The following is a 72,089-nucleotide window of genomic DNA, read 5'->3' as shown; positions in this document are numbered from 1 at the left end:
CGCCCCTATAGAAAGGGTTATTGTGACATGTGGGTTTTCTCCAACTCTTCCAAGTTCAGGGCTATGTAAGCTCCTCTTGGAGATGGAACTCCAGGATGCTATCCAGCCAACTCATCTCTCCACCAGCTTTATCACAACTCAGGTTAAATCTTCCTTCTTCCCCAGGACAGAAGATGAAGCTGGGAAAATACAGAGATATTGATCCACTGGACACAGACTTCCCAATTCTTGCATACTTGGGCTCTCGTGACTTCAAGAAGACTACCCAGCAACCAATGAGGAGGAAAGATGACCTCACTCTAGACATAAAGAAACTGAGGTGCAAAGGGGCTGAGTGACTAACAAAGTCACAGAGTGTATCAGTAAAAGTGAAGTAGCAAACTCAATCCCCAATTGTCCCCTTCCCCCTCATCCTTACCCACAGAAAGCCCCTCTAGACACGGAGACTAGGCTAAGGAGAGGGTCTCAAAATGTTACCTCTAAGGCGATGGAGCCATTCCATCCCCAGGGCAGGCCCATGAAGACGAGGCCTCACTGTCTAGTCCCACCTTCCCCTGACACTGTCACCCAGAAAGAGCACAGCTGGAGAGCCCCGCCTGCAAGTTCCCTTCAACGAGCTGCAGGACTTCTCACCTCTGTGCCTCTGCCCACACTGCTCCTTCTGCCTGCCATGTTCTTCCTTCTCTTCCTTTCCTTGCTAGGCAAAGTCCTTGCAGCCTTCAAAGTTCAGCCAGACCTCAGCTCAAGGAAGCCTTCCCTGACAGCCCCAGGCAGAATGACTACTCTGCATGCAGTTTTTCCAATGAGCAATAACTTGTCCGTGCTTGTGTTCCAGTGCCTGTCCACACTCTGTACTCCCCGAAGGACAGATATGGAACCTGTAACCAAAACACCAACCAATGAGCACATCAGCCAGCACACAGGAAGGAATCAGAAAATGTATATTAAAGAAGCAGGTGGGAAACTTATGGCTCACTGAGAGCCTGTGTCACCAATGTGTAGGCAGGGGTCCCCCACTCAGTTGCATCCCCCTCCCATTTCTCCGGGACCCCAGGTCCCTGTCAAACCCCCAGTCCCAGTGCAGCATGGACACTGGAAAACCCCTGCACACATGTGAACACAGGGAGTCCCTCCTGGAGTGACGATGCAGGGGTTCCCAACTTCCACATTACCTCTCTGTCCCCTTTGGAACTGTACAATTCTCCCCTCCCTACTCATACACTCAAAGTGACATCTTCTTGGCTCTCAATGAGAGATGTCAAAAGTCACAGGTAATTAATTTGCTCAAGAGCATAATGGGAGATTATTTATCTGTGTTCTCTAGAAAATGAAGGCCATAGTAGATCTTGCTGATTATATTACCCCACCGAGAGGCAGAAATAATCTTGAAGGTAGCAAATTAAATCACTACTTTGTAATTCACTAAAACAAAACTAATACCCAAAGAAATGTTTTCTCCACCGTTTTATAGCAATTTCACCATTAAACTGTCTTTGATTGCAATTCATAACAATGAATAAAGAAAAGGAAAAAGGAGATCTTTAGTCCAGCCAAGAAATTTATTCTAAGCACTAATGATTTTCCCTATAAGCAAAAACATTGGACATCGTTTCCAGAGTAGACACAGCCCACCTCAAATGAAGAGTGGGAGTTACCATGGTCACAGTGCATGAGCAAACTGCTTCATCCTCCCTCCTCCCCAGAGAAAGCCACCAAGTCCTCTTGCTGGTGCTAAAGCCTAGATGGCCTTCATCAGAACAGCCCAGATGAGTCCCCATGGCACTGCTCCGGGTATAGACTGCCAGAGAGCCCCAGACTGGGCCAGTCATCTTCTTTGGCCTTCAGAGTCCAGGGGTGTTTATGCTAAAAGGCTCCTGGATGGGGCAGGGAGCCAGTTCCAAGGGAGAAATGGGATCTGACACTGTCTAGATATCAAGCCATACAGAGGCTGGCCAGTCACTGAGGGAGAGAGTTAAGACCACTGAGTGATCTTCTTCCACAGTCCCCACTTTGAAGGAACCTGTCTCCTGGGGCCCAGAAAACCCCCAGGGTCCAGTACCTATGTGTCTGGATTCCAGAACCCCAAGCTGAGCAACCCTGTACAGCCTGGGATGGACAGACAGGAAGGAAGCTGGACACGAGGCACCTGCTCAGCTGGTTGATTCCTCCTCACTTAGATACCCCCTGGGCCATCTCCCTCACCCCTGTAGATCATATTACCATGCGACTCCCAAGTATCTGTGTCCAGCCAGCTCTCTACTCCCAGTGCCAGACTAAAACAGCCAACTGGCACCTAGATAGTTCCTGTCAGACATTTCAACACCACTGCAAAGTTACAGACTTTTACAATTCAACCATCCAAATCTGGGCTAGTGATTTTCTGCACTAAACCTAATGCTCCCGCATAAGGGAGTGGCGCCTACATCCATCCAGCCATCCCACTGGGCAAGCCAGACACCTGTGTGCACCACACCTCCCCTTCCCTGGGAGCACATGCCTGCTCCCTCACCGAATCCAGGCGATTCCACTTCTTATGTGTCTCTCAAGTAAGAGCATTTTCTGTGCACCAGCCCCCACCACCCTGGCCCAGGCCACCATCTCCCAGCTGGGGTTGGCTTCCTTTCATTCTGGCTCTGGGGCATTCCATTCTCAACTAGGAGCCAGGTAAGTCACTCTGCTTAAACCCTTCAACACTACCCATTGCTCTTACGATGAACGCCATCTTTCCTCCCCAGGCCTTCATGGCTCCATGGCTCTGTGTGGTCTGGCTGCAGTCTGTGCCCCCCTTCCCACCATGGCCCCTTCTCTCTGCGCTCCAGCCACTAGCCTTCATCCAGTCCCTTGCACTCTCCTAGATACCCACCCCCCCATCACAGGGTCTTGGCCCTCCATGCCCACCTCACCTGTTTTGACAGTTATCCTTCAGGTCTCAGCTTAAACACACATCCCCATGATAGGACTTCCCTACCATGGACTTCTTCCTTACAGCACTCACTTTCACTCATGTGCTCATTAAATGTCTGGCTCCAGTAGAAACCAAGCTCCATGAGGGCACAGACCATAGAGTCTATTTGGCTCATCACCACACCCCCAGTGAGTAGTTATTGTATCAATGAATAATAAATAAGGACAAGATCAGGGTTTCAACGCCATGGGCCAAGCATCTTTTTTTTCCTAAAGGAAGGACACACTCTCCATATGACTCAGCCCAAATGTCAGCCCCCTGCGGCCCTACACCAACCTTTGAGCCCAACTGCAAACTGATTCTTAACATTGGCCCTTCATTTATTCCTCCCTTGAGTGAGAAAATATGGTTGGTTCAGGGCCACTTGTCTATATACTTGGACAAATACATCGCGGGGCTTTTCCAGGCACACTCTTGAGGTCCTTCTGAGGAACACCAGTGACACCAGAAGACAAGCAGCAAGACGCTTCTCTCTCAGAATGTGGGGTCACCACAACGAGAAGCACTCTACTCACCCGTGAACAGTATCGTGTGCCCCCCCACACACACATGCAGCACCCCATCTTCAATATCCTCAACATCTTTCAGAGAAAAACATCACCCTTAACAAACCCCAAGAAAAACCACGTGTACAGGGAGATGTTCCAGGCTGAGCTTCGCTGGGCTCACGATCTGCAAACTCAAGAACATGGTAGGTTGCTGCTCCCTCCCAGGTGTCATTCGCCCAGACACTGAGGCATCTCCCAGGAGAGGACTTGCCCTGAGAGAAAAAAGGAGAAGCACTGTGAACTTGACCCAGAGACCAAGCCTGGTGATGTGACCTGTTCTGTCCCCAAGCTTTCAACCTGAGTTCAAGCGAGAAGAGAGTCGTCAATCAAAACCAAAGGACCCCTCTCTTACAAACACTGCAGGGCTCTGAGATGTCAGAAGTCAGGCTGCAGTACCCCCAAATGAAGAAAACATGAAAAAGAAACAGGTGCCTTCTCTTTGCCTCTGCATGAGCTCAAGGCCACATACACAAACCGAAAGTACTCAAGAAAGTGGCTGCAGGGAAAGAGGGCAGTTGCCTTCGGAACCAAGAGGCCGGGCCAGAATCATCTGGGCCCAAGGGCCCTGAAGATGAACCTGGAGGAGAAGAGAATAGGCCCCCAGATGCCACTGTGCTCCCTTGTTCACGGACATGCAGAGCAATCACAAAGGATTTAGGGAAATCACGCTGGGGACTGGTTCCTGATGAGCCAAGCTTCTAAGGAACGTGTGTGAGTATGTGCCAGCGAGGGCAGTTTCACTGCCCCAGTTAGCGTATGGAATTTGTAAAATCGAAAAGGTCCCCCAGAGACTCAGACCTTCCAAAGCTAAGTCCAGAGAGACAGGTTTATGGCTCATTATTAAACTGCTGACAAAAGGTATAAACCAGGAGAATATTAGACATAAATCAAACGAATGAGGCTGCAGCCCCATTAGTAATGGGGAGATTCAGGCACAGGTGAGCGGTGTCTGAGTCTCATGACCACTTGGTACAGAGTGAGCAGGGACAGGCAAGGGGGAAAGCCTGAGCCTCATGTCACTCAACCCCAACCAGCCCCAGCTCCAACACTCTGCCGCTGGGCTTCCGGCTTAGGAAGGCAGAACCAGAGTCTGGCTCACAGCAGGTGCCGTGTGAATGCTGTGGGTACGGGATGTGCTACCACAGGCAGGTGTCTCATGCTTGCGTGCTCTGACAAAGGCACCAGGAAGGCCAGGGACAGAGGGGATCAAGCCCCAAAAGAGGAGGCCCGTCTCCCGGGGAAGAGGACCGAGTGATGGAAGATGGAAAGTGCCTGTGTGGGAGTTTGGGCCGACCCCAAACACAACACAGCCAAGGAAGCCATTCACCTGTCCATCCTGACAGCCCTCCTGCCTGGAGAAGGGAGGCCAGGGATGTTACAGAAAGGGGTTTCTCCGAAGGGGTCAAGGACTGTGGAGTATCCCCTCCTACATGAAGAGGAGAGAGGGTGCTCTGATGAGGAACGGAGGCACCTTCAAGAGGGAGACTCCAGCTCACCCCCCTAGACTTTTCCTGAACTGTGGAATCACAGGACCTGGTGCCACCACAGGCCTAGAAGTGCAGTTGGGGGAGAAGGGAGAAGACAAGAAAATCCCGATATCCATTTTACACTTGACACTAAGGCTCTCAGAGTGTTCATGAACTGTCCCAGATAAGGCAGCCAGGAAGGCTCAGCCACCTGTCTCACCTGCTTTGGGGGTGAAGCGGGGTGGAGGGTGGGGGAAGTGTGCGGGTGCCAACATCTGCTGATGTTCCCCCACCTGGACCGGATACTCCCTGAAGGCACTTCCCAGACAAACACCTCCCCAGAGTCCTCCCTCTTGGCCCAAGCGCCCCCTCCCCACTCACCTTGCACTGGAGCGGACACCAGGAAAAGGCCAGGCCTCTGTCGGGCCCCATGGGAATCCTAACACCAGAGGGGCGAGAGCAAGGTAGAGTGGCCCGATGGCCACCCATGCCTCCTCCCCAGCATCACTGCAGGGGGCTCGTGAGGACAGATCACAGGAAGGGAAGGACAAGCCTGTCTTCTGCCCCCACCCTCCCTCTTATCTCTGCCAGGGGTGCCGGAGACAGTCTTCTGCTGCAACAAAGCCAAGGCTAAGCCAGAGTGTTCCCTTTTATTTCACTTTATAAACTGCCTTTGGGTGCCTGGGTGGCTCAGTCGGTTAAGAGTCTGACTTTGGCTCAGGTCATGATCTCATGGTTTATGAGTTCAAGCCTCATAACAGGCTCTGCACTGACAGTGTGGAACCTGCTTGGGATTCTCTCTCCCTCTCTCTCTGCCCCTCCCTCACACGTGCACACCCACATTCTCTCTCTCTCTCCCTCTCCCTCTCTTTCTCTCTCTGTCCCCCAAAAAATAAACTTTAAAAAAAAATTAAAGACGGGCACCTGGGTGGCTCAGTCAGTTGACTGGCTACCTCTTGATATCAGCTCAGGTCATGATCTCGGGGTTAGTGGGTTCAAGCCCCAAGTCGGGCTCTGTGCTGACATTGCAGAGCCTGATTGGGATTCTCTCTCTCTCCCTCTCTCTCTGTCCCTCCCCTGTTCTTAAGCTCTCTCTCTTTCAAAATAAACAAACCTTTTTTTAAAAGATTTTTTTTTTAATTTTTTTTTTCAACGTTTATTTATTTTTGGGACAGAGAGAGACAGAGCATGAACGGGCGAGGGGCAGAGAGAGAGGGAGACACAGAATCGGAAACAGGCTCCAGGCTCTGAGCCATCAGCCCAGAGCCTGATGCGGGGCTCGAACTCACGGACCGCGAGATCGTGACCTGGCTGAAGTCGGACGCTTAACCGACTGCGCCACCCAGGCGCCCCTAAAAGATTTTTAAAATAATGAATAAATAAACAAACTACTTCCTGAGGGAAGGCATAAAATTGAAATGTAACAGATGAGTTAACATAATTCGTGTAATTTTTACCTAGGAAAGTCTTTTACCTAGGAGGGTCAGTGTGGCATGAACAAAGCTCAGGCCTTAGAATGGTTCTCTCTCAACTGAGGCCCAGCTCTACCATTCATGTAATGGCCTTGGGACCACTGGTTTATTCAACAAGCATTTACTGAGCACCCATGACACCCTGGGTTTGTCAGAGGCATTGGATTACATCAATGATGAGGTGACACATGGTCCTTGCCCTCCTGGAATTTATAGTCTAGGGGCTAAGGACACCAATCAACAAGATAAATACAATAAAGTAGCTCATCTCTATGACAGGAATAATTCTCAGTATTTTACATGTATTAACTCATCTAATCCTAAGAGGAAAGTTCGATTATCATCTCCATTTTACACATGAGGCATAGAAGGACTAACCGACACATCCAAGGTCACCCAGCTAGATGGGGAAATCAAGAACAAGCACAGGTGGTTGTAAGCTCTCTCTCTCAACCCCCTCACACTGCACCTCTTGTGATAAGACCTATGAAGGAAACAAAAACAGGGTGATGGCAAAGACCAGTTGGCAGAAGCCTTTTTACATAGGGAAACTGAGGGCACGATCTCTGAGGAGGGACAGAGACCACAAGTAAACAAGCAATGGAGCCATGGAAACCCCTGAGGAACAGCTTTTCAGACCGCAGAAATTGCAACACAAAGCTCCCGGTGCAAAGCCAAGCATGAGTGTCATCCAGAAATGCAACCCAGGCTGGTGAGACTGGAGTCCAGGACAGGAAGAAGTGGGAGGGGATGAGGCTGGAGAGGAGGCCAGACCAGATCTTTCTGGCAAAGAGGGAGTGTTTGATTATCTTGATAAGCATTCAGTAATACATGCAACTGTTGATTCACTATATTATACACATTAACATAATATTGTATGTTAACTATACTGGAATTAAACAAACAAACAAAGCAAATGTTTGATTCAAAGTACACGAAAAACCCTGAGGATGCCTGAGCAGAGAGAATGAGAAGCTCTGAATCACTCTGGTGGAAGGTGGGTGGGGCCAGGACCTTGGACACTGACCCTCCATTTCCTCATCTACAAACGAGGTCTTGGCACATTCTAAGGCCTTTGGGGACATCCAGTAAGATAAAGCCTTACTCCTGATGGAAAACAGAGTTCTTGTGCACTCTCTGGAGGTACCAAACACGTGGAGGGTCACAGGCAGTGGGCCCCACGGTGAGGGATGGGAAGTACAGACCCGGTTCCTGAGTGAGGTCACAGCCCTAGCAGCAACTCTGCATCCAGCTGGCACACAGTTCAGCCCAAGTTCCTTCCTTACCAGGTCAGCCTCTGCCACTCCAGGCAAAAAAAAAAAAAAAAAAAAAAAGTCTTTTCCCTCCCAGATCTGTCACAGTTCTGTTGCCCGAGAGCCAAGGTTTTCTATGGCATTTTAGTGTTAGGATGACCAATATGGATCTACACTGATCACTGGGAAACTAGCGGCAAATGTTTGGCCTCAACTCATCCCCATGGCCTGTGCCACACGCTGCCAAGATTTTTTTCCTCACTCGCCCCCTCCATGTGCACTGCCAGGAGGCTCTAAGGGTGGAGGAGCAGGGCTCAGAAGAAACTTGTGTTCCCTGGAGTGTAAATAATCCTATTAATAACCAAAGAACTTCCATTCACTGAGCCAGACATTTACCTGTAACCTGCACAATAATCCTAGGAGGTAGGCAATGTTCTTATGCCCATTTTGTGGACAAGAAAATGGAACCCCAGAGAGGGTAAGTGACATTCCCAAGGTGACAAAGGTGACAAAGACAGGATTTTAACCTGTACCTTTCTGACTGCACAGTCTGTATTGTTTATGCCTCACCAAGACGATCTTCTTACAGCAGAGACTCAGGATGGGTTTATCTGACACTGAGCCTCACAGGCCTCATTTAACCTGATGGCTAAGAACAGTTAACATTTACTGAGGGCTTGCTGGGGGCCAGGTGCAGTGCCAAACACTCCACATACACCATCTTGTCTCCTCTTCAAAGGGAGGTCCTACAGTTACCTCGATTTCACAAATCAGGAAGCAGAGCTCAGAGCAGCTAATTAAAGGCTCCAGTGCTGGGTCACACAGGAACGGGCCTTTGGGCTCAGGGCTGTCTGAGCGACATGATCAGCCATGTGTTTGTTGCTGAAAACCCTTAACCCTGGAGTGCTCTGGGGCAGACTGGAGTCAAGGATACCTCATCCAACCCCTCAGGGAGGCCAGCCTGGAGCTTTCCATGAAGATGAGGAAAGCTGAGCCTGTCTCCTGGCCAGACTGAAAGCAGGTGACTTGGTATATGAACTCCCCAAAGGAATGGCTTTACCTTCTGCTTTTCAGGCCAGTCAGCCAGAAGAGTCATGCCAAGGCCAGTGGACCCAGAAGAGAGGCTCCATGCCAGGGCACCCCTCTCCTCCAGAGTATGTCAAACCCTGGAGTGCAGGCTGTAGACCTGCTGGGTCCCCATTTACCCCTGTGTCCTGGGAACACCCCACCATATAAACAGAGAGATGAAATTCAGCCAGAACCTCACCCCTGAACAAAGGGCCTCCATGGGTCCTCATTGCCGAACCACAGCCCGCACTGGGTCTTGCTCAGCACCTCTGCTCCTATAGGAGTTGAGGGAGGGCAGATGGACCCAGAGGCCTGGGGGTACAACACGACAGCAATGTGAGGGGCCATGGAACATAGGGACACTGCCCACTCTCCCAGCCCCGATGGCAATGTGTCATCACCAACTTCCTCTCTCCCATGCAGGCCCACGTAAGGAAGGAAGCCATACAGAAACTTCGGTGAAGCAGCTCTTTCTACTCACTAATGCCAGGGCCCTCAAGTGCTCCTATGGACAGCCACCTGGCCCCCAGCCGTTTGGTTCTGTTCTCTCCCCTCCATCCCTAGCAGTAACGGACTACTTGTGGGACCTCTCTGGGTGTCCAGAATGGTGCTGGACCCTCCCACGCATTCCTGTTAATCCTCATACTCGACCCAGCAGATAGGACTATTATTATCACCTCCATTTGACAGGTGAGGAAACTGAGGCACAGAAAACCCCAGTGCCTTGCCCATAGTCACCCAGCTCATGTGTGCTGCAGCTGGGACTGAGCCAGGCCTGTCCGGTTCCACACCTTCCCCCTTTTCCCTCAGTCCTCCAGGCAGCACCAAACATCTCTGTACCCTCATCTCTGGGGCACCAAGAGCCCAAGGGCCATCAGGTGGCAGGAACCTCTCAATGCCTCCTTCCCAAGGAACTGTACCTTCTCTCCCCTACCTCCTTCCCCCCGGGGGACTCCTTGCAGGGCGGCCTGGGACTATCAACTCTGTGGCTGTCCAGGAAGCAGTGATGGGCCCAAGTTCAGACACTCCAAGCTCCCTGGCTACAGTGTGACAGCGTCAGTCTCCCCAGATGTTGTTTACTAATAAATCCCTGAGGATTTATAATCAAGTTGATGGGGTCTAACTGATGGGTCCAGGACAAAAGGGAGCCAATTACCCGACACTCCCTGCTATGATCTTAAAACAGATGTTTGAGTGTGCAAAATGATGGCTTGTGGTTGGGAACCGCAGATACAATTCCAACCTTCCCTTTTATTGCCATTCATAAATGTTAAATGTGGCGAGATCTACATTGGAAATTCAGTTGTTGCGATTTTGTCCCAGGTTTGTGAAGCCAAGGCTACATATGGAGTCTGTGTCCTGGTGATTACTCTGCAACTCCAAGAGAAACACGCAGGAAAGAACTGGCACAAAGGGCAGCCGAGGACACGCCATGCAGGGCTCACCGCTGACCACCTTGTTCCTGGAGACACGTAATAGGGGTCACCAGCCCCTGCCCTCCCGAGTTTACACTTTGGTTGACTCATACCTGGACTAGCAGATCAGGCCCCTCCCACCCTTCCAGAACCCAAATCGGCCAGGCCCTTGGCACATTTATACTGGCCAAAGAGGAAGGGGAGCTCTCACACATTTGGGTGTGATTTACATACAGTTATACCTGGTTCTCTGGAATCGCCCTGAACCACCGCAGCAGGGACCCCGGGAAGCCAACCGTGCCACCGTCTCTGCTCACACACCTTCTCACACAACTGCCCACACAGGAGGGGGGAAGGGTAGCAGGAAAGATGAAGCAAAGGGAGTCTGGGAAGGTGGAACACCCCTGTCCAGGATTCTCAACGACAAGGTTTCTTGCTATATTTGCTTAAGGCCAGAAACCGTTCCCAACAGACCAGTCCCTGGGCCTGCTCACAGGACAATCCCAGAAACCCTCAGCCAACCCAGCCCCATCTCTAAGCAGGTGTGTGTGCTGGAAGGCCCTGAGAATCCCGCACAAGAAGGCGCCTTTTATGGGCTGAGTTGTGTTCCCCTGAAAAAAGGTATGTTCAAGTCCTTGCCCCCAGTACCTCAGAATGGGACCTTATTTACAAACAGCATTTTATAGAGTTAATCAAGGTAAAATGAAGTCATGAGAATGGTGCCTAATCCAATAGAACTGGTGTCTTTATAACAAGGTGAAATTTGGGGGCGCCTGGGTGGTTCAGTCGCTTAAGCAGCAGTCAGACTTGGGCTCAGGTCATGATCTTGTGGTTCATGGGTTCAAGCCCCAAGTCGGGCTCTGCACTGACAGCTTGGAGCCTGGAGCCTGCTTCAGATTCTCTCTCTCTCTCTCTCTCTCTCTCTCTCTCTCTGTCCCTCCCCAACTTGTGCTCTCTCTCTCTCTCAAAAATAAACATTTTTTAAAAAATAAAAAGGGGAAGTTTGGACACAGAAACACACACACACACACAGGGAAGACAATGTGAAGACACAGAGAGAACCCCATCCACAAGCTAAGGAACACTTGGGACTACCAGAAGCCAGGAGAGGAGCTTCTCCCTCACAGACCTCAGAAGGGACCAGCCCTGTGAACACCCTGACTTCAGAGTACAGGCCTCCAGAACTGTCAGAGAAGAAATTCAGGGCTCTGAGTCCCCTGGCGTGCGGTACTGTGTTATAGCAGCCCCAGAAAACACGTACACCCACGGTCCCTGTGACACCACATTACACAACACAGCCAGAAATGGGCCATTCGCATTTTTAGGGGGCAGAGCTTTGCTGAAGGCCCTTCAAAGATCCAGGGCGCAAGCAGGCCACCCTAACATAAGCCTCCTCCAGGCCTCAGGAAGGACACTAGCAAGGTGTTCACATAGTCTCATGTTTTTGTTTTTTTTCATTTTGTGTATATGTTTATTTATTTTTGAGAGAGAGACAGAGAGAGAGACAGCACAAGTGGGAAAGGGGAGAAAGAGAGGGAGACACAGAAACCGAAGCAGGCTCCAGGCTCTGAGATGTCAGCGGAGCCCGAACCAGGGCTTGAACCCATGAACCATGAGATCGTGACCTGAGCCGAAGTATGACACCTAACCGACTGACCCACCCGGGCACCCCCGTGGTCCCATGTTTGGTGTGTGGGGCGGGGGCGGGGGGGGGGGGGATTATGAACCGGGCTATTTTACCACAATCAGGGCTGAAAAGAAAAGAATATTTAATCACCACCAATTTACACTATGAATTAAGAAGGAAAAGGCCCCAAAACAGCATGCAGGGTGCATCACCAGAGCCTCCACAGAGGCTCCTTAATGTTGCCCCAGAGCCCAGTATGAGGAGAAGGTAAGGGCATCCATTTGCACCAGGAGGAGAAAACTGCCCCTGAGAGCAAACACAGGTCCACAAGGGAAGGGAGAGGGAGAGGGCCACGCAGAAGAGACACAAACAAGTGGCTGAAGACAACTGTCCATACGTCCTCGTACCAGGAACGGCAAACCTGTGATCTCTGACACCACAGCACTGGACTGTCTTCTTGGAGATCCAAAACAGGTATATTCCTCTTTCCCACTAGCTTGACAGACAAAGAGGAGGTCACTCACTTGTCAGGGAACCCCGCAAACAGCCTGGTCACTGCAATTATGGGTGGGGGCCAGTATTTCCACAGAAACCTCAGCCAAAACGATTTTATAGCTGGATGTCAGAAATCAGGGAGCCTGGTTGAACAAGGACAACAAATGGCCAACTTGTCTTCCAGCGAGTGATCACAGAGACCATGGGGGCTGGAGCCCCCCGTGGCACCGTGGTCACGCCAAACCACCCGCATCCTCACCGAAGTCCCTCCTGCAAACCACTCCCCACCCCCTTCCTTATCTGGTCACTGTCAACTCGCCCTGTTCTAAGGGCCAGGAATTCGAGGAGGTGGGGGCTGTGGAGAAAAGACGTCCCCCAAATGGATTACTACTCTGCTTGGGGCTCACAAGATTCCCACTCTGAATAGGTGCCACACCTTTTTTTTTTTTTTTTTTTGAGATAGACAGCATGCGAGTGAGGCAGAGACAGAAGGAGAGGAAGAATCTCAAGCAGACTCCATGCCCAGCACAAAGCCCAAAGCGTGGCTCAATCTCATGACCCTGAGATCATGACCTGAGCTGAAATCTAGGGTCGGAAGCTTCACTGACTGAAACACCCAGGCACTTTTTTTTTTTTTTTAAGATTTTTTTAAAGTAACCTCTACACCCAACATGGGGCTTGAACTCACAACTCCGAGATCAAGAGTCGCAGGCTCCACCAACTGAGCCAGCCAGATGCCCTGCCATACTTTTTTTTAATATATGAAAACTGTCTGTTCCCAGAAGCAGATTCCCTTGGATTATACTCAGAACAATGTGATCCCCACTTAACCACAGAAACCTGGCCATAATCCCGGACCACCATTCTTCACAGCAAACCTCCTACCCCAGGATCACAGTCTCCCAGGGATACAGGCCTCTGCTTGTGGAGGGGAGGGGTCCCACAGGCAGCCCAGCCTGCCACAGCTTCACACCACCATCTCTGCAGCCAGCCTGCCCCCCTCTCCCCTCCACACAAACAGCGCGATCTGTCTACAATGCAAATCAGACCCAGTGGTGTGTTAGCTTAAACTTTTACCAGGGTTTATCAACACCCTTGGGAAAAAAGCAAGACCCCTTTTCTCTGTGTCAAAGATACAAGGGTTCCAAGCCCCAGGAATTCTCTCCTCCAGTACTGCGGGCTGTTTGCATGGGTGACTTACCTGCTATGTCCTGCAGGGGGTCAGCCATCAGTACAGGTCCCGGTAGCCACATGTGGCCCCCACAGACATGAGACCCCTACTGCACTAGCTGGCCCTCTGTCGTGCCTATTCAAGTGTGCCACAGTCAGGCAGCAGCGAACCCCAGCAGAGGCGCAGGGGGCCAACCACCTCCACCCACACCCCCAGGTGCATGGGCAGGGGTGAGGATGCATTCCTCCATCCTCCTGTATCACCCAGCCCGACTCCACCTGGGTTTATTAACTCTCTCAGGGGGCCCGTGGTCTTTCTTATAAAGTGACCTTGCTCACCATGACCTCCATCTCCGATGGCATTTATCATGCTCAATTTCAAAGGGCCCCAAACCTCTCTATAAAATAAAGGCTGCAGGGCGCCTAGGTGGCTCAGTCTGTTAAGTGTCTGACTCTTGATTTCAGTTCAGGGGATGATCTCACAGTTCGTGGGTTCGAGCCCCACATCGGGCTCTGCGCTGCCTGCGGAGCCTGCTTTAGATTCTGTCTTCCTCTGTCCCTCCCCGACTTGTGCTCTAAGTAAATAAACTTTGAAAAATAAATAAATAAAGCCTGCAAAGGGGAGTGTGGAGACATTTTATGCAACTTCACCCACTGGGCTTTTCCTTATCTCTGGGGATTCTCTGCCCTGATCTTTCCGTCCTGAGCTGTCTGTTGATCCCTGCTCACCCGGGGTCAAGCCATCCCCTCTCTCTTCACTGCTTATGTAACCACCACCTACTCATCTTTGCTTCCCAGCCCCTGACTCACCCCCTCAAGCCGCTCCATAGCTCCATCCAACCCCACCTCTGTGGTGAATTATGTGCTTATCTACAGGCCCCACTAGACTAAGGGCCACCTAAAGACAGATGTGGGCCCTGCTGATGGGTGCATCCCCAGACCAGGGCACAGTCCCATGACTGCTCAGAGAAGGTGAAGGAAAAACTAAGCCAACAAATGAAGTTCTGACTCCACCCCACCCCCACCGCCACTGAAGTCCCGCAAGCACCAGAGCCCCTCAGATGGTTTGCCATGGTTCCCAGGTAAAGCCCTCCAGTGGCCACTACTGGCCCTTCCTGAGAAGCGGGCACCATCATAGTGACGCCAGATTGTCAGGAGCCATTTAGTTTGTAAACTCAAATTAACAGGAAGCAATTTCATTAACAGTGCTGTTGATGAGTGCATTCCAATTCAGGGCTTATTTTTAAAGTGTCCTCAAAAGCTATGCAGAGCAGGCTGAAGAGCTGAGTCTGATATAATGGAAACTGCGTGACACTGTGTGTCTCACCTGGGAATATCCATACACCAAAGCCTTATCCCTCAACTGTGAGGACGCTTCCAAGCCACAGAGCTCCCCTCCAGTTTGAGGAGAGGATGGACAGGACGTGTGCATACCTGAAAAGGGGCTTTGGGGACCGAGGTCCCAATTAGAGAAGGGAACTCAACTCAGCAAACGCTTCTCCACCCTGGAGAAGCTCTCAACGTGGCCAGGACAAAGACACACGCAGAGAAACAAATCAGACTTACCGACTCTGTGAAAGCCTGGGCAAGGGGACGCACCAAGGAGACGAGCCAAAGGCCAGCCCCCTCCCCCCCCCAGGAGAAGGGAGGCCCTGCACATCAGTGATCACAAATGAGGGCAAATCATTTAGCCCAAATCACCCCCAGGGCCAGTGTAAACTGGATGTCATATTCAAAGAGACACAAAATCCTGCCGCCAGACGCAGTCTCAAAGGAATTTCAACTTTGACTTGGCATTTCTTAAGGAACACTTTGCATTTTCCTCTCTTACTACTCCTGCAACTGTACCTGAATCTCTCCCTTTCCGCCCACAATGGCCTTCACCCCCAGCTGTTTATTATGTCCATCAACAGCCTCATTTATTTCCCCTTTACCCATTACCCAGGCTCTCCTTCCCCAGAACAAAGCATCAGCATCACCTGGGAACTGTTAGAAATGCAAAAGTGTGGACCCCCATTGCAGATGTGCTGCATCAAAACCTCTGAGCATGGGGCCCAATGACCCGTATTTCAACAAGCTGCCACGGGATTCAGAGGCACATTTGAGTCACTTCTTTACCTCAAGGGGGAGCCCGGAAGCTGATCCACAGCAAGGGTCCCCCACCCCCATCCCTCCCCTGCCACTTCAGTTCAGTCTCTCACACCCATTCTCCTGATTAGGCATTAGAGAAATCCGGAAAACAAGCTGACGAACACAGAACTCATAGAGGCTGGTCAAGGACAGGAAACAATCCTCTTTCAAGGGATAGAAGTGGAGGAAAACCCCCGGGGACACTCATACACCAGGGAACCTTGCGTCTTTCCTACCACTCAGGACTGGGGTCTCCACCATGAGGCAAAGAGAAGAGACTGAATTAGGTATCCGGGGTCTCACCTTTTTTACTCCAGTCGTTGCTCCTTGGCAGCAGATGCCCAGGATTCAGATAATCACGCAGCTGCTTCCTGGGAATCTCTGTCCATAGCTCTGGAGACCCCCTACTCTCTTTGTCCCGCTTCATCCCCTTCTGGGGCCAATAATGGGATGACACAGAGCCAAGAGGAGTGGCTCAAGTCAAAACGAATGATAGGGCCTCTGGCACCAGGTAGGAAGGATTCAGGGGTGGGGGAGGCAACACTCTCTCCCCAACCCGGGGGCTAGAGGCCCCGCCCCCAGGAGGCAGTCATTGTCTCTCTGCTCCTTGGCCTCCCTTCAGCATTTTCCTCAGGAGCCTGGGTTCTTGGCAGGTAAGGAAGGACAAGAAAGGAGATTCTTCCACAGCCCGCGAATACTTATTCTTTGCACTGCCAGTGGGACTTCAAAAGGCAAATGACATGCCTGGCGTTCATCACACTTTTACCCCTCTTGTTTGTCATGAACGTCTTCCACAACCATCATCTCATGTGACGGACAGGACTGGTGTGGTCCCCATTTTACCGAAGAAGAAACTGAGGCTCCTAGGCTTTAAGACTTACAGGGTCAATATGAGCTGCACGATGGGCATCACCTGGGAGATTGCTACACCTGTGGGCTCTCAAGCCCCATTCCAGCCCCACTCAACCAGAATCTGCCTTCTAGCAAGATCCCCAGCCGAGTGTGACAAGTACTGGGCTGGGTAATTCTCCAAGGTCTGGGGTCCGTCCAACATTCGTTTGCAACTAGCGATGCCTCACTCTGAGTGATAAGAATCGAAGGGCTTACTAGCAGAAGCCCATAAAAGATGCCCTGCTTTCTGGCCGGAGGCCTCTGTTAAACCACACCTATTGTGCTTTTAGCTACTGTGAAGGAGAGGAGATGGCTGACTGTGTTCTCCAAGTTCTGGGACTACTTCAGGACTGAAGGCGTTAAGGAGGCTGACCCAAGGCAAAGGAAGAGGGATGCCGCCCCCGTGTGGCAGCCTCGACACTGCAGCTCCATCGATCAGCACTAGCTGCAGGGGGCCCTCCAGAGTCTCAGCGAGCCAGTGTTACCCCAAATAATGCTCTATTCGGAGCCATTTATTTTTGGAGTGCGAGAGCCCCATATTCTTGTTAAACAACTTTCCAGAAGATTAACATTCGTCAAAATAGCTGGAGTTGGAATTCCCGGCTCTGTGCACTTCTCCTGCTTGAGCCCTTTCCTCATCCAGAAAGTGGAGACTTGGGCTTGGGATACGGTTTGAAGTCTAGTTCTAATGCTTTGGGCTTGTTATTCACTGGAAATATTACCCTTCCGTGTTCAAGCATTCCCCGAGCGCCCATACCACCTGGGGGGCCGTTCTGACCCAGGCGGGGTCCACCCTTCAGTTGCAAGAGGTCGAGTAGACCAGAATAGGACCAGTCCAAGGGAAGGCCACCTGCCTGGTCTGGGGCTGCCTTTACTACTGTGGGGCGCCGTACATCTTCTGAGTGCTAGCCCACACAGCCCTCCGGGTCCTCACGGCCATCTCAGCTGAGTCCTACAAGTCTCCCCACTCCTGCCACTTGCCCTCAAAATTGCTTTGCTGAGATTCACATCTTGGAAGCTGAGTCATTGAGATGGTTTTCCAAGTGTTTGCAGTTTTCTCCCCCCAAGCATTAGCCAAGTCTTAACTGAATAGACCGATTTATTTAAAATTTTCAAGTACAAGTAGAAAAAAACGACGGAAGTAGTGAGTACAGGCCGGCTGACTTGTGGTAAGAAAAGGATTTTAGGTGCTCTCTCTCGCTCCATTGATCCAGGACTCCATATCCAACAGCACACCTGGACTTTGGAGAATATAAATCCCAACCAGTAAAAATGTCCAAACACAACGCTATATATCCTTAATTTTTCTGCCTGTTGTGCTTGATCCTAGGAAATCCCACCGAGGACTTGGAAGTACATACCCGCCCATTTTCCTTCTCTATCCTTCCAGCAGGTGCCAAAAGTGGAATGACAGGGTCAGGATTAGCCTGGCACTTGCCCATGGCTATTGGACAAATCTGGAAAGCAGTCTGTCTTTCCCAGTCCTCTGAGGGCTCCCCTTCCCTGAGCCCTCAGAAATTTACTCCATCCTTTCTCCTCCAATAGTTACTCTTCCCACAGACAGGATGGACATGTTTCCATTTTGCCTCCAAGCCTGCTAACGAAGTCCCCTCCTTCACTTCTCCACATATGACACCTACTCCAGATAGCAGTGTCCAGCTCACAGAGGACAAAGGCACTGATGGTCATGTCCCACTCTGCTCCAGTCAGAAGCAAAGGAGAAGCGCCACAGAAGGAATGCACTGGCCACACCAAGACAGCCATGGTCTGCAGAAAAGTGGAGGGAAGAGGCCCCACTTGCACCCAACAGTGGACCCAGGATGCTGCCCCATCTCCGTCGTCTCCAATCTGATGTCATTCCAAGTAGGCCACGCTTCCAAATACTCTCCACCTGCAACCTCACTGCATGCCCCTGAAGCCTGGCTCCCACGCTTTGGAAGTACCCCCAACAGCATCCAACCCTGCTGGCCATAGCCACCTCTCACTTTTCAAACTCCCCTCTCCTCCCTAGCCTGCCTCAGGCACCCTCACTCTCCTCTGGCAGGTGGTTTCCTCCCGAGCTCCCAATTGCTCTCCCTGACACAAGCCTTCATTCCCTAAACCAAGAACGCGCCCCAAGCCCCAGACTGACACCAGCATCTCCGCTGACTCCAACAGACTTGAAGCTCCACTTCTCCATCACATACATCTGCTACTCTAGGTTCAAAAGCGTGGAGTCATTCCTTTAAAATTTTTCTCAACATCACAAAATTCCAAAATGCTCATTACACCAATCTTAGAAAATATAAACAAGCAAACACTGACAAACAGCAGCCACCCACAATTCTACCTTGGAAGGAAACTGTTTCATTTTGAAACATCCATCTCATTTTATGCAAACACATTTCATGTTCTTTTCAAACATGGGAAGCTGTGTGCATATTCTATAACCTACATTTCTCAAGTAAAAATAGAATATTCTGGGGGCACTAGGTGGCTCAGTCAGTTAAGCATCCGACTTCGGCTCAGGTCATGATCTCACATTTTGTGAGTTCAAGCCCCGAGTCAGGCTCTGTGCAGAGCCTGGAGCCTGCTTTGGATTGTGTACTCCCTCCCTCTCTCTGCCCCTCCCCGTTCGCTTTCTCTCTTTCTCAAAAATAAACATTAAAAATTTCTTAAAAATACAATATTGTTAAAGCCACTTTTAAAAGTAATGATTGAAATGTATCAAATGTACAGAGAAGCATATCATTAAAAGCCGGATCAACAAAACCTGAAGCCCCTGAAACCTGCATTGTTTTGCCATGTGATTATGCCACAAAGCTTAAATACATTTCCAGCTTCTAACATCAGAGTTCCATCTTACTTTCCAATCTTTCCTGTTTCTTCAGTACTAGGACCTACCATTTCCCATTTCTCATTTGGCTCCTTCCTTCAAACATGGATTTTTTTTTTTTTTTTTTAAATAGGCTTCACATCCAGTGCAGAGCCCAATGCAGCACTTGAACTCAGGACCCTGAGATCAAGACCTGAGCTGAGATCAAGAGTCAGACGCTTACCAGACTGAGTCACCCAGGCACCCCAAACATGCGTCATTTTTAAAGTCCCACTAGCTCCAACCTCTCCCAGGCCCATCTCATTCTGCACAGTTGACCATCCCTAAAACACTGTCACTCTCAGGCTAAAAGATCTAAATAGCCCCCAGTGCTCCACACTAGATCCCCCTAATTGCTCAACCCCGCCACCTCCAACAGCTCTATAAAAATGCTTCAGGTGCTTAAAAAAATTCTCAAAGGCCTCTGCAAGAATCCTCACCAATGCGGTGGGAGCTTTATAAGTTCGCGCTGAGCTGAAGCTGCCACACTGCATAACCTTCACACTAGCTTTGGCTTCGCCTCCAACCCACTCTTCCTCAGTGACATGCAGGGCACTGGTTCCTCTCCTGGGTACACAGGACTGTTACTCTTTCCACATGACCCCAACACCTCTGTTGCTCTGATGACCGCTAGCTGGTTCCAGGCTTCCCACTCACTTCACCATGTGCCTACTCCTTTCCCAAGGTCAAGAGACCCATGGGAAAGCGGACCTCTGCTGAAGTCCTGAAGTCTGACCTCAGACACATCTGCTGAAGGGGGCTGACACAGGCCCTACTGGTAGGCTGTGACAGGTCAGCTCCTCCTAACACAACCAGAGCAGGACTCTGGAAGTGAGGCCTCCCGCCCCCTCACCTTGTAGTCCGGGCTCTTCAGATGGCTTCATCCCCTTTCCACACTCATTACCACCCCACATTCACACACACACACACACACACACACACACACACACACACACACATCTGTGTACTCACACACACTATACATCCAATGGTGGCAAGGGTTACACTCTCACACTCTAGGCCACAGCGTTAACTAAAGGTGAGAGCATCAGTCCTCCACGGGGCCATAACCCACCTTCTGCTGCTGTCCAAACCCTCAAAGGAAGGACAACACAAGGGATGGATCCCCACATACCAGAGAACTGGGCCAAGACTCAACATGGGAGAACAGGAGTACAGAAATAGAGTAACTTCTTGCCACTCAGTATACTGTGCCTCAATTGTTCTTCAGATGGGGTCTTTGACCAATGTTAACAAGTAGAATTTAGTTAAGAGGACTCCTACCACTGGAGTTTTTATTGAAAACACACATACACACAAATGTACACACGCGCGTGCACACACACACACCTTTCATTAGGAAATTAAGGAAACCATTCCTCTGAGTGTAAGACAGGTTTCTTTTATTAATTTTTCCTAAACTTGTCTGTTTATTTAATGTTTCTCTTAGTGTAAGAACGTGACCCGGAGCTTTAACAAACCAATTTGGATAATGCAACCTGGATAAATGCTTGTCTGCAAACAAGTCCTCAATTACCATACACTCTCTGGCCTGGCCTCCAAGTTAATCCAATTGGTTTTAAGGCCTGTCTAAACAGAGAGCAAGCAGACCACATCATCTTATTTCTAGTTTAAACTTTAAACTTCAGTTTTACCCCCATCCCAACACCCGCACCCTCCCCCACACAAAAAGGTTTTTTAGAAGAAATGGCCATTAAAGGACGAGTCAGTTGCATAAGAATTGGCTTAATCCTGCAGCCAGCAAGCCAAAGTTAGCTATTGGCCTCAGCGCAGGCCAGCTGGAACTCAAAGCATGATGGGTAGAGAATGAATAGAGGACACTCTAAGAACAGGGCCAAGTCCTGGTGCCAGAGGCTTCCATGTGTGCTTACACACCAACATAAATACACTTCCACCTTCCTCCTCTATGCGCTGTTTCTCTAGAGCACTTCAGAAACTTATAACACTCTGAAAGTTTTTAGTGCAGACAGGGACAGAAACTTATTCTAAATAGGCAAAGCATCTTATTTCTAACAGCACAGGCCAAAATTAACAGAGAGGCACTCTGTCACACAGATAACAATTACAAAGATCCAAAATGTAACCGATGAAGCTTATAATAGCTTCTAAGGCAGGTACCAGCTGTAGCCTCTAATACAGGCTTCCCTTGGAGTTTCCAAATGCTTCCCTATCAACACTGCCCTATAGGGCAGTCACAGGGAATGCTTTGGTGCACCTGACATTGGCCGCACAGAAAGAATGCGGTGATGGTGAAATCAGGCACCGCACTTAACACTAATTTCAGACTCACCCAGTACAATCCAGTGTATCTTAGGGGTTTTTTTGTATGATCTGTCAGCTGTTTAACACAAATTGGCAGGTTCGTGGCAGGTATTAACACTTAACACACAGTGACTGTGAATGAGCTAAAAAGCACTTTTAACTCTTGTCCTAGGACTTCAAGCTATACTTCAAATTTACACAGAACATCTCTCACCTGAATGAGCAGGCCAGGATACAAATCTTTACACCATAATTAACAAGAATCAATTCCTCAGTTCAATTTACCATGCCTATATCCAACAATACATCTATCCAATTCTAACTTCCCAACGAGAAAATGATTTAGACTTGATGCTTGGGGCATTATAGTGAACGTACTTTCAGGAATATTCTTTCTCAGGAAGAGCTTCCAGGTCCAAAATCCTCAGTTATCCACTTGCTGCAGGTGAAGGGGTCCATTTCCCCAAGAGCAGCACATGGCATTTGTAAGAGGAGCTCCTCTCCTGGGGGCGGGGGGAGGGGGAGGGGGAGGTGTCCCAGTGGAGTGAAGCAGCAGGAAGGAGCTCAGAGAGCACACTTCTCATGTTCTGCTATGTTAATTAACCCATGCCATGCCATGCTCTAGCCCTCAGAAAGAGGGGGACCCCAGCCCCATCCCCACACCAGGCAGGGAGCCTTCATGGCAATCTCTCCAACAGATTTCTGAAGCACAGTTTCCAGAGTTCCTGCCACACAGGTCACAATGAAAAGTCTGCTTGACAGGTAGTTAGAGCTTTTGCTATAGCTCAGCCTTCCAAAACAAACTTATCTTTGTGTAAGCATGATTAAACATAAAAGGAGTGAAGCAGAAGCTCGGTAAGTAAGACTAACTGGGCTTCTAAATAGTACCATTATGAAAAAGATACAATGCACTTAATTTCTGTATCTAACTATTTAGAAGTCAAAATGCTCCATACATTACCTATATCCCCTCCCCCGAAATCCCCTAAAAACTGACTAAGAAATCTCCAGTATTTGATTGCTCTAGTTGATATTTAGAACAAAGTTGACAACTTAAAGCTTTATAATAGTCTGTTTTAATATAAACAATTGTTGGAATCAATCAATGTCCATTTCAGGAAGCTTCTTGTCTGAATCCGAAGGCACAGCTGTGTCTGTACCCTGCTCGGCAGCCTGAGGGCCTGGGCTGTCTCCTTGTCCATCCACTGGTCCATTCTGCTCTGCATTTTTTTGCTCCTCTTTTGGAGGTTCCACTTTGGGTTTGGGCTTTGAAATTATAGGGCTACAGATACTCATCAACTCCTAGAACGACAGAAGAGAAAATCGTGGGTTCTTACAAAATAACAAATTTGACGTGACCCACTCAAATGAACCCAAGCCCACCATCTCCCAACCAGAAGCCAGAAACTAAGATGCAGTAACGAAGTTCCCAGCTAAGTGTCACTTTAAGGATTGTTAATAATTAATAACAAGGCTGACAAGAAAAGATAATTAAATATCAAGGCTATAAATTACCTTAATTTTAGCTTCAATCTCTCTTGCCTTGACAACTGGATCCACGGTCAGACTCTGCTTGTTCTGCAGATTCAGTTTGTTATTCATCCACTCCATGGCTTCATTTGTGCTTTTCTCCACCTTCATCATGTCTGCAGCATCCAAATGGTCATACTGGTCCTCCTGCAACCAGGAGACAACCAGACAAGGGTCAAAGGATGATACTCTACCCACCCAAATATCCAGTTGTCTGCCATCTTTCAGAAAGTTACAGGCTTTTCAAAAATGAAGCACATTTAGCCTCACAATCTCAATAGAAATTCAATTCCTTAAAAAAAATTTCAAGAAAGAGTAACCCCAATTTTTAAAATACTCAGGAAACAAACTTAAGGGCCAAATATACACAAAAGATAGCAATTAAAAGACTTCAACAGCATAAAAAGCACAGGCCTGACACACAATCTTATGAAGATAATTTCACAAACATGACATTACAGGCCATTAGATAGGAGAACTGAAGTTTAGGCATACTAGTGAGGAACCAGAACAATAACAAAAACAATTTTATAAAGGAGACCTTTCAGAAGCAAATTCTTTTTCAATAAATAAGCCCAATTTATCACTCAAAGCTTCTTACACTGACAGACCATCAAGAACCTGGACTATAGTGAGTGGTTAAGAACCCATACTTTGTGGGGCCAGACGTCGGGCCAAACCCCAGCCCCTTCAATAGTAATTTGGGAGGGGTGCCTGGGTGGCTCAGTTGGTTAAGTGTCCGACTTCGGCTCAAGTCATGATCTAACCTTTTATGACTTCAAGCCCTACATCAGGCTCTGTGCTGACAGCTCAAAGCCTGGAGCCTGCTTCGGATTCTGTGTCTGTCTCTCTCTGCCCCTCTCACACCTGCACTCTGTGTCTCTCTCTCAAAAATAAACATTTAAAAAATTTTCCATAACAAACCAAACTGTATGCCTAATGGTTCTCAGAAAGACCAGGATAGAGCAGATTAAGTAAATGATACGCATTTCAGAGCAAGAAAAGGAAACTGAACAATACTGCTCACTTCCAGATTCTACCTATTAAAACAGAGTAGCAAATCACAGCGTTCTTGGTAAGAGTCAATAAAATATCATACACATTACACTAACATCCAAAAAACAAAAAACCCAGCAGTATTACTGAACAATAGAGGAGAGGAAAGGGAAGGGAAGGGGGAAGGGGGGAGGGGGGAGGGGGGAGGGGGAGGGGGGAGGGGGAGGGGAAAGGAAAGGGGAAGGGGAAGGGGAAGGGGAAGGGGAAGGGGAAGGGGAAGGGGAAGGGGAAGGGGAAGGGGAAGGGGAAGGAAAGGGAAAGGGAAAGGGAAAGGGAAAGGGAAAGGGAAAGGGAAAGGGAAAGGGAAGGGAAGGGAAGGGAAGGGAAGGGAAGGGAAGGGAAGGGAAGGGAAGGGAAGGGAAGGGAAGGAAAGGAAAGGAAAGAGCTGTTATGCCTCAAAACTTAACTCTACCAAAGTAAAAGTAGGGAAAGGAACAACAACAACAACAAAAAAAATAGATACCTTGTTTTTGAAAGAGCTGATTACTTTCATATACTGTTGGATTTGTTTCCCTAGTTCTTCAAATAATTTTGGTCTTTCTTCAGATTCCTGGAATCGCATCTTAATAGGGTGACCTAGATTCTTAACAGACGAAAGAATGCTTAAACTATCAAAGTAGTATTGTCTCTACTATTACCGAGATCTACTATGGAATACATTTCATTTCCATGTGCTATATATAAAAAGCCCAATAATGCTCCCCAGCCCAGTGAAATATATCCTTAGGCTAAATATGAGAATATACCTCTATACTGGTTCCATGTGGAGCCACAGTTCAACTTGTCACTGGAGTCCTAATTTTCAAAACACAGTGGGGAGACAACCCAAAAATAGATGCCTCCCGATAGTGATACACAATCCTAAGTACGAAGCACATGTGCCAAAAAAACAGTTTGTAAATTAAATCTGAAGTCTCTAGTTCTAACCATGAATTTATTAGATGGCAATAAACACCACAGAAGTAAATTAGACCGTAATAAGCAGAAAAACAAAAAAACTAGATCAGATTTTCTAGTTTTTTTGTCTTGTTTTGTTTTGTGTTTAATAACTAAGGGGGCAGAAAGATAACTACACAGATTGAGGAGACAAAGGAGCATGTATGGTCCTTATGGGGTTCCTGAGTCAAACTAACTAAAAAATACTTTATAAAACAACTGGAATTTGAAAACTAAATACACAGTAACATTAAAGTGGTATTAAAGGAGCGCCTGAGTGGCTCAGTTGGTTAAGCATCCGACTTCGGCTCAGATTATGGTCCCACAGTTTGTGGGTTTGAGCCCCACATTGGGCTCTGTGCTGACAGCCCAGAGCCTGGAGCCTGGTTCATATTCTGTGTTTCCCTCTCTCTCTGTCCCTCCCCTACCCACCCGCTCTCAAAAATAAACATTTAAAAAATTTTTTAATTAAAAAATAAAAAAATAAAGGGGAGCCTGAGCAGCTCAGCCAGTTAAGCATCTGACTCTTGGTTTCAGCTAAGGTCACGATCTCACAGTTTTTGAGTTCAAGCCCCCACGTCAGGCTCTGCACTGCCAGGATGGAACCTGCTTAGGATTCTCTGTCTCCCTCTCCCTCTCTCCCCCTACCCTGCTCACTCTCTCTCAAGCTAAATAAACATTAAAAAGGGGGATGGGGATGGTAGGGGGGGATACGAAAGAATTTTTTAATGTAATAATGATATATAGTTTCATGTTGCATTTTCTTTTAAATACATACTGAAATATTTTCAGATTAAATACAACACAAAAGACTTTCATCAAATACCTAGGAGTGGAAGGGAGCAAAAATGAAACAAAATTGGTCATGAACTGACAAAAGTTGAAACTACTGTTCTACTTTACTGTGTTTGAACATCGCCCATAATAAAAACTAAAAAAACTCAATCTGAAGGATCTCTCTGGAAGCTCTTAATATCCTTCCAGAATGACAGGAAATTTGAAGGCACGGTCCTTGAGCAATTCCATTTCAGAAGGGAGTCACAATGGCCCAGTTTGACAACAAAGTAATCCACAGAAAGGTGAAAAGTTCTTCTTGTGCATTTGCATCCTTTTGCAAACAAAGGCCTCAACCTTAGATCATTTTTTGTTATTTTTTTTTAAATAAAGTTTTATTCAAACACAGTCACTTCATTCATTTGCAGCCCTTAACTCACAGAAAAGGCAATGACCCTGGACATGCACTAAAACATTCAGTGTACCAGGAATGATCCAAGGGCCTTTAGATCTTCACCCTAACATTCTCCCAACTGAACTTTTTCAGCCCCTTCATTTTTTTGTGCTTTCAACCCTAAGTTTAATGATCAGATTCTTTAATACAAAACCAGATGTTTTTGCTTTACTGAAAATCAAAGCTTTATGGGGCTCCCGGGTGGCTCAGTCGGTTAAGCATCCAATTCTTGGTTTCAGCTCAGATCATGATCTCGCAGCTTCATGAGTTCAAGCCCCACATCGGACTCTGTGCTGGCAGCATGGGGCCTCCTTAAGATTCTCTCTCTCCCTCTCTCTCTCTGTCCCCCCACCCGACTCGCGCTCTCTCTCTCTCTCAAAATAAATACAAATAAAACTTAAAAAAAAAAGTTACATAACAACCCTCCCTCAATTGCATTACAGTTGCCTTTAGGACAGGTTTTGCTAGGTTTTCCACCTCTGTGTCAAGAATGCAATCTCCTTCAGTGAAACATTTTAAGGCTAAACTCCATTTTCAGAAAAATAATTTTGTTACTACAAGGTTCTAAAACAAAGATAACGGGGCACCTAGGTGGCTCAGTCGGTTAGGCATCCAACTTCGGCTCAGGTCACTATCTCATGGTTCTTGACTTCAAGCCCCGCATCGATATCTGTGCTGACAGCTCAGGGCCTGGAGCCTGCTGCAGAGTCTGTATCTCCCTCTCTCTCTGCCCCTCCCCCACTCATACTTTGTCCCTCAAAAAATGAATGCTAAAAAAAAAAAAAATTTTTTTTTTTTTTTAATTTAAAAATGAAAGAAAAAAAAAGGAAGCACTAGGTCCAACATGGGGGATGAACTCACAACTCCCAAGATCAAGAGTCGCATGCTCTGGAGCACCTGGGTGTCTGTCTGTCTGTCTCTGTCTCTCTCTCCCCAGCCCCCCCAAAATCACTTACTTTTAATTCTGCCAATTTATCAACATAAACTTGCTTTGGCTGGTCTTCTCCATCCTCATACAACCAGTTTTCAGTATCTTCTAATTTCAAGGTAAAACTGTTACGATCCTAAAGATGAATAAAATATAATTAGTGATGACAAAAATTAGTCAACTGGCCAGTGAAGTCAGAAGCACAGACTACAGCATCTGAATTCCCTCTAAAATATGGGGGGAGTAGGGAGACACAGACAAGACTGGCAGTATTATTTTACTTATTACCTGCAGACAGTTTTATAATTCTCTCTGGTATGTAAGGGATAGGTTTAAAAATTTGGACACATTTGGATGTTTGAAATTTTCAGAAATACAAAAAGCATTTGAAAATATGTAAGCTATAAAAAAATAAAATCTTAAAAAAACTTTTGTAACTATGTGTAGTGACAGATGTTTAACTAGACTTACGGTCATCATTTCAGGTTTGCACATGTCACTATGTTGTACTCCTGAAACTAACATAATGTTTATGTATCAATTACATCTCAATTTTTTAAAAGTGAAATAAAATAACAGTAAGCCTCAAAGAAAAGTGAGCTGATTTTTTTTAAATACAAGGTAAATAATAGCATGCAAATGTATCAAAAAGTGATGCAACAAAAACAAACAAAAAAATGATGAAGACTAGCCTTTGGGAATCATTGCACTAAAAAAATACAACACTTTTCCCCCAGAAAAGCACATTTTAATCATTTGAACATATACCTACAGATGCCAGCTCCCTTTCTACCTAATACAGCTGAGGCCACTCCCAGAAAACATGGAATAGGCAGGCACATACTTACAGCTTCACTCACAAACTTCTCATACTCGCCGCTAAGCTTGTCCCTCATCTCGTACACGTACTCTTCCACAGCATTCTTGGCATCATTCCTCTCTTTCTCCAGTTTATCCTGCATGATCATCTTACCCTGAGAACAGTACACATTAGATATTCAGACAGCTGAGACGAGGTCCTCTTAAATGTTAACTAATGTCGTCCTACAAGGAGAGAATCCTTCTTCCCCAAATCCTCTTAGCTCTGCAAATCATCCATGAATGAGAAGTGGAAATATGAGTCCTCAATAAATTATGAAGATCAACTCTGAGTTTTGTAGGTGTGCTTAGAAAAAAAATAGGGGCGCCTGGGTGGCTCAGTCAGTTAAGCATCTGACTTCAGCTCAGGTCATGATCTCCCAGCTCCTGAGTTCGAGCCCTGTTGTCGGGCTCTGTGCTGACAGCTCGGAGTCTGGAACCTGCTTCATTCAGATTGTGTCTCCTTCTCCCTCTCTGCCCTTAACCTGCTCACATTCTTATCTCTCAAAACTGAGTAAAAGTTAAAAAAAAATTTTTTTATAATAAAAAATAAATAGAAATTATCAATATTTAGAAACTCAAAAGCAAAAATAAGGAAGAGAATTTAAGACAAGTGAAGTTTAAGAAACTATCAGCTCAATGTCGCAAGGTGGTATACTCTGCAGTACTACTACACAATACCAAAGAAAAACATCAAATCATTCACACAGTGTAAATGCTATAATTCTATAAAACAAATCTAAGATCCAAGGGATACATGATATTTAAAAAAAAAAAAAAAAAAAAAAAAACTAACAGCAGACAATTCATTCAATAATTTGTGCTGCAGGGTCCCAAACCTTGCATCACTCACCATAACAAGAGTTCAGTATTGACTAGCAGTAGGGAAAGGAACTAATGAACAAAATAGCACTACCACTGATGCTTTGATTTCTACTACCATCAACTTCCATGACCCACCTCATCAAACATGCCAACCTCCCAAGTAAACAAACACACTCACACACCTGAACATGAACAATACCACCATTAAATCAAAGACGTAATGTTAAAGATCTCATAACACAGCTTCTAGCAATACAGACATATAACCAGAGAAGAATTTTGACATTACATGGGATTTGCCCTTGCATTACCCAAAAACCTAAAATTGCTGCCTCAAGCCCCATAAAGGTCACTAGACAAAGAGTTTGAGCTCTATGGCCATATTCATCAGTTAGCTGAATATTCTAAGAGGCTGGAAATAACCACCTCATTTTCAATGTACAAGTTGAGCATCTCTCTGTCTATCTGCCATAACAGCTGATTCTCAATGGGCAGGTCCACAGTACTGGTCTTCACTTTTGCCTTCTTGGCTTGGGGTGGTTGGTCCATCTTTTTGTCTTTTGATCCAGCTTGAGAGGTCTAAAATAACAAGAAATCACTATTAACAAACATATATGGGCCACCTTAAACTTCCATTTCAAGAGTTCTTTTTGCTTTTTTATCACTTTGTATTCTAATCTCAATAACCTGGGGCTACTTCTTATAGTATCTGCAAAGTTAAAAATATAAATACTGTGAGTAGTCAAATCCACAGCCACAGAAGTAATGGTGGGTGCCAGGGGCTGGGGGTAAGGGACATGGGGGAATGGGGAGTTGCTGGTTAATACGCACAGAGTTTCCAAACGGCAAGATGAAAACGTTTAGAAGACTGGCTACATCACAATGTAAATATACCGAATACTGCCGCACTGCATAAACACACACAAAACCTCCCATAATCCCACAATCAACACATAATCACAATTTTTTTTAATGTTTTAACGTTTTCTTTATTTTTGAGAGACAGAGACAGAGAGACAGAGCACAGGCGGGGGGGGGGGGGGCAGAAGGGGGGCGCAGAGGGCAAGGGAGACACAGTCTCCTAAGCAGGCTCCAGGCTCAGAGCTGTCAGCATACAGCCCGACGCAAGGCTCAAACCCAAGAGCTGTGAGATAATGACTTGAGTCAAAGTCGGACACTTAACCGACTGGGCCAGCCAGATGTCCCAACACATAATCACTACTAAATCTTCTCCAATTTTCTTCCAATCTTATCTAAACATACAGATTTGGATATGATATTAGGGAAAGATATGAATTTATGGTTCAGAAACCTATTACCAATATGATTTCCAGATCATCTATACCAATTTACATTCTCACAAAGAATCAGACAATCCATCCACCACACCCTGGCCACAAACAAGAATTTGTTTACCATCATCTATGATTTTCTTTGGGTCAATAACCTTGGTGTGCCTGGATGGCTCAGTTACGTATCCGAGTCTTGATTTCAGCTCAGGTCATAATCTCACTCCTGGCTTGTGAATTCAAACCTCATATCTCCATGCCGTCAATGCAGACCCTGCTTGGGATTCTCTCTTGCTCCCTCTTTCTCTGCTCCTCTCCCACTTGCACATGAGCGCTCTTGCTCTCTCTCTCTCTCTCTCTCAAAATAAATACACTTTATTAAAAAAAAATAACCTTATCTCACACACTTACCTATTTCTTCATATTCCCTTGACATTTATCAACCAACATCTCTTAGCATTTTAGTGATTTTTTTCCCTCAACTGACTTTTTCCGCTTTTTTTAACTTTGTATTATTTGTCCATATATCTATACAAGTCTTTATTGTTAAATGTATCCCTTTTTTTCCTTTGGGATAACTTTCATTGCTTTCATGCTTTCAAAGCCCTCCCTGATCCAAAGACTGGAAAAATATTCATTTGCTGTTTTGTTTTTTTTTTTTTTAACTACCTAACTTATCTGGAATTCAATTTGCTGTATGATACAAGGCACAATTTCAAAGCCATTTCCCCCACCTCCTATCCAAGTTAAGTCAGTTTCTAAAATTTATCATTTGCATTTAATTTCATACTAGGAAAGGTGTCAGCTCTCAAGCCACGTCAGCGAAGAAGCCTAACCAGCCCACTGAAATTTCCCACAGCTCCACAGCACTAGGAGGGGAAGGGACAGAGCACCTTTCCTTTCTCCTCGACAGTTCTCCATATACACACAAAGTACTACTCCCTCAGACTGTTGCCCTCAACCACTCACCATGAATGGTTTTCTACCTTGGAAAAGGCCTATAAGTAGGCTTTTCCACTTCCTCTGACCATTATTCTTTTTTATGATTTGCACACTCACAATAATTTCAAATATACTAATAAGCTGATGTGAAAATGAGTTAACAGCACCGCCTGGGGGCCCAGTCAATTCAGCATCTGACTCTTGGTTTCAGCTCCGGTCATGATCTCACAGTTCTGTGAGTCTGAGCTCCACATCAGGCTCTGTGCTGACAGTACAGAGCCTGCTTGGAATTCTGTCTCCCTCTCTCTCTGGCCCTCCCCTGCTCTCTCTCTCTCGGAAATAAACTTAAAAACAAAAACTTTAAAAAAAAAAATGAGTTTACAGACTTAAGCCATCTACAGGTTCTGCCAAACAATCAGAAATAGGTTACAAAGGTTAGACTACACATTGCAATATCCTAAGTTGAAAGAAAACACGTTTTCAATACTGACAACAAATTTAAACACGAAAACTTGGACGTCACCAAGTTAAAGAACAGGATTACAGGGGCACCTGGGTGGCTCAGCCAGTTAAGTTTCCAACTCTGGATTTGGGCTCACTCAGGTCGTGATCTTGTGGTTCATGAGATCAAGCCTCAAGTCAGGCTCCATGCTGACAGCTGTTGTGGGGTCCTCTCTCTCCCTCTCTCTCTGCCTGCACCACACCCACCCCCACCACGCACATGGGCGCATTCTCACTCTCTCAAGAAAAATTTAAAAAAATAAATAAAAAAAATAGGATCGTGAAGGATTCAACAGTGTTACATATATATTTTCAAATAAGTAGTTAGGATATACCTTCTTATTTAAAACACTATCTTTAGACAAAAGACAAGTGTCAGATAACAAAATCTGAAAAAATTATGTCCCATTTATCAGTAAAAAATAAATTATAGGTAGGATGACTAACACCAACAGCCATTCAGAAACCAACAAGAACCAATCACAACCTAGCAAAACTAGTTTCTGACTACATTCTTCCCACATACCAAATGGACTACAGTTCAATGTTCTAGCCAAACACTTTCCAAACACACTACAAAATCTTGCTTAAAAGTTTCAAATACATGGAGAGTTCCTAACACAGCTGACCCTTGAATAATACAGGTTTGAACTGCACAGGTCCATGCATATATGGATTTCTTTTTGAAACAGTACAGTACTCCAAGTGCATGGTCTCTGCTTTATGATTTTCTTAGTAACATTTTTTCTCTAGCTTATCTTCTTGTAAGAATACAATATTTAATACATGTAACATACAAAAGGAGTTAATCAACTACTTATTTTGTGACTAGTAGGGCTTCTGGTCAACAGTAGGCCACTAGTCAACTTTTGGGGGAGCCAGACGTTATACACAGGCTTTTTACTGCATAGGGGTCAGGATCCTTAACCTGCGCATTATTCAAGGGTCAAATGCATAACTACCTTCGAAGATGCACTACCTCAGCCAAACCATCGATGTGAAGAGATTACAAATCACATTCACAAACACAACTATGGGGCACCTGGGTAGGTTGAGCACCTGACTCTTGATTTCGGCTCAGGTCGTTATCTTGCAGTTTGTGGGAACAAGTCCCATGCTGGGCTCCATGCCGACACCATGGAACCTGCTTGGGATTCTCTCACCCTTTCTCTGCCCCTCCCCCACTCATGCCCTCCGTCTCTCAAAAAAAAATAATTACACACACACACACACACACACACACACACACACACACACACAACTTATACCTCCATTTCTTCAGACTCTGCCTTATTCTCTGCTGGTGTGTGCTGCTGCTGCTCTTCAGCATGTGGTTCCTCCTGATCCACTTGCATCTTCTGAAAAACAGGTCGTATCAAATCCCGAAACTAGGAAACACTAATGAAAGAGTAAGCAACCCTCCTAACACAGAGGCAAAATCACATGGTAGGTAATTCCTGCTCAATTATCAGCACTCAGAATATCTAGACTCCAATTCCAGCTATGACATATGTTATCTCTAATAGGGAAGTCTTCCTCTCTGGATCTCAGTTCATACATCTGCACAACGGAGTAACAGTTGTTACGTAAACCAGGGTGGCTGTGGAACTACTCTGTAAACCACATCAGTGTACTTTACTACTTTGTAAACTCATCTGATGCAGTGTGGCATCATCAGTGTATTTAACAGACGTTTCTGAAGAGAAAGGAGTTTCTTCCAGCTTCCTCATGAGTAAATTTCTCTCAAAAGTCTGGAGACTTTCAAGTTTTTAAATTAGTCTTTTCATCCTCCCAAGTAGAACCACTGCATGTACTAGGGGAGCTGAACACCTTCAGAATTCTGTTAAAAGAACAAAGGCTGACAATAATGATAAAACAAAGTTTGTGGAGACCTCAATTCTTGGCTCTCAATGCCTGCAGCACATTAGAATGACCTCGGAGGCTTCTAAAACTGATACCTGGGCCTTAATCCAGACCAACTCAATAAAATCTCTGGAGACTCAGTAGTTTCATAAAGCCTTGATTTTGATGAACAAGAAGGATGAGGCCCAGTGAATGATTCCAATGAGAATACAATCTACTTGTGAAAATAACTGAGACTCCAAGCATTCTTCAGTAATCAGAATCAAAAATAACTCAACTGAAAGACTGTATAAAGACGTATCTGCTTGAATAAGGGAACACGTGCAAACTCACCCTCAGCACTCTGTCACAAAGTTCCTCCCTTGCCACCCAGTAAATTTGCTAGAATTTCTAGCCAAGTCACCTCTAGTATAAAACATCCAAATTACCTCTTCCTCCTTTGCATTCTGATCTGTTTCCATCGGTTCCTCATTTTCCTCAAACTTGAGCACTTCCACTAGAGATGCACTAGACACACTGAAGATGCCATGGACATTTACTCGCACCTTGACTTTCACTTTTGAACTGGAGCCATCAGACTGAGGAGTGACTTTCTGAACTAAAAACTGAGCTAGGGACATATGAGACAAAAGAGAAAATATGACCTGAAAGGACGAATTCAAACATGAATATATGCCTATATCGCCAGGTTATGCCCATTTCCCAGTGATAAGTCAGTAACATGATGCTTCAAATACTCTTACAAGCTTACATGATCATCAGATTTCTCCTTCGTCTTTCACAAATAGTCAAACTCTTAGTACCTTGTCCCAATTAAGGATTCAAACGTCTCCTAACCCTCCAAACATTCCCTTACCATTGGTCCCTTACTACAATTCATCTTTATATGCCACTGCCAGATAAGTTCCTAAACCGATGTCACCTTCTCCACTACTGAAAAAAAAAACAAACCCAGGGATTCCATACTGCTTCTGTCATTTACCAAAAAACTGCCATATACGGAGTCAGTTGGTATACCAGAGTTTTACTTAAGTTTTATAATTCACAAACCTCTGCAAAATATGAATGATCGTTCTTATTCCAGTTTATAAATGAGGAAAACAGAGATTACCTTTCCCATAGCTTCTAAGTATCATTCACGGTATTCCTATACTTGACTCATGCATTCTAATTCTGTAATTATCATGTAACTCTAATTTCTCTCTCTTTACCTGGTATTATTTCCAGATTGTAAGAGTTTCTGAGAGTCTATGAAGACTCTAACCAACATGGATCCATGACCTAGGGTACTGATTTAACAATTTCCTAATGATTTTCTGTGTATAACTCTGTGTTATGGTCAAAACTGAATTTAACTCTTTTTCAGTATCTAGGAATATTATGTGCAAGGTATACCCACTATGTTCATTAACCAAGAAATAACTGCCCACATAATAGGAGACCAAATTAAATAATAACCATCCTGCTAGTACTGAACTGGTAAAAAGACTGGCAGAGGTTTTTTGTGTATGAACTAAACTTCAGAATATTGTATTTGCCCTGCTATCCCAGTTCTCCCAAGTACTTTTTTTTTTTTTTTTTTAATTCCCAACTCTACTTACCTATAGCAGGATCTGGATAGGGCAAATCCTGCGGAGAGCTATAATAGGCCTCAAGAGTGAAAGGTTCCTTTCTATAAAAGGTGAGTACTTTAGAGAAAGGAGCAGCATGATTTTTTGTAAAGACTTCACAGTCACTAGATAAAGGAAAAAGACAAAAACACACCAATTTAAGATATTCCTGAACACTTTTACCAATGTATGCTATGTTAGTAATTATAGCATGGCTCTAGTTACTCTTCTCTTGCTCTCATCTGGCATCATTTCCAGGATAGAAGAGCTTCCAAGGAAAATAAAAAACCGACATGTCTATCTATACATACGTATAAAATCAATTTTTAAGAAAAGGAATATACTTCAACAAGCACATAAAAGTCTTCAATTATTTCAGTCGGATCAACAGGAAACTAAATAAGGACACAAATTTATTCTCAAGACTAAAGTAAGGCATCACTCTGCTTCATGCACTGTGACAAAACGTTACGGATTTGTAAAATGAGAAACAGAGGGCAATATTTTACTCAGACCTAACACTAAGTTAACTTTAAATATAAAAATAATTAATAAATGTTATTACCTTGACCCTTCTTCAGCTGGAGAATTCCATCTCAGAGATATTGGATATGGTACTACATCAGTTATAGAAAATTCTCTGACTTTGAAAGCAGGCGATAAGATTGCACACTAGAATAATAATTTTTAAAAATTCCATATGACAAGTACAGACATTATGAACTATTATGAGATGTATAAATAATAACTTCAAAAAACCATCAATGGTTTTTAAGTATTTACATTAATTATTTAATGATGTCTGAGTAAGTGGTTTTAAAAACTTGTTATCATTTGTCGAATTATCTTCCAGCCATTACTTACCATTTTCCCATTAACTTAAACCTTTACTTAACTGATGTAGAAGATTACTTCATATATAGACGATTAGTATGCCAAATTCTCATAATATCTCAGGCTTACATATGCTTCTAATAAATTAATTTATCTTACTGTGTATTACAGGGTACAATTCCATTTATCAATACCACCTGTGATATCCATTTTAAAAACTAAAATTTCAGAACCTTACACCTACAGATCATCCTGAGGTGACCTCAGATTATTAGTGAATACAGAAAAGCAAAGCCATCTGGGAACAATAACCTATAAATGGCTAGCTACCTATGAAAGAAAGCTCACCTGCAACGCACAGCCTCGAGTGACCGCTTCATCAGCATTTAATGTTGTACTAAGTTCTTTTCCAAAAAATTTGCTGATCTTCTCTTTCACTGCAGGGATTCGTGTCGCACCACCAACTATCTCCACTGCATAAATATCTTCTTTCTTTAACTCTATTTTAAGATGATTAGAAGATATAGATTAAAACAATCTTTAGTACTTTACGGGGCAGCAGGGTGGCTCAGTCAGTTAAGTGTCTGACTCTTGATTTCAGCTCAGGTCATGATCGCACAATTTGTGAGACTAAGCCCCATGACAGGCTCTGCACTGACAGCATAGAGCCTGCTTGGGATTCTCTCTCTCCCTCCTTCTGCCCCTCCCACACACATATATGCATCACATGCATTCTCTCTTTCTCTCAAATAAAAAAAAATCTTTAAAAAAAATTTTTAATTAAAAAAAATAAAAATAAATTAGTACTTTGCATTGAAATAAAAGAACAATGTAACATCTTAACACAAAGTAACTTAAAATGTAACAAAACTGCACCACTCCTTCACCCCACAGCCACCACCACCACTACCCATACATACATACATACATACATACACACACACACACACACACACACACACACACACACACACGCTCTGGGGGGGCGGGGGGGGGGGGGATTCCAAGCAGGCTCAGCCTGCACAGCCAGCCAGCACAGAGCCTGATGTGGGGCTGGAACCTGTGAACTGTGAGATCATGACCTGAGCCGAAGTCGGGCGCTTAACCTCCTGAGCCACCCAGGTGACCCAAGTAGGTTATGTTTTAATGCACAAAATAACAAGGACAGTGTGGCACAATACTGGAACTTAAGACATGAGTGCCAGGAATACTCAATGCCCTGCAGTGTACAGGCCCTGTAATCTCTGAAACAGTACCAAAGAATTGTTTAAACACCAATACTTAAGCTAGCCAAAGGAAAAATAAGAGAGCCTTGAAATACTGAGTGATCCTGATGTGGCATGAAAGAAAAAGCATTCAAAGCACGTCTAGCCACCTGAATATTCCATCTAGAACGTTAATAATACAGGTACGGCCTCCTTATAAAAGAAGTAAAGAAGGTGCACATCAAATGTCTTCAGTCATTCATAAAATACTAACACCACATTTTATGCAACAAATACTGACGATACGTTGAGAAGGGCTATTTAAAGAAATGGATATCCCAGTATGGAAAAGTACATGCCAGTGTGCCATAGTCACTCTGATTTAAGAGCTAGGCCTTTGTCAAGATGACAGTATATCTCAACACACTGAAAGACTCAGCAACCAACACAACAGTGGATTCCAAATAAAAGTATGTTGAAGGTTTTAGAAAAATTAAGGATACATTCCTAAATCAAACTTCTACTTTTAGCTAGAGATAAAATTAAAGCATCCTGTTAAAATAGCTTTGTGGTTATCACATCCTCCCTTTGCTGTATTTCTCAGTCAGCAAAAGATTCACTGACAGAAAAGGCTTTAAGACTAGAATAAGCAGCAATGCAAAAGACAATTTTTACCAATAAATGAGATGCTTATATCCACCTCTGAGTCTGAATTAACTCGAGAAAAGTATTAGATTTCACTGGACAATATGATCAAAAGGGTGGGGGCTGGGGTGCTCCAGAGGAAAAATACAGATAACAAGAGGCTTCACGCAGCAATAAAGCAGTTCATACAATGAAAATGTATATAACTTTAACAAAAAGTTATAAATGACATTTTCCAAAGAGCCTGAATTATACAAACAACTCAGTCACAATAATACTTACTGGCCTGTTCCAAAACACTACGAAGTGGTGGCTCCACTCTAGCTAAGAGATCATCGCACATCTCCAGAAATTTGCCTCTATGAAAAAAACAGCAATAGGTTCAAATCACATTCCACTTTTATGTGGGGAATACATGGCTATAATCAAAAGGTAGGTAATAACAAGTATTGGCAAGAATGTAAAGAAACTGGACCCCTCACATATTCCTGGTGAGAATGCAAAATGGTATGGCTACTTTGGCAAAGGATTTGTCAATTCCTCAAAATGTTAAACACAGTGTTACCGTATGACCCAACAATTCCACTCCAGGTATACAACCAAACTAATTGAAAACACAAGTCCACACAAAAAATTGCACATAAATATTCTTCACAACAGCCAAAAAAGTAGAAAAAAACCTAATGTCCATCAAGCAGTATTCAGGAATAAAAAGGAATGAATACAGTAACACAGACTAATATTAGTTAAAAGATGGTTATTAAACTTTTAAAAAATTATGTGAGGTGAAAGAAGCCAATCAAAAAAGAACACATATTAGGGGCGGGCAGGTGACTCAGTGGATTAAGAGCCAACTCTTGATTTCGGCTCAGTTCATGATCTCAAGGTTCGTTTCATGAGTTCAAGCTCCACATGGGGCTCTGTACTCACTGCGCGGAGCCGGCTTCAGATCCTCTGTCTCCCTCTCTCTCTGCCTCTCTCCTGCTTGAGCACTCTCTCTCGCTCTCTCAAAAATAAATAAAAAACATTTAAAATTTTTTTATTTTTGAGAGAGAGAGGGACAGAGAAAGGGAGACACAGAATCTGAAGCAGACTCCAGCCTCTCAGCTGTCAGCAAAGAGCCCAACGTGGGGCTCAAACCCACAAACTGTGAGATCATGACCTGAGCAGAAGTCAAACGCTTAAGTGAGCCACCCCAGTGCCCTTAAAAAATTTTTTTTAAAAAAAGAAGAAAACATATTATAGGACTCCATTTGTATGCAATGTTCAGAGTGGGCAAATCCAAAAAGCAGAAGAATAGCTGCCTAGGGCTGTAGTAGGAGAAACAGATGATGAAAGACAGCAAATGGGTACAATTTCTTTTTTTCCTTTTTTTTTTTTTCCTTCAAACACTTTCAGTTTTAGGTTTACAGAGAAATATACAGAAAGTACAGAGAATTCCCACATACCCCTCACCAGGCCCCCACAATTCTCCTATTAACATCTTGCATTAGCGTGATACCTTCCCAATACAGACACATACAGTAATATAAACTAGGGTTCTATAGGCTTTGACAAATGTATGATGGTAAATATCCAGCTTGATAAAGGCGTATGGAATAGCTTCACTGCCCTAAAAATCCTATGCTCCACCTATTCATCGCTCACTCCCCCTGAAATCAAACAGCATGGAACCTTCTCAAACTGGCTTCTTTTGTTTAGAAATATGCATTTAGGGTTTCTCCAAGTTTTTTTTATAGCTTGACAGCTCATCCAGGGTTTATGAGATGATGAAAATATTCTACAACTTCCTTGTGGTAATGGCTACAAATTTTGTGAATGTATTAAAACCCACTGATTACACACTTTAAGAGTCTGACTTTTATGAATTGTATCTCTGAGGTACAGAATATACAACACACCAGAAGAGCCAAAATTTAAGACCACCTATGCCAATATTGATGAGGACATAAAACAACTGAATCCCTTACGTGTTGGTGACCGTTTAAAATGAGTTTTTTCCTGAGCGCCTGCCTGGGTGGCTCAGGCAGTTGAGAGTCCAACTCTTGATTCTGGTTAAGGTCATGGTTCATGAGTTGAAGTGAAGCCTCACTCTCAGTGCAGAGCCTGCATAGGATTCTCTCTCTTCCCTCTCTCTCTGCCTCTCCCGGCTCTCGTCCACACTCTCTCTCTCCCAAAAATAAACATAAAAATAATTTTTTTATGTTTTTAATATGGTATTTATCTCTGAGAGAGAGAGAGCATGAGCAGGGGAGAGGCAAAGTGAGAGGGAGACAGAAGATCCAAAGCAGGCTCCACTCTAACAGCAGTGAGCCCAGTATGGGGCTTGAACTCATGAACTGTGAGAACATGACCTGAGCCAAAGTCAGACACTCAACCAACTGAGCCACCCAGGCGCCCCACGCCCCGCCAAAAAAAATTTTATGAGTTTTTTTTCCCTAATAGCAATAAAACTGGAAAAAGCCAGTGTCCATCAAGAAAACAATAACCCTATAATGGTACACTAGTCAGCACACACGAGGAACAAACGACACATGCAACAACTAAGTCAAACTCAAGTTTTATGCAAAGCAAGTCTTACACAAAACTACATACTATATGACTGCATTTATAAGAAGTTCTAGGGGTGCCTGCATAGCTCAGTGAGTTAAGCGTCCAACTCTTGGTTTCAGTTCAGGTCACGATGTCACAATCGTAAGGTATAGCTCCTCCCTGAAAGTGCAGAGACTGCTTGGGATTCTTTTCTCTCATTCTCTCTCTTTCACTCTCTAGGTCCCTTCCCAGCTCACACATGGGCACTCTCTCTCTCTCAAAATAAATAAACTCAAAAATCTTTAAAAAAAACAAACAAACAAAAAAAAAACTTTAAAAGTTCTAGAACAGGGAATTGTAATCTATGAGCCCCTAAAATGAAAAATCCCCTAAGTGGCTGCCCCTAGGGATGAAGGCCTGAGGAAGCTTTTCCAAGATGGTCTATTTCATGATAAGGGTACTAGTTACAAAGATGTGTGCACTTGTCAAAACTCAGCAAATGAACATTTAAAAATTGAGTGTGTCATTAAATAAAAAAACCAAAAACTATAAAACACTGAATTCTGATTAATATGCATACTTTAGTATTTGGGGATAAGTATACAGATAGATGTGCACTATTTTCAGATGCACCAAAACAAATTGGTGGATAGACAGAAGGATGAATAGATGAATAGGTACATGACAAAACAAGCACTGTTAACGTTATAAATAGAACCCAAGTGGCAGCTTAACAATGTTCACTATAAGATTCTTTGTTGTGTTGAATACTTGAAAATATCCAACATAAAAACAATGAAAAAAAAAGTGCAGAGAGAAGTCTAGAAAGATGTCAAAAGCAACGGTAGAGGCTTTTTGATTCTTTTTAAAATTTGTTTGGAAAAATAATTCACGTAACTATAGAATTCACCCAGAGCACCAGGGTGGCTCGGTCGGTTAAGCATTCATCTCTTGATTTCTGCTCAGATCATGATCTCAGGGTCATACTGAGCCCCACATCAGGCTCCGTGCTGGCATGGAGCCTGCTTACGACTCTCTCCTCCTCTGCCTTTCTCCCCGCTCACGCAACACTCTCATTCTAAAAAAAATTAAATTCTGAAAGAATAAAAATCAAAGCACAAGAACAGAACAAGTATTGAACAATGTAATTCAAGGAAAAAAACCCTCATATTTAAATAGCTATGAAACTATATACCGAAAATGCACACTGCATACCTGGGAAAAACAGATCAAAAACCACCAGCAACAAAACCAAATTATTTGTAAATTATCAATGAAATGGGGGTGGGGGGCATCTAACAAAAAGAACAAGTAACTGAAAAGCACACTGTCATAATCCCACAGCGATGCTATATGCCAAAGGAGAGTATTATTCCATTTAAGATAATCAAGGAAAGAACAGAAGCTAAGGTTATGTTCTATCCAACCAAACGGTGGACATGGAAAACTGTCATCAACAGTCAAGAATTTATCAGAGTTCACATGTGCTATTTTTTAGAAACCCATCAGGGAAATATCCTTCCAACAACTCAAATGATGGAGAGACATTAACATAAAGTAGTAGTAACAAGCGTCAGCAAGAAGGTGGTGAAACTGAAATCCTTGTACACTGCTGGCGAGAATGTAAAATGGTCCAACTGCTGAGGAAAATAGTTTGGCAATTCCTCAAAAAACTACACATAGAATTACCATATGACTCAGCAATTCCACTCCTACATTTATTCCCAAAAGAACAGAAAACAAGATAGTTAAACAAACACGTATTCATGAATAGTCACAGAAGCACCATTCACGATAACTAAAAGGTAGAAACAACCCAAAGGTCCATTAGGTGATGAAAGGATAAAAAAGTGATGTTATCTATACAAACAAAATACTATTTGCCATAAAAAGCATAGAAGAACAATACATGTTACAACATGAATGATGAACACAGATAACACGGTGTTAAAGTCAGACACAAAAATGGCAAAACACATAGTGCACACTTCTATTTACATGAAACACCCAGAATAGGTAAACCCATAGATTTTAAAAAAAAAAAAAAAAGTAGTGTTTGCCACACAAGAGAGGCAGGGGAAGATGGGAAGTAACTGCTTAATGGCTATGAGGTTTTATTTTGGGGCGATGAGAACATTCTGTCACTAGACAGAGGTGGTCACCGCACAACAATGTGAATGTACTAAATGGCACAGAGTTGTTCATTTTAAAGCGTTACGTGGATTTTACCCCATCAAAAGTTAATCAGAAGAAATGCTAGATGGCGGAAATTATCTGGTTTCATTAGTTAAAAAAAAAAAAAAAGACTGCTGGTGAGCACTACAGACTAAATGAAGACAATAAACTAGAGAATATGACAGCTTTGCACTCGATGTCCATAAAATACAACTGTTGAAAAAAAAAGCACACAGGTTAATTAACTGTTTTTAGTTTTTAGAAAGTATAAACCACTTACAAATGTCTACTTGGCTCTAATTACCACAAAACATTCTACTAACAATTTCTGAAAGATACCCTGGTACTCCTTTGCCCCCCCAGACCACCCAACACATACACACACAATGCTGCTTAATAAAAATGAAAACCATCACTTTCAAGTAGAGAGGAAAGGTGATTACAAATGTGGTTACTAGGCACAGTAAATCTAATTCAAATTCGATCTCAATTTTTTGAGGATAATTGAAGCCACACTTTCCCCAAACAAGCCATCAACCATGCCTGACTTCTATCAGTAGAGTTCACATCCTAAACAACTTATCACTCATCATCCAAGCAACCCAACTAGACAACGGTAACATTCTGGGTATTTCTGAGGATAGCCATGAAACATCAGTAACACAGAATTCTTGCAGCACTGTATAAAAAGAGCTGCTGCCCACAAGTGACCCTCAATTACTCAAGAACACCAATTTCTGAATCAATGACTACATCAAATTCAGAATTATTCAGCATTAAAGCACCTTGCCCTGATTTTTTGAAAACTGGCAATTCACATATAATACATGCAGCAGCACCTGTCAAGAGCTACCAACTGACTGAAATAATGAGGTAAAAGAGATTAGTCTAAATTATTAGAATAATCAAATCCAAACTTCAGAAAACGCAGGAGGCTGAATGGTCTCTACTTTTTACCTACAGAAGTTAGCTTACAACAATCATGGTAATTTCAACAATTAGCTACATAAATGCTAACATAAGTGGAGAAAAAAAATCACAGTTGAGTTTAACATTAAAATAGTGATCTGATTACCTATTCATAGTCCCAGATACATCAACATCATTCATAAAACATTCGATGCTCAAAGGGAGGTCTGAAGCATTTGCACTCATCAATTTCTTCAGTTTCTCACACTCCTGAGACAGTCGTAATAATGCACGAATTTTGGATTTTATGTCTAGCTTGTATTTCTTCCCAAATTCTTCACAGAAGTGATTTACTAACACCTCATCAAATTTTCTGCCTCCCAGTGTTGTGTCAAATGCAGTGGCCAGAACCTTAGGAAAAAAAGATAATTCAAAAATTAACCAATCAATTGAAATTTTTATCATGATATATATTTAACCGGTAAATTAACAAGGGGACACATTAAGTTTGACACAAAGTAATGTGCACATGTCATTTAATCACGGTTACAAACACTGTGAAAAAAGACACTGTAATCCCCAATTTACAGATGATGCTACAGACCCAGATGAATCGGATCATCTGCAGGTCACAAAGCTAGTAAGTGGCAGAAGTACAACCCAAAACCCAATCCCCTCAATTCCCTCAATTCCAAAATTCAAGCTCTTTCCACTAGGCCAATCTGACTGCAAACTAAAATTACATATCCAAAGCCAAATGCAGTAATATGTCACTGCAATTCTGGTCTTCTTGCCATCACAGAACTATGATTAATATCAAAGGCCTAGCTCTATGCAGTTTACTATCAAAAAACATGCTAAAGGCTTAATTCACAGCAACTTGTAGAAATTTCATTAGCTTTGGTTATCCATTATCCAAATCTTTAGCAGATTAGAAGCAAACTAAATCTAGTTAGATTCACTAATAGAAGACAGACCAAATAAGAGATGACAGCCTTGACGAAAAAATAAAATCAATAAAAACAATCTATTCAATGATAAATGTTGTAGGGAAATGTTGTGAAGAAAAAGAAAAACAGGGCACAGAACTGAATATAGTCTAATTACAATTTTGTTTCTTCTAAAAACTAAAATGAAATACAACAACCTGTTCAGAGTAGTACAATTGTGAATGTTTTTCTTTTCATGTAAATGTTTTCCAAGTTTGGGGATGTTTTCATGATGAGTAAATTTTAATTGTAACTCCAAAACTGACAAATAGCAATAAAGGATAATTAGGGAGGGGGGAAAAAGGGCAGGTAATCAATCACTAATACACATCACTATGACCCAAAGCCAAAGCTAAATTATGGCCAGTAGCTTCTGTTCAAAAAGGTGAAAGTATACAATGTATTTTAGAAATAAAGCCATTTATTAGTGAGTAAAAGTTTAAGTACTAATAATTACACTTGGTTCATTATTTATATCTGTAAAAATCATGAACCTGTTATTTCCCAACTACCCCAAAGATTTTCCTTTTTATTTAACAAAAAAAAAAAAAAAAAGGCCTAAAAACAATATAAATCAGAATGTTAAGTGAAACCAAGTCTAGTTTTCAAAATAACAGGACTGTAACAGAGTCTCAACACGCCCCAAATTTAACATTTATTTTCAATCAGTCCCTCCCCAACAATCCCCAAATTTGGGGGAGAAATGCAATTTAGGCCTTGACACAAACAACCCTGATACACAACCCTAATAATTAAATAATGCACTCAAAAACTCCTTGGTTCTTAAGCAAATTCTAGATAAAATCACCTGCAGAACTGATTTTATATCCCACTGTGGAAGCAGCATATACCAGCAAATTCAAATGTTGACCAGATACTCTCTGGCCCTCTTTGTCTTTGATACTGCTAGACTTCTCAGTGTACAAAACTCTCTCCAGAGCTCTAAGGTTTCCAGAAATCTGGACTATCTCTCTCAGTCTGGTTTCTTTTTGGCCATCCAAGTTCCAGTCCCTATACTCTTTTCCCAGAACATTCAAAACCTTAAGAGCAACAAGAGGATACCTTTGTCATCTCTTCAATCCTCAGTGTAAAATACACAAAGGGACTCAATGTTAAAGAATCCTAGTAAGCCTCTAAGGTAAGTATTATTTTCCACACATTGTAGATAAGTAAGGATCAGAAATCTTAAGAGCTTCTTCCTCAAGGTCTACACTCTACGCCAACTCCTGAAAAATTACACCTTCTACACTATCCCTACGTACCTAGTTTCTAGTTTAAATCATTCATACTAAGCTTCCATTGATGAAACAAAACGCTTTAATATATTTTTTCAATTGTTTCCCATAAATTCCTAATTACCACACACTTGAAATCACATTTTCCAAAAATAATATACTTACTTTAAGTTTCCCTCTATTAAATGCACATACAGAAACTTGATAAGAAGAATGCCCCATGTCTACGAAAACTACATTTCTTGGTTTCTCTTCTAGGGCAGGAAGATCTTGCTTATAGATTCCATATGCAAGAGCAACTACATAAGAAAAAAATTCAATGTATCATTTAAGTAGTACATTTAAAATTCAATTAAGTAAAAAAAAAAATTATATAGTAAATAGTAGGACTACACATACTATTTTAGAAAGAATCAAATTCTTCATACACTTTGTATAATTTATTCATGAGGAACATTAACTTCAAAGAATAAAATGCTGACATTCCCTTAGACTTCCTTAATGTTTCCAATTTCCAATTCCAATGACTTTGCCAATTTTTCCCAAACCACTTCCCCCAGTTTTCCAAACATATTTTCTGGGATTTCTTCTACCTTTGTGCCATCTCAACATTTCCACGTTATCTCCTTCTGGATGCTGCTTTACACCTCATAATAGAAGTGGAGAAAAGGTCGATTTTGAATCTAGGCACTGCTCTGAACACACAATATCTGCTAGCCTTCCAAACAAACGGGATTAAATATCAAAGTAAGTGCTAGGCAGATAAAGAAAAAGCACCGGTCAGATGAATTCTTCACGCGTGACACAGTAACCAAAAACACTGTGGCACACAGGTAGTAAGTGCTCCAAGCAAAATGAAGAACAAGAAACCCCAGGGTTTTAAGATTGCAGAACCATCCAGATTCAGCAAGTCAAGAATGTTAACAGTCCCTGTTACCTGCAGTAGTTTCATTCATTAATCGTAAGCAATTAAGACCAGCAATTTGTGTTGCATCCATCACTGATCGTCTTTCTGCATCAGTATAGAAACAAGGAACCTACAAAAAAAATGTGCCAGTTTACTATATGAGAGAGTCCTCATTTAAAATACACCTGCCAAAAAAACAGTACAATCCTGGGGTGTCTGGGTGGCTGAGTCGGTTAAGCTTCCAGACTCTTGATTTCAGCTCAGGTCATCATCTCACAGTACCTGGGCTCAAGTCCTGCACTGGGCAGAGCCTGCTTGGGATTCTCTCTCTTTCCCTCCTTCTGCCCCTCCTCAGCTCACCTGTGTTCTCTCTCAAAAGAAATAAATAAAAAACAAATAGACAAACAGTAAAATCCAGAAATGCCCTCAAATACGTACAGCGATTTTTTCTGTATATGATCAAGGAAGTATTTCAAACCAGTAAAGTTCAAATATTCAGTAAGTACTGTTGGAACAAATGGATAGTCATACAGAAAGAAAAAAATCAAGTTGCATCCTTACTGCACACGTAATATTTCAAAGATTTAACAGTTAAAAAAAGTACTAGAAGGAAAGGGAATTTTTACCATTAGAGTAAGAAATTCTCTAACTAAAACACAAAATACAGTAGGAAAAAAAGAGAAAGAAAATATTATGTTTGAATAGCAATGCAGGAGGACAGATGGTAGCTATACTTGTGGTGAACATAGCATGATGTATAAACTTATCAAATCACTAAGTTTTACACCTGAAACTAATGTAACACAGCATGCCAACTAGAAGTAAAAAAAAATGTTTTAAAGATTAACATATTTGACTCATAAAAATTCTAATGACCAAATGGGGAAAAATATTTGCAACTCATATTATAAAAGGGTAGAGCTCATCTATTATATGAAGAACTACAAATCAATATGTAGACCATAAACTTAAAATGAGCAAAAGCTAAGAATGTTTTACAGAAAAGGAAATACAAAAGGGGTCTTAAATTGAAAAATGTTCTCAACTTCACCTAAAGAGTAAAACATTAAAATTACATACATTATTCAACTATTATGGAATTAGCTGATTCACCAATAACTCTTCTGGTGAAGCTGTGGTCAAACAAGCTCTATCACACACTACTGGTAGAAGTTTAAATTAGTAAAATTCTTTAAAGGGCAATGAAACAACAGCTGTTGAAATTACAAATACAGAGAAACTCTCTGTCGTAACAATTTTACTTCTAGGAATTTAGCCCTAGAAACAAACATCACACAGGAAAAATATCTATCTGTTCAAATTTACTCACTACAATGTAACTTTTTTTAAAATTCTTTACAATTAAAAAAAAACCTGGATGTGCCTGGGTGGCTCAGTCAGTTAGGCATCTGACTCTTGCTCTCGGCTGAGGGCATGATCTCACACTCTGTGAGTTCAAGCCCCACATCAGGCTCTGTGCGGATACCTCAGAGCCTGGAGCCTGCTTCAGATTCTGTGTCTCCCTTTCTCTCTGTTCCTCTCTGCTCATGCTCTGTCTCTCTCTGTCTCTCTCTCAAATACAAATAAACATCAAAAAAAAAATTTTTTTAAGGGGGTTGGGGGGGGAGAAAAATTAAAGTAAAAAAAGATATATACAAGGGCGCCTGGGTGGCTCAGTCAGTTGGGTCTGATTCTTGATGTTGACTCATGTCAGGATCCCAGGGCTGTGGGACTGACCCCCATTTCGGGTTCCACGCTGAACATGGAGCTTGCTTGGGATTCTCTCTCTCTCTCCCTCTGCCCCTCTCCCCAACTTATGCTCTCTCAAAATAAACATTTTAAGAAAAAGGATTATTTACTTGGGTACACAAAAACCTCTGGAAAGATCTGTAACCAAGTAATAAAACTCGTAACATCTAGGAAGAAAAAACTTCCTACTAGGTAAGCAGAGGGTGCAGAAGGGCCAATTTGATTTCTGAACAATGGGGCTACTATTACCTTTCCAAAAAATTAAAGTTTATGTTTTAACAATAATCAATTGATAAATAAAGCAAAATACACCCAGGCTCTATTTATATAGCTATTAGATATAACATGATACCAAGAGCTGGGGCAGTACCTATGCAGAAGGGTTCACAAAGGGGCCAAAGACTGCTGTCTTTGAAAGGCCTTAGAAAGGCCTGATGAAAAGGTTAGCCCTGGCCTGGCACAGAGTAACTTAACTGAGAAACAGGTCACTAAATTCAAAGAAAAATCTCCCTAAATAACAAGAGTGGCTCACTACACCTAAACTGCTTATACAACATTATTTATGCTTAATAGCTACCTTCCTTCTGGGAGTCTAGACCTTTGGTACAGGTTAGGCACAAGGTACTACCTACATAACTGACCTCCAGTTAGAAATCCGCAACTCCTAAGCTCAGGCAGAACTTCCCTAGTGTTGAGTGTGTCACGTGTTAACACAACATGTTGCTGGAAGAATCAAGCACATCAAGAACCTTGCAAGTGGACTCTTGGAAGTCTGTACCTGGTTTCCTCCAAACAATGCCCATGTACTTTTCCCCTCTGTTGATTGTGCTTTGTTATCTTTTCACTGTAATAAATCTATGCTTGAGTATGGCTACGTGGTAAGTTCTACAAATTCTCCTGGCAAGTCACTGAAACTCAGTGTAGTCTAGAGGACCCCTAACACATGACTTAATACATCACCTCTTAACTTGATCTCAAAAGCTGGAAAAGCCACTCAGGCACTCTGCCACTGTACATAAATTTCACTTCTACACTGACCATATTTCAAGACCAAAATTAGGGCACTAGGTGGGGGCAACAGGGACAAATGTGAAAATACAACAGTTAGTGAAAGGCAGAAAGCATCTAGGAAGCACAAACACAGTGCCTGGACTGAATCTGAGCTCTTATGAGAAGAAGCACTTTTATTCTTTGCATCTCCAAAATATGGCACACAACAATAATCTATTTCTTCCTGACGAATGTCAGTTCTACTTTACTAGATAGCTAAGAACCAAGGAATCTACCAGACAACAGACTGCAGGACAAAACAGTCACCCAAGAGAGTCCTTGCTTTGCGGACCAATACACCAACATGAAGACAAAAGAGGCTACAGAGCTAAGATACCAAGATAACAAATGCAGAGTAAGGAGATTCAGTTGCAAAGCCAAGACATCCACCCAAATCCAACAGTTCCTAAGGACTCCACTGTCCTACAAGCACAAAGCTACACAGAGCCAGGCTGCCATCCTAAGAGGGATATGGAAAAGACAAGATCAAAATAGCAAAAATACCGAAATGGAAATGAAGAAAATGACAACATAACTGAGAGTATTCAACTAATTCAACAAATGAGTAGCTATTGTGTGCCAGGCACTATGCTGTGTGCTAAAAGGAATCCAGGAGGAAGTGGGCTTTAAGATAAGCCTTCAAATAAGAATAGAAAAAAAAAAAAAAGAATAGAGAAGACCTGAATAAAAACTATGTGACAGAAAAGAACATCAAGAAAATGTAGCCTAGTTTGATAAATTCTTAAAATAATCACAACCTAAGGCAAAAAGCAATTTTATTTGCAATTAACAAGTTTCTTTTCTGTGCTTCTTCACTCAAGTCCCCAGTAAAACAAAGGGATCAAACTCACTGAAACAACACAGTCCACAACAGGCTTCTTAAGAACACTTTCTGCTGTCTCCTTCAATTTGGACAAAAGCATGGCAGTCACTTGCTCTGTAGTAAAATTTCGCTCTTCCTCCATATATTTTACCTGCAATAAAACAACAAAAGGATCTAGGCTTATTAAAGTTTCTCATGTCCTAAAAGCCTTAAAATGAGCAATATCTAACACATCATCAAAGAAACATTATCTCAAGAGGGAACAAAACACTATTTAGGGAAGCAAAAATAACTTTAAAGTCACTTTTAGCTTTTTAACATGCTTGTCAAACATGAATACCTGCAGACAAGTACCATTACATAAACAATATACAGTGACCACCAACAAAACCTAAGACAGTTACCTGTGCACACGTAAACTGGTATAAATCACATGACCCACATTGCACCTCTATAAAGGGGTCTGGTGGTGGAAACTCTTGCCACATGGACTAATACGTGTTTTTTACTTTGTTTACTGTGGTGACTTTACGGTCATTTCCAAAATTAGGATCCAATCTAACTGGAGGACACAGTTTTTGTCCCATTTGTTCATTGCTATAGCCAACACCCAGGACAGACCTGACCCCCATAAGTACTTCTGAATTAAAGAATTTAAAGAATTTATTCATTTAATTCAAGATACGCTACGCTGCAAAAAACGTGCAACTTGGATAAGATTTGCAAACTTTAAATGCCGAAAGACTGCCTGGGATAAGCCCCATCCCACAGGCCCATATCCCCCCAAATACAATCCATACCACAAAACAGACCTCTCTTCTTTCCACTGCTCCAAATGAACCTGCACCCCACCTTCTCCTTACCTCTTCACTCCCCAACCCACTCCTCATATATTCTGGCTCACCATCTAGGAGTATCTCACTTCATTGCATATAAAGATGGGAAAGTACCCCTCCCTCCCAATAAGCCTCTTTCTAAGCTGCCTCTTCTTCCCCGTTTGCTTAATTCTTAGTCAATTCCTCTACTCTTGTACTTGGATCCACTTGTCCCCCAGGTCTTTTCCCTAGTCTCCTCCTCCTTTGGCTCTTACAACATTTATTACCAAATGTGCCAATACCTATCCCTATTTCTTTCCTAACTATAAGCACCCTCCATTTATTCACCTCCTTTTTTTCCCTTTTTCCCCTCCCCTGTGCTCCAGATTTATCCACTACCAGCCCATTCAAACTGTTCTGAGATTATTGCCACAGATGTCCTAAGATTAGTCTTTGGTTATCAGAATTCTTCACTTCCAAATTCAACCTAATTCTCAGCTACACAGCACAACTGACTACCTTTTTCATATCATCCTCATCATCTCTTACATTTGAGCCTATTCCCGTGATCATGATTTCTCCAACTGGGGTGTCTCAAACACCAAATCTCCTCTTGCTAAACGGAGTTGCCTGGGAAGCTCGATCCACCCTTCTGGATTCCTCTTACCACCTCTGAGTAGAGGGAAGAGTGTGCCCATCCTATCCATCCCTGAGCCTCTCACCTCTTTTGTATGATCAGCTCACTTAATACTTCACAAAGTCTTCTGGATGTCACAGAGATACCAAAAACTAATCTCCCTTTTCCCTAAAAGAACAATACCTCTTTCCAATCTAAGTCCTATTGTCAAGAGTATGACCATACATTTCATTAGTGACTTTAAAGTGTAAATTTCTTTGCTGGTATTGCAGAAAGTCATTCACTAAAATCACACTGGAAAGACTGCTCCATCAGTAAACAAGACAAGCAGCAATGGCAGTGTTAACTTCAAACCACTACCACCAATCAGTCCAACCCATAGTAACAGTGCCACCTATCACTCCCAATCAAATTCCAGGTCATTCAAAAAATGCCAAATGCCAAACGGTCTTTACTAGCAAAAGCTTCTCCTAAACATTTGTTAACGTTTTCACTACAACTTGAACTCAGAATAAAAGATACAAATAAAACACTGTATTCATAAGGCATCACTTTGAGAACCTTACCTTTATACCAGTTAATCCAGTGGGCAGCTGCACAATATCATATGCAAGGTTAGATTTTTCTGCCTCCACAAATGGATCAGAGAATGCTCGGCCATGGAATCTTTTAAACCCCTGGACTGTGTTCTTTGCATTGGAGATCACCTAAGAGAAGGAATATCAGAGTCAAAACGTAAAAAGACTAGGAGCAATTAAATTAAAAAAAAAAAAAAAATTCAGGGATACCAGGGTGTCTCTGTCAGTTAAGAGTCTGACTCTTGATTTCAGTTCAGGTCATGATCTCACAGTTCATGGGATCGAGCCCCACATAAGGCTGTGTGCTAACAGTTTAGAGACCACTTGGGATTCTCTCTCATCTCTCTTTGCCCCTCCTCTCCTCCCACTAATGTGTGCTGTGCTCTCTCTCAAAATACAGTTTGAAAATAAAATTCAGCAGCCTCAGACTCAATTAGCAACATTTTAACTCCACAAAGTGTCCTTCTGAGTTCCATTTTCTTCGGCATTACACCTTTCTGTATGATCTGCTCCCATGTGAAGTGAGGAATAAGGGATCTGTACAGACCATAGTGGCAGGGATGGCACTACAGCCCAGCTTGTCCTACTTCTCCATGAAGACATGTACAAAGGTATCTGTGATTCTTAAACTTCTAATCAACATTTACATAAAATGACCTTTAATTTTTAAAAATTACCATAGTCTGTGATTCAAACTTTTCAGGACTCAATTTGGCAATATCAATTCAGAAATTCTAGTGAAAGAAACTTAAGATTACAAAAAAAAGATAACATTAAGTACACAAAAATAAATGCAAGACAGTGACCAAGTATTATTCATAATAGGAGAAAACTGGAAACAGCATGGATGGTCAATTAACAGGACAATGGGTTTAAAAAATAAAATGTATCCATATACAGTGGGTAACATTATTTTAGAAAGTTGGAAGTAAGTATCTATATGGTATGATCTCACTTTTAGAGTGAAAGAATCATTTAAACCCTTAGAAAGCAAAAAAGGTTATACATTAATACACTAACAGTGATTTCTGGATAACGATACTATGTTTCACTTCCAAATTTCTTTTACTTTTGTAAGAACCGCAGAGCTCCTCTTGTCAGCTATGTTAAAAGGCAGACAGAAGTCCTTTTACAAAACAATACGAGGCCTCCAAAACCAGGCCCTACTTCAGTAGGCTGCCAAGCAGAAACTCAGTATCACAATAACTATGTCATCCTAGAAGTAGACAGGCAGTTGAGTACAAGTTAACTATTCTCAATAATGAAAGCAAGTTTCAAAACAAAAGAACTCACTGGAATTTCAGAAGGCAAGACATCCCAAACTAGTTCTCTACTTGGTATCTACTGCTTCCTAACATATATTCAACTTTTTGAAAATCAGATTATAAAACACCCAATGTGACTAAATATGTGACTAAAAATCTATTGGCTAAGCACCATTTCCATTGTCTCAGGCTTTTTTTGTTGTTGTTGTTGTTGTTGTTTTTTAGTAACCTCTACACTCAACATGGCACACAAACTCAAGACCCCAAGATCAAGAGTTGCATGGTCTTCCAACTAAGCCAGCCAGGGGCTTTTAAATCAGAAGCCCTGCCCAGTCCAGACAAAAGACAGGGTGCTTCAGGCTGAACCAGAAAAAAGATCAAATATGCAACTCTTTTACAGTCATTTCAGGCCCTCAAACACAGAACTCCTGGGAGTTCTGACACTCTGGTTACTCAGAAACCAACCAAGAATGTCAGGTGTAAAGTAAATAAAGTAAACTAATGTCAAGTGTGCTTCTACAAGTATGCTTTCCTTCTTTAAGAACCTTGATTAACAAGATCAAATCTACAAACAACAATGACTCTAAGCAGGAGTAAGAAGAAGACCCAAAAAGACAGACTTTAAGGAACACGTAAAATAAATGGGAATAAGTGAGCTTTGCTTAAACAAGATCTGGGCAAAATACCTCCTAGTGTCTTACGTTAAAACAGATTATACTGTTTATGTCATTTTAAAAAGCTATTTGCTTCTCACTCAAGCACAGGAGACTAAGATCAGACCTGTCTTTCTCAGCTGTCCACTTAGGGACTGCCATACTAGGCACGTAAAGGGCCCTCCAATAACTGCTGAATGAAAAGATGGACAAAACAGAGAAGTCAGTCATTTTAGGAAAAAAAAAAAAAAAAACTCTACCTGGCTTTTAGCTGCTGCTCCAATTGAACGATTCTTAGGACCAAAAGAAATGCAAGCCCTAGAAGAAAAAACATTTAAGCATCAATCCTTACTGCAACATTACGTCCAGGCAGGATTACATCACCAGAGCAGGCAAGTTTTCTGAGTGTGAGGTTAAAAAGCCACATTTGTAAAAGCACACAGTAAATCTGATTTTGCCCTCTCCATTGAGTACGACTATCCATGAGAATGGGCGGCATCTGGAGCCCTGTCATTTAGACTTTGAAGCACAAATCTGATGAGATAACCATCTGTCTCACAATACTACCAAGAGGTGGACCAGCCCATCTCCACTATTCTCTTATTCTTCAAGTCTGGGGCTCAAAATGCCAACACAAAGTAATGTACCCCCTTACTAATACATCTTGCCTTTTCAAACAGCTTACAACCTCACCAAGTAGCCTATAAACCTGGAGAACTTCTGTCCTCCTATATATAGTAAAAGTTAACTTTAGTAGCAATGATTACACAAACTGTTTACATTTATTATCTCATTAAATTCTCAAGAGTTCCATCTTATCCCTCTTTTATAGGAAAAGAAACTGAGTCCAAAAAGGTGAAGTAAACTTATCCGGGGTCACACAACTTAAAAGCAATGAAGTGAGACTCTAGATCCTTTCTCCATACCTTACACCCTACCTTGGACCCTCTCTATCTGCCCTAGACCCCTAGTTCTTCCAATTTAGAGTTAACTAAGCTCTGGAGTCATATTGCCTTGGTCCAAATCTGACTATATTAAATGACCTATTGAGAATTCTTTTACTTTAATAAACTTACTAGCCCTGTGCAATCTGCCAGGAGGCTGGGCCTTTCTGTGCCTCGGTGGCCCTTTCCACCCTATAGGTTAAGAACCCCTGTGAACCAATCTCCCAGAGCAGTTGAAGGTAGCTGTGCCCTGTAGGAGTATGGCATAGCCTAGGATCTCCTCAGATATGCTCTGAACTCTAAACTCTGCAGGACTAGAATGTGCTGGATGTAGAGTCCTAGAAACAAGCTTAGCTTTTCTGCATATATATAACACTAGCCACTAAAATTTCTTTTTAAATGTCCTGATTACTACATAAATATCTCTATCACAGCCCATATTGCCCTTTAGAAAATGCTAATGATAATCTTATCCACTCCATTCACCCTCTCCACTCCAAAAAGGCCTTCTAGCCTAAGCCTAACAATGGTAAACTCACGTCTTTTCTAAATGTCACCAGAGCTGAATTTCTAAGGTGTATCACACCAACACCTCAATCCCAACATAATTATAGGGCAACATTATTTATCTTCCATTGTTTCCTGCAGCCCTTTCTTCAAACCTTCATCTCCTCAAAACAAGCGCTGGGTCTTACAATAAAAAACATTAATTTTCTCAACTTCATTATATATCCTGTTGAAGGTTAATTTTCCCTTCTACCTGGAGAACTCTGAAATGGTCTTGCTTGTGATTATCTTCCAAACAAAATCAATAACCAACAAATAAAGCCCAGGTTCCTTAACTGTGGAACTTAAGACCTCTCACCAACCCAACCCCAACCCCATTTTCCACCCGCATCTCAGGCAAAGTGACCCAACACAAGTTAGTCATCCAATCCTTCTGCTTTGCTCATACCACTTTTGCCACCGGAAATGCCTTGGCCCTTCTATATGCATCTCACTCATTCTCCAGAAGCATCACCCACTCTGTGAATCCTTCCCAATGTCCTTCAAGTAAAACTTAATCTTATTTCTACCTCTTAAAACTTACCAGAATTGGGTTAAAACTTGCTGGACTTTGGGCTATGCAATACAGAACACCTCCACCTCAAAGAATGTTCTATTATACAGAGCTGCCGTAGGTAATGTTCTCGAAGTCAGTTAACATTTTTACCTACTTTTAAAATCTACATCTGCTTTAACAGTAAATATATGGTTTTATTTTGAAATTTAACTTATAAACCTTTAAATATTTGACTAATCAGGAATTTTTCTTGTATGTGGTTTGAGGCAGGGATCTAAAATTTTTGGGGTGCCTGGGTGGCTCAGTCAGTTAAGCGTCCAACTTTGCCTCAGGTCATGATCTCACAGTTTGTGGGTTCAAGCCCCGCACAGGGCTCTATGCTGACAACTCAGAGCCTGGAGCCTGCTTTGGATTCTGTGTCTCCCTCTCTCTCTGCCCCTCCTCTGCTTGTGCTTGGTCTCTCTCTCTCTCTTTCAAAAATAAATAAATGTTACAGAAAATTAAAGAAATAAAACTGTTTTGCACATCTTGAAAAGCTAAATAAAAGTTGGTCTCAGTTCAAATTACAGTTGACCCTTGAACAACAACGGTTTGAACTATGGGTATTTTGTGATACAGTACAGTACTATAAATGTATTTTCTATTCATTATTTTCTTACTGACAATTCTTTTCTCTAGCTTACTTTGTTCTAAGAATACAGAATACAAGACATATAATGCATAAAATGTGTTGACTGTTTTTCAGCAATGCTGCCAATCAACAGTAGACTATTAATAGTTAAGTTTTTGATTAGTCAAGTTACAAGGAGATTTTTGACTATGCAAAGGATTGTCACCCCTAACCCCTAAAACTGTCAAGAGTCAGCTGTATTCATCCTTTTTTGGCTCATACATACACACACTACTGTTACAACTTCTTACAGAACAATCAAATGTCACTACTGGAATGTCAATCTTCACCACATGATACAGCACTAACACCTCAAACAAGGCATAACTCCTGCAAGTATGTGGAAAGTCCACATTTTCCTTAGCATATCATAGAAAATCATCAATATCCTATCACTACAAAGCAAATTACACTCCACAAAATTCTTTAATAGTAAGCCCATTGCACTAAAGAAAGAAATCCTTAGGTTTTCCACCTTGCCATCAACTTTATTGGTTTGAATACAAGCGCAGTAAGAAGAGTTCAGACTCTAGAATCCGTATAATCATTATGGATCTGTCCAAATCCCTTCTCGGCCGTTCTAGCTGCATGACCTCTCTGCCACTTAACATCTCTGAAATTCTATCTGCTTGTCTCCAAAATGGGGAAGTTAGGGCATCAGCCTTAACAGCTGAGGAGAGCAGGAGAAGGTCACGGTGGCAGAAGACGGCTCCTTCTCCTACCAAAAGCAAAGATCACTCTGCCGAGAAGTCCCAGGATCATTCTAAAGATAAAGGGGCCACCAAGTAGTCTAGCGAGAATGATCACCGCAGGAATAAAGCTTGGAAGAGATGCAGTGCTTCCATGCTTCCTCTGGTGGCAGCAACACCAGGTCGTGGTCCAGCTCTACCACCAGCACAGGTGTGAGCAGAGGCCCTTGCTCCTCTTTAGCATCTAGCTGCTGGGGAAGTTCCAGCGTGCCCTGCAGCTCCAGCTCCAGCTCCAGCAGCTCCTCTGGCTCACAGAGTCCTAGGCATCGACATGACAATAGACGGTGCTCCCACTTGAAATCCAAACCACCCAAAAGAGGTGCAAAGGAAAGGAAAAAGCAGAGTCCTTCCCCTAAACCAACCCAAGTGCACATCAGAAGGCTCACTAGGAACGTGAGCACAGACCACATCATGGAGACATTGTCCACCTCTGGGAAAACTTAAATGATTAACGTGCTTGTTTCTACAACCTCTACATCCTTTCTAGGATGCACCCCCATCTGTCTACAGGCTAAGCGTCTATGGAGTCTGAGAATCCAGATGAACGAGGTGTTGGACAAAGGACAAATCAATGGTCAAGAGATCACTGGCACAGCTGTGCTGGCTCCCTGGCCTAGGCCGCCCCCAGGTGATTCAGCCCTCCCAGAAGAATGCAGCCACCCCCGACCATGTGGTGCCAGTCACCCCCACAGATAAAAAGACAGAGTTCCCTGAGGCGCAGGCCTCCCCATGTGCCGGGGATGTCACTCCCCTGGTGGCTGCTGTGGCCACAGGAGCTGCTCCAGCTCCAACTCCTCCCGATAAATAGGGCCACCGAACCTCTGCGCTGTGACTTCTATCCCATCCACTTCAGTTCTGTCACTTTTCTAAGCAAAACAGGATTGGTAGGGAGGAAAGAAATTCCTTATTCAAGGTTGGCCCAAACAACAGCAACTGAGAAATTTCCTCTGACAGCAGAGTTCCAGTTGCAGGAGTATTACTGGTTTGGGGTTGTGCCCATAAAGATGCTCTCCAGTTTTCAGGAGCTCATGAGAGAGTCACTTTAGTGGCAAAGCCATCAAGGACAAGCAGGGTAGCAGTGCGGCCCCAGCCTGGGGGTATGATTTTCATATCCACAAATGACGGAGGTCTAATCTGGTGGCCTGGTCATGCCCTTGCTTATTGGTCTGCAGGATCTCTCAGGAAGGAACGCACTTTTGAGCAGCTGCTGTTCCTGCTAGCCTGGCCCTGCTCCCCTGCTCCAGTCCTCTTCCAATGTCTAGGGTCAAACACTCCGTGTTAGTTCCCGAAAAAGGTTCTATTTTTACATGTACTCATGCACACACACCCACATCCCAGGTCTGCGTTTCTCTCTGAAATTGGTGAACAAGTTGAGAGCCAGCTCTGCAGAGTCATAACTGCACACACCCCTCTATTGCAGCTGTTATTCATGGGGGGGTCTTTTGCAGGTTACCTTGGCAATATGTACAGTACTTTTTGGCTTTTATTATACAGTCAGTACTGTAAATTTTGTTTTTGATTTTTATAACTTGTAGCATTTGGGGCACTGTGGTGTTTATACTTTACTGTGTAGAGTGAAAGGAATGTGTTGAATAAACCTGGGATTAGAATGCAGATCGGAAAAAAAATGAATAAAATGGGGAAAATTACAGCACCTACCTCATACCTGTTACCAAGATTAAATGTGGTGATCCACTTTTAAAGGGCTTATATCAGAGGCTGATACATTATAAATAATATTAGCTATTATTATAGCTCCAGTGAAGCCCTGGTTTGAGTCTCATTTAAAAATATACAAACTGGGGCGCCTGGGTGGCGCAGTCGGTTGGGCGTCCGACTTCAGCCAGGTCACGATCTCGTGGTCCGGGAGTTCGAGCCCCGCGTCAGGCTCTGGGCTGATGGCTCAGAGCCTGGAGCCTGTTTCTGATTCTGTGTCTCCCTCTCTCTCTGCCCCGCCCCCGTTCATGCTCTGTCTCTCTCTGTCCCAAAAATAAATAAATGTTGAAAAAAAAAATTTTAAAAAAAAAAAATATACAAACTAATTTGCTATAAAAGTTCTGCTTCACCTTCTCAAGCTATCCATTAAAATCCAGTCAGCCATCTTCAAAATCATCTACCTAGGAGGAATAAAAAGCCCTACTTCCATTCAAAAAGAACAAATGAATGGGGGTCAATATGCCAAACAGCACAAATCGAAGGATTTTAAAAATAAAAGCTTATGCCAAGTAACCTAATATTCACATGTGAAGAAAGCCCCAAGAGACTAAGTCAAATATTAGGGCCTGTTCGAGAACCTAGTCCACTACTTTCTAATTAGTGTAAGCTTATTGCAGAAAATTAGAAAACAAAGTATGGCAAAGAAAATAAACATCTGTAAATCCACAACCACCATCCCCACCAGGAATGGCCACTATTAGCATTTAATTAAATACTCCTACGGAATTCTAATAAATATAACAGGTCCTAAAAAACACATAAGCTGAAATTCAGTTTGTTTCTCCTCAACACACCGTCTGAACAACATTCAGGGGCCGAATCACCCCACTAGGATTTTTACATGGAACAAGGATAGAACAAGCTATTAAAAAGAAACATATCTACCACTCCCCACTCACCAGGAACTTCCAAAATTTGCACAGAGCCTGCACCCAATCTTTATCTATGGCAGGAAGCCTCTCCTTCAGCCAAACAGGTCAAGCTCCCACACCTTTCATATGCCAGGCAGTGTACTAAGCATTCTACACTTGATTTTCCCAGGTACTCGGAGAAAAGAACTATTATGGACCCAATTTTATAAAAGAAGTTAATGCGCCCTGAAACATAACTGGTAAATATCAGCATCTAAGATTCAAAATCAGTACCACCAGGCTCCAAGTCCCATATATATCTGCTTCTCATACTGCCTACCAAAACCCTTAAATTTATTCCCACTTCTAAACCTTCACTTAGACCATCCCAATCCTGTCCTCCATGTGTTTTAATCCTATGTGCTCAAGCCCCATCCCTGCCTTTCCTCATCACTCCATCCCCCAAGCATGCAACCTCTCCTCTGCATTGATAGCTTAAGTCTGTACTTAATAACCTGTCCACAACTGTTCTTACTCTCTTATGCTATTTACTACTGCTTTATCTCATTCGTGTTTCCACCTAGAATGGTTACACCTCTAGGCAGCAAGAATCTTTATCTTGTACTTCCTCTCTATGCCACACAACTCCAAGTCAATGCTGCTAAAAACAGAGACTTGGCTACTTGACTGACATTACTTTTCCTCCACTCCCAGTTACAGGTTGCTTTACATGAAATTAACTCAAATTAAGTTCAAGACTCCCCTGTTCTAATAGTTACGTCCTAGAAATAACCATCTTTTTTTAGGCCAGAGAATAACATCATTCTCCCCTTCCTGGGTAAGAAACACTACTGACCAAATATTTATGCACATTCTAATGCGATGTTATGAACAGCTGCAATCAACACAGATCCTTAAAAGGCAGTTTCATGTTTATAAGAATGTGTAGAACTGCTCAGGATATTAAAACAGCTGTTGCTCTAATTCGCTTTCTTAACCAATATAAGAAAATGAATTTATCACAGAATCCATAATAGTCTTTAGACTATCAAATAATAGATTTAAGCAAAAGCATCATGGAAGAGATTAATCAGACTATCCTCTGCTTACTTATCTATCCTCTGCTACTATCCTTCTATCCTGTGCTACTGCTTACCCTCTTACCCCTGAACTAGGAAGTACCTCCAAAATTAACATCTAACAGACCAAACAGCTCACACTTAAACGATACACTACTCTCAAAGCACATCAAGTTCTTTTTCTTAATGTACTTTTTAAAGTTTATTTTTGAAAGAGAAAGAGAGAGAGACAGAGACAGAGAAAACTCAAGCAGGGGAGGAGCAGAGAGGAAGGACAGAGGATCCGAAGGAGGCTCTGTGCTGACAGAGAGCCTGTACAGGGCTCAAACTCACCATGAGATCATGACCTGAGCAAGATTATGACCTGAGCTGAAGTCGAACAGTCAACCAACTGAGCCACCCAGGCACCCCTTTTCTTTTTTAAGTAAAGTCCACACCCAGTGTGAAGCCCAAAGTGGAGCTTAACCTCATCAGCCTGAGATAAAGACCTGAGCAAGATCAAGAGTCAGACAAGTAACCTACTGAGCTACCCAGGAGCCCCAACACAGCAAATTCTTGAGGCATTAAGATTTGCACATTAAAAGCTGCAAATTATGAACCCTTAAGGCAAACTTCAATAGCTTCATTTTATTATCCTAACATAATCCACTAATGAATAGGATTAATTAAAAAAATACAAAAAGGTAGTAACAGCAATACTAGAAAATACTTGGCAATATTTACTGTGTCTGGCTTTATCTTAAAAACGTTGCATAGGGGCGCCTGGGTGGCGCAGTCGGTTAAGCGTCCGACTTCAGCCAGGTCACGATCTCGCGGTCCGGGAGTTCGAGCCCCGCATCAGGCTCTGGGCTGATGGCTCAGAGCCTGGAGCCTGTTTCCGATTCTGTGTCTCCCTCTCTCTCTGCCCCTCCCCCGTTCATGCTCTGTCTCTCTGTCCCAAAAATAAATAAACGTTGAAAAAAAAATTAAAAAAAAAAAAGTTGCATAGTTTTAACTCATTACAATCCTCACAATTCCAGTGAGAGAAATCACTTATCTTCCTGTTACAAATTAATCCTTTATATTTGTGTAAAGTATCCTGGCAGCAGTACTTTAAGCATATACAGCTGACCCCTGAACACAGGTTTGAAATGTGTGGGTCCAGTTATGCATGGATTTTTTGATACAATACAGTGGTATAAATGTATTTCCTCTATGATCTTAGTAAGATTTTCTTTTGCCTAACTTACTTTAAATAGAACATATATACAAAATTAAGTGTTAATCGACCATTTACGTTATCAGTAAGGCTTCTGGTCAACAGTAGGCTACTAGTAGTGAAGTTATTGGAATCTTTTTTGACATACAGATTTTTGACTGCACAGAAGTCAGCACCCCTGAACTCCACACTGATATACAGGGTCAACTGCATATTCTATGCCCCAGCAATTTCACATCTGGAACTCTATCCAACAGAAATAGAAGTACAGGAGCGCCTGGGTAGGTCAATTGGTTAAGCGTCCGACTGTTGATTTCAGCTCAGGTCATGATCTGAGGGTGGTTACATTGAGCCCAAAGTCCAGCTCAGCGCAGAGCACAAAGACTGCTTGGGATTCTCTCTCCCCTCTCTTTGCCCCTACCCCACTAGCACCCTCTCTCTCTCTCTCTCCCTCTCAAAATAAATAATTTTTTTTATAATTACACATTTAAGAAGGTAGATTCCTATCTATGGATGTCTAAAATATATGTGTAGAAATTTTACAAAATATAGTATGATCCTATTTGTTTAAACACACCCACTCCCCTATGTATATTTGCAGAAGTCTGGAAAAAAGGTATACAAGGATACACAACAAATAACAAATAATGAGAAGGACAAGAAACTTTAGCAACATAGTGTTTTTTTGTTACAACAAACATGTATCTTGTTAAGTCAAGAAAAAAAATGTTTTAATGTAGAAAATCCAATTCAAGGGTGCCTGGGTAGCTCAGTTGGTTAAGTGCTGACTTCGGCTCAGGTCATGATCTCACAATTCATGGGTTCGAGCCCCACCTTGGGCTCTGTGCTGACAGCTCAGAGCCTGGAGCCTGTTTCAGATTCTGTGTCTCCCTCTGCCCCTCCCCCACTCGCTCCTCTCTCTCAAAAATAAACATTAAAAAAATTTTTTTTTTTAAATTTAGAACCTAATGGCATAAAGTTCCTGTCAAATAGTCTACCCACTTTGTATACAAAATTGTATTTTAGCTCATTAGTGATTCTAAGGAACTATTTTCACGTTTTCTGCAATTCAACATAAGAGGGTAAATGGGATAAGCAGTCTGAACTTTAGTTAACGAAGTAACTTGCCTTTTCTTTGAATCCAAAAGATCCAAGATCCACCTGCTATAATTAGCTCTACATAACATGCAAAAACAAGAACTTCATAGGAATACTTTCCTCGCACAAGTATCAATTATTGATCTCCCAGTTAACCAGAAAGTACATACTTTCAGCTTTTGCTCTCTCAAAGGCAGCTAATAATAGACAATTTGGTCTCTTCAAATTTCTAATATTTCTAATGTTTTATTAGGAACTAGGGCCACAAAAAGGGTCATATAAACAATTCACACAAAGAAATTATTTCATAAGTAATTCATTTTTCTATCCTATACACTGTTCTTTTTGGAAAGTATAGCCCAATTCTTTCATAATGTTTGGCACTCCAGTAACATTTTCTTTCCAGAGCTTTAAGGTTGTACCCTTTCTACTGTAATAATCCCACTAAATATAAAAATAAGCTTTTCATCTTATTCCAAAGCCTATGATCAACATCAACTTGGATGCTCCTAATTTAAAACTCCAAAATTTATCTCAAAGCCACCCACACTGCCCCCCGCATGATACGACACTAGTGGAGAGCAACATCAACTCCCCCCATGGAATAATATTGCAATAACCTAAGTAACACCCTGCTTCTTCTCTTCCCCTTCTCAGATAAATCCATTCTCCACAAAAAAAGGCAATCATACTTTTAAAATTCAAATTCTATCAACTCCTACTGCACCTAAATAAAAACCCTTTAACATGATTTACAAAGTCCTGCCTCACTCCAGTCCATCTATCTCACAACATTCTCTCAAACGGCTCAAGAGTAGTTATGATCTTCTCAGGCAAGTGTACCAAGCTCTTTTAAATGCTTCAGGTCTTCATCACTTGTTCTGGATCAGCTCCTGGATCAGCTCTTCCTTAGACCCACCCATCACCTCCATGTAAATTTCTACTCATCCTCCAGGGCCTAACTTACATTGCACTTCTTTAAGAGTATCTTCCACCCCCACCACACATCCAATTTAAATTAGGTGTCCCCACCCAGGCCTCATCATCATATTCTATACTTTCCTATCTAGACCTTTACCACAGTTAGTAGTGACTTGTTTGTTTAGCATCTGTTTTTTTCCCCATCACCCATGCCCATGACAGCAGGATCCTATTTATTTGTCCAGAGTACCTCCAGGGCTTAGCACAATAGCTAACATATAGGAGGCACTCAATATTTCCTAAAATTTAGAAAACCTGGGGCACCTGGGTGGCTCAGTCAGTTGGGTGTCCGACTTTGGCTCAGGTCATGATCTCACTGCTCATGGGTTCGAGCCCCACGTCAGGTTCTGTGCTGACCGCTTGGAGCCTGAAGCCTGCTTCAGATTCTGTGTCTTCCCCTCTCTCTGCCCCTCCCATGCTTGTGCTCTGTCTCTCTGTCTCTCAATGATGAATAAATGTTAAATTTTTTTTTTTTTTTTTTTTTAATTTAGAAAGCCTGTATTTAGTGGAAAAGCAAGAGTCTCTTCTGGACAAAAGTTAACTGGATCCTCCAAAACTGATTCCAAATACTGTTACACCTACAATTTGAAATGAGGTAATTCCAAAATAGCCAACTCTCCAAAAATTGCATCTCATTTCCACTATCACATTAAAGCAAACCTACATCATACTCTCTGTGTGCCTGAGACAAAAATCCATTTTTCCATAACTACTATAAAAAAAAAAAAAAAATCAACCTTTCCACTCCCACCTTCTACTTTGGGACATCAAAAAAGAACTTTAAACTAAGCAAAATCCTAGTTCAAAACATATGATATCCCTAGAAATTCCTGGAAAATATAAAATATGGGTTAAACAGATAAAAAAAAAATCACTCAAGGGGTGCCTGGGTGGCTCAGTCTGTTAATCATCCAACTTCGGCTCAGGTCACAATCTCACAGTTTGCGGTTCGAGCCCCGTGTCGGGCTCTGTGCTGACAGTTCAGAGCCTGGAACCTGCTTTGGATTCTGTGTCTCCTCCTCTCTCTGCCCCTTCCTGCTTGCACTCTCTCTCCCACTCTCAAAAATAAACTTTAAAAAAAAATTTTTTTTCAATTGCTCAAAAGTATCTAGACAGTATTTTATCATAGATACATGATGTATCTGGTCACCCATCACCTAGTCTTTGAGGCAAAATTAATTCCAATTTGGAAAGACTAATCTTTTTTCTTTGTTTTTTTATTCTCAATTTCATTAACATACACTATAGTCTTGGCTTCAGGAGTAGAACCCAGGAATTCATCTCTTACACATAACCCAGTGCTCAAACCAAAAAGGGCCCTCCTTAATGGCCATCACCCATTTAACCCATCCCCCCCACCCACACCACACCAGCCCTCGGTTTGTTTAATCTTTTTTTTCCTTAAAGCAACCCTTTTCATTCCAAACAATGGAATTCATGGTAAAACTGTTGTAGCTGTTGTCTTTTTTTTTTTTTAATTAAAAAAAAAAAAAAGCCTAAGATAACAGTCTGAAAGAAAATTCAGGAACACTATTCGTTCCAATATAGGGAATTATCCCTGGAGAGAAATCATGTTCAAAACTAGGCAAGAAAGGACCAAAAAGTTAAAAATGTGACTCAGTGCACTATCTTTACAAATGAAGAAAACTTGGATCTAGAGAAGACAGTATCAAATAGAAAACTGATGCTTAAATAGTCAAAAACAAAAACTTCAATGCCTTGGGAAGAAAACTACACGGTATCTTTCCTGGAATGACAAATTAAAACATAAAAACCACTGTTAAAAACTGTAAAAATAGGAAGGAGTCTGACAACTAATGAATACAGGATTTCTTTTTGGAGGGATGAAAATGTTTTAAAATTGATTGTGGGGGCAACGGCACAGTTTTGGGACTACACTAAAAACGATCAAACTGTACACTTTAAGTGAGTTGACTGTACCGTACGTGGGTTATATCTCAATAAAGCTGTTATAAACTATGAACAAATCGAGAAAGGGCCATCAAACCACATTTTAGGACCTGGGACGGGTTTTCAGGCAAGTGCCTGGTCTAGATAAAACAAGGGGCAGAAACTGGTCAAGTGGAAGTGTGAGCCCCTGGGCAGCAAAGATCAGACTAGTGGACAGAGCAATCTAGTTTGGCTACCAATCTGCTGAAAGGTGACAAAAGTTAGGGTGAAAAATCGGCCTTGGAACAGAAGCCCTCGAAGGGCCACCTGGCAAATAAGATAACCTAGAAAATAATAGGCTTTTTAAAAGATTTTGTCCCAGAAGAAAACAATGGATTGAAAAGTATCTCTATGGTCAACAAGCAGGCTCTTCAACCAAGGAAAGACCTGAGTGAGTCAGGATTTTTTAGAGCTGTGTCTATACTGGTCCCATAACTTACTATAGATTCTAAAAGTCAAAGTGAACCCCTGAGTCATTCATTAACAATTGCGGCCAACACCCTGGTTGGAATGCATTAACTGTGAAAGTGGAACGCTGTTAGGTGTGGATGCGCACAGAATGAAAGAGAATGACCCAACATAGTTCCATATACTAAAACGAAGTGAAAAACCAATGCGAATGTAGAAGCATCAAGAAGACACTGATTTTAAGTACTTTCTGGCCGCTGTCGGCTCCAACCAGAGCCCGAGCCTCTGGTGCCTCGGCTCCCTCTCTTCCGGGTGCTGCCCCGCCCCCACTCACGTGGGATTCTGGCCGCTCCATCTTCAGACGGCCGGCAGACACCGGATCCCGTACAATTCAACTAACTTTTATTAGGCGCCTGCTGTTTGCCAAGCTCCGAACTCTGTTCTGTGGTGGGCTCAAGATACGCTACTACGCCCTGGGCCTGCCTCTGCCCTCGAAAGGAAGAACTCGGTCCACTATACATCCCAAGCCTGCCTCCCCTCCAGGTCCTACCCATACCCTCCGCTGGTACGAGTACCCACTCACAGCCTTCGCTCAACCGGCAGACCAGTGGAAAAAGGCCTCGCTGCTGGCGCAGACACTCACGGCGAGCCGCGGCCACTGTGACCTGACACCCAGTGGGAGTTCCTTACCCACCGGGGCCTCGGTTCGAAACGGAGGTGATTCCCCGGCCCGCGTTTCCCAAGGCGCGAGGGTCTCCGACCAGAGCAGGCGCTACCTCCCACCCACCCCCTCCCCGTGCACGCGGCCGGACCGGCCCACACTCACGGCGTGCAGCGGTCGCTGTACTCGTTAGCGATCGTCTCGATGCCGCCGGCGCGGGCCACAGCAACGTAGCAGCTCTGGAAGCCCAGGTCTATGCCCACCACCGACATGGCGCCGGCTACAGTTCGGGCTCGAGCCCAGGTCCGGCCAGCGAAACAGGACACGGACCCCGGCGGGGCTGGCGCGTGGAGAGCGAGCCGCGTGGGCCAGGGGATGGAGACTCGCGGGAGACGGGAGGGTGTCCTCGCGAGCGCCTAGATGTGGGAAGGAAGCCGCAGCGGAGAGCGCTGCTCAGGCCGGCTCCGGCTCAGCGGCCGCAGAGGAGGGCGCCGGTAGCGGGGGCGGAGAAGATCTCGAAAGATCTCGTCGCGACGAGAGTGAAGCTGTAGCGCGAGAACTGCGAAGGAAAGGAATGTTCTCGCGAGACGCCGGCTCAGACGCCTTTCCTTCTGAGGTTCCGCCCCCAATTGCGACAAGCGGACGTCACGTCCAGGCACGAGAACCTCGGAAGGGACAGAGCGGCGGAAAGATGCTTGGGAAGCCAATTGAGACTGCGCACGGAACCCGCCGCAGCGACTCCCCACGGCGGCAAAGAGCACTGGGGCACCTCCCCTTCCAGAAGAAAGTAGGAGGGCCAGCATGGGGCGAAATACTGAGGGGGCGCCGTTGGTCTACTTCCGCCGTTTTTCTTTATCAAAGAAGCTTCCGGTTGTGGGAGCGCAAACTAATCTTCGAAATCCAGAGAGCCTTCTCTGCTCCCCTCGGTGTAGGTCAGTCGATAGAGGACACGGACGCCCTTGAAATGCGGCCCTAAGCAGGGCCTTGGGCAGGGTGTCTGTTGAAGTCCAGGACCGCGCCCTGTCCGGCGAAGGGCAGGAATCTTCTCAGTCCCACCGCGGTGGTTTTTTCACTCAGCCGTGCCTCACCATTCTGTAGGAACCTACGTGACTTAAATCTTGAAATCTCCAGCACATTCCAAGCACCTGTCCTGAGCTAAATGCGAGGGACACGGATGAATGACACGCTACCTAGGTCCTTTCAGACCAGCTACTAAATGACAGGATTAGTCGAGGCTAAGGAATCTCACTTTAGAGCCCCTCATTTCCGCAGTGTATCAGATTGAGGACGGGAAGCCAGCGTGCCATCGGAAACCAGCCCTGTACAATAAGCATTTCTGATGAATTGATTGAAGAGATCTCAGCAGTGGAATCTGGACCTCCAAGTCTTCAGTAATGTGATTTTTTTTTTGGTCAATATTTATTTCATGTCTTTTCCTTAAGGGTGTTAAGTGTGTAATCTTTCAAACCGCCCCCCCCAAACCTGAATCCAAAACTGGTCACAAGGATAACCAAAAAAAGGAAAAGGGATGGAAGTGGAAATTGTTATGCACAAAGTGGTGGAGACTAGGACTTTGCAGAAAAGCAAAAGTCTGCTTTCAAGTTGTTAACAAAACAACAAAAACAGCAATAGAGTCTGGGTTGCTGAGAACTACAAGAACTTCGGTATTGTTGGAACCTAGCCTGAGTAGAAGATCTCAATCTCAAAGCTAGAACAATTGGACCATTTAATGAATGAGCCAAGAAGAAAGTACATTTTCTCAAATCTGCACCCCACACACACGCACACCTCAGTCTCCTGGAGCCATGCCCAAAGGCCAGATTGTTTGCCTTTACACTTGCAAATTGCCTCACAGTTCTTACGTTTTGGCTAAACCAAATGGGCTTTGTCTTTAAAAACTAGTACTGTGGGAGCGCCTGGGTGGCTCCCTCCGTTGAGCGTCCGACTTCGGCTCCCGTCATGGTCTCGCTGCCTGTGGCTTCCAGCCTGGCGTCGGGCTCTGTGTCGACAGCTTGAAACCTGGAGCCTGCTTCGGATTCTGTGTTTCCCTCTCTCTCTCTGCCCCTTCCCCAGCTCACACTCTATCTCTCAAAAATAAATGAGCATTAAAAAAATTTAAAAGATAAAAACAAGTACTGGGTGCTACCTGGGGTGGGAGGTTGAAGTAGTGGGTAATGGGAGCAGAAGCAGCAAGTTGTTTTTTTTTTTTAAGTTTATTTATTTATTTTGAGAGAGAGAGAGAGCAGGGGAGGGGCAGAGAGGAGAGACAGGATCCCAAGCAGGCTCTGTACTGTCAGCACAGAACCCAATGGCTGGATCCCACAAAAGGTGAGATCATGACCTGAGCCACCCAGGCAGCCCAGAAAGAGCCTTTCAACAAAGAGCAGAGATGAACAGATACTCTACACCCACGTTCATAGCATTATTCACAATAAGCCAAAAGGTGAAAACAAACCAAATAACCACTGATGGAACAATGGATTTTTAACATGGTGTATGCATGCAATGGAATATTATTTAGCCATGAAAAGGAACAAAACTGTATTACATGTTACAACATGAATGGACTTTAAAAAAACATTATGCCAGGGGCACCTGGGTGGCTCATTCGGTTGAGGATCCGACTTCGGCTCAGGTCATGATCTCACAGTTTGTGGGTGTGAGCCCTGCATCGGGCTCTGTGCTGACACTTCAGAGCCTGGAGCTTGCTTAAGATTCTGTCTCCCTCTCTCTCTGCCCCTCCCCAACTCGTGCTCTGTCTCAAGAATAAAAATGTTAAACAAAAAAAATTTTTTTAAACATTATGCCAAAAGAGGTAAATATGAAGCATCCTCACATTATAATTGCCTTTTATGAAGAGAGACTACCTTGGCATTCTTGTCCAGATGATGAAGCTCAATAATTGTTTGTGTTGCTTCTCATATGTATTTATATTGGAATGAATGTTGAAATAACATTCTAGTGAAAATCAAGTTTGGTATGTTTATTTTGAAGTAGTATTGGGGGAGTTGTTGATTTTTTTGCATCTATAGCACTGGTACTTTGAATAAAAGCTTTCAGTAGTTGCTTCCTTCATCAGAGAAGAATCCTTGAGACTGGTATACTTACTATTCCCCTGCATTAGAGAACACATTTTCTAAATGTTGGGTGAAATCTTCATTGTTGTTACTCAATCAGAATTTGTGTTTAACTCCTATATGTCTAAGGACCATTCTGGAGTTTTTTGTGTGTATACTTAAAATACATAGGTAAATGGTTTTCTTCTTTTTTTTTTTTTAACATTTTCCAAAATAAAAACAGCCCTTTATAACCATGAAAAGTAAAATAGAATAAAAAATATGCCAAGTAAAAGAAGCCAGACAGGAAAGGACAAATTTTGTATGATTCAATTTATATGAGAAAACTAGAGGCTGCATTCAGAAAAACAACTTGAACAATGGAAACCTGCTTACGGTAAAAGGGCCCACAGTGACCCTGGGCTGAATACAAACATGTCCTTTAGGGGACCCACATCAAAATATCCATAAGCCCTAGTTGACCAATAGGTTACTTATACCTGGGCACAAGTACCAGAAAAGGAAAATTCTACATGTTCTCATGCCTCCTTATCTTCCCATTTTAACTATAGCCCTCCACCCTCACTGCCTTTTGGCAGACAGTCTCTGCTTTGCTGTCCTGCCCACCACTTCCCTTGCAGTGTATTCAATAAACTTCTATCTCCTTTGCTCTGCCTTGGGTAAATTCTTTCACCGACCATGCCACAGGCCTCTTCCTGAGCAGGTTGCCCCACATTTGGTGGCCCCAATCCAATCAGGACACCCCTCAAAAACCAAAATAGGCAAATTCATAGAAACAAAATAGAATAATGGTTAGCAAGGGCTTGTGCTTGGGGGGAATGGAGAGTTACTGTTTAATGGGTACAAAGTTTCAGTTTGGGATGGTGAAAAGTTCTGTTGATGGGTGTAGCCACACAACAATGCAAATATATTTAATGCTACTTTTTGGCATTTGTATTTGTATACTTTGTATACAAATTTGTATACAAAGATTTGTATACTTTAAGATGGTTAAAATGTTAGTTTTATGTTTTGTGTATTTTACCACCATAAAAAGTAAAAACAACAAAAAAAGGTTGACCTTGGGGAGCTTGGGTGGCTCAGTCAGTTAAGCATCTGACTTTGGCTCAGGTCATGATCTCACGGTTTGTAAGTATGAGCCCAAGCATCAGGCTCTGTGCTGACAGCTCAGAGCCTGGAGCCTGCTTCAGATTCTGTGTCTCCCTCTCTCTCTCTCTCTCTCTGCCCCTCCCCCACTCGCTCTCTATCTCTCAAAAAATGAATAAACCTTAGAAAAAAAATTTTTTTAAAGGTTGACTTTGACCTTCCTTTTTCTTATATTTTTCTCCTACATAGGAGGATATCAGTGACACCAAGAACAGTATTGGCCTTTGTGATGACAAAAAGTCTTCTGCCTGTCTGCTCTGGATTGTAAGCACTGGGCAAACAGAGGCCAGACTG

The 72,089-nt window shown here is 43.1% G+C and overlaps 1 protein-coding gene and 1 pseudogene across 2 annotated transcripts; one reads left to right on the top strand and one right to left on the bottom strand.

Annotated features, from left to right (window-relative positions):
- Positions 1–22,694: 22,694 nt before the first annotated feature.
- On the bottom strand, positions 22,695–68,076 carry HSPA4 (heat shock protein family A (Hsp70) member 4). 2 transcript variants are annotated; one of them, XM_047084570.1, is made up of 19 exons: positions 67,738–68,076; positions 54,465–54,522; positions 52,275–52,415; positions 50,285–50,407; positions 46,665–46,764; positions 45,893–46,026; positions 43,670–43,914; positions 38,170–38,246; positions 36,386–36,537; positions 35,769–35,875; positions 35,195–35,328; positions 34,022–34,203; positions 32,999–33,088; positions 29,425–29,577; positions 28,164–28,289; positions 27,344–27,451; positions 24,687–24,806; positions 23,153–23,314; positions 22,695–22,939 (listed from the first exon to the last, which is right to left on the bottom strand). In XM_047084570.1, exons 1-19 carry the CDS (start codon positions 67,842–67,844, stop codon positions 22,736–22,738), a joined length of 2,523 nt encoding a protein of 840 aa, XP_046940526.1. In that variant the 5' UTR covers positions 67,845–68,076; the 3' UTR covers positions 22,695–22,735. The 2 variants fall into 2 exon arrangements, with proteins under 2 accessions (XP_046940526.1, XP_046940535.1); XM_047084579.1 differs by lacking the exon at positions 54,465–54,522 and having other exon boundaries at positions 67,738–67,822.
- Positions 57,431–58,434, top strand: LOC124510131 (RNA-binding protein with serine-rich domain 1-like; annotated as a pseudogene).
- Positions 68,077–72,089: the final 4,013 nt, after the last annotated feature.

This window comes from Lynx rufus, unplaced genomic scaffold (assembly GCF_022079265.1).
Source record: "Lynx rufus isolate CCGP_SWC_20201006 ecotype Redwood Valley unplaced genomic scaffold, mLynRuf1.p SCAF_1, whole genome shotgun sequence".
NCBI lineage: Eukaryota > Metazoa > Chordata > Mammalia > Carnivora > Felidae > Lynx > Lynx rufus.
This window is presented reverse-complemented; position numbering and strand designations above follow the sequence as displayed.

Excerpts from the sequence above, each read along its gene's own strand:
- HSPA4 (XM_047084570.1), bottom strand. The coding sequence starts at position 67,844 with ATGTCGGTGGTGGGCATAGACCTGGGCTTCCAGAGCTGCTACGTTGCT. Across the intron at positions 29,578-32,998 it reads CAGAGTCTGAAGAAATGGAG|ACCTCTCAAGCTGGATCAAA; the intron begins GTATAAGTTGTG and ends TTGTTATTTTAG. Across the intron at positions 24,807-27,343 it reads ATAAATTGGCAGAATTAAAA|AATCTAGGTCACCCTATTAA; the intron begins GTAAGTGATTTT and ends TCGTCTGTTAAG.